Source organism: Anomaloglossus baeobatrachus, chromosome 11 (assembly GCF_048569485.1).
Source record: "Anomaloglossus baeobatrachus isolate aAnoBae1 chromosome 11, aAnoBae1.hap1, whole genome shotgun sequence".
Taxonomy (NCBI): domain Eukaryota; kingdom Metazoa; phylum Chordata; class Amphibia; order Anura; family Aromobatidae; genus Anomaloglossus; species Anomaloglossus baeobatrachus.
The window spans coordinates 32,766,580-32,838,427 of record NC_134363.1 but is presented as its reverse complement, the minus strand read 5'-3'; the positions used below and the strand labels follow the sequence as shown (position 1 = coordinate 32,838,427).

Sequence of the window (71,848 nt, the reverse complement as noted above, 5' to 3'; positions counted from 1 at the left end):
GGAACCTCATGGACTCAGTTGAAGTTTTATGATGTTATGAAACATGTATCTTATGATCAAGGAAACCTGTGGCTGATCACCAAGAAAGGAATCATCTATAAGTGCAAAGTGGACGGCTCTGCGGACCAAAGCTGCTACTAGATCCTACAGAACCGGCTCGTAGTGTTGTGTCTTGTTTGTGGTTCGGAGGAAAAACGATAAGACAATAATAGAAAGAAGCAACAAAAGTGTAAAAATCTAATATATAAAGCTGAGTGTATGTATGTGTGTATGTATGTCCGCTAAAGGAATCTGCACCCTCACATGTACAATCACAAAATTTTGCACAGACATTCCATTTGACCCAGGGAACATCATAGACTATGTTTTGAGGGGAAATTTTAACCCCGTGCTTTACAGTCATTCGCCAAAAAACCTGCCTCTATTAAAGTAAATTGAGCTGGGAGCCACAGTGCAGCCAAAACTTCAGAAGAATGTGCAGTCACGCCCTTATATGAAATGTTGGCGTGTCACAATGCAGCCAGTGAAAGAGACAGACAGACACACAGACAGACATAGACAGACAGAGGAATAGAGAAAGAGACAGGTAAAGAGACAGAGAGACAGGGAAAGAGACAGACACAGACAAAGAGACAGGGAAAGAGGGAGAGAGACAGGGAAGGAGACAGACAGATATAGACAGAGACAGACAGAGAGATAGAGAAAGAGACAGGGAAAGAGACAGACAAAGAGACAGAGAAAGAGACAGACAGACAGGGAAAGAGACAGACAGACAGGGAAAGAGACAGACAGGGAAAGAGACAGGGAAAGAGACAGGGAAAGAGACAGACAGACAGAGAAAGAGACAGACAGACAGACAGGGAAAGAGACAGACATACAGGGAAAGAGACAAACAGGGATAGAGACAGACATACAGGGAAAGAGACAGACAGGGAAAGAGACAGGGAAAGAGACAGACAGACAGGGAAAGTGACATTAAGGAATAACGTTTGGAACTCCATTCTATGTCTGAACTGGGTGCAAAAAACCTAAAAAAAACATCACTATGGGGAGATAAGGTATGCACACCAGTGACTATGGAAGGGGAATACATGGAATAGCAGAAACTGCTGTGTGAATACTGACATGAAAAATTCAATAGCTATTTGTAAAAATGAAATGTGAAAAATGGAACCTGCATTACTGCCATGAATATATGAATAAAGAGAAATTTAGCTAATAGCTATTTGTAAGAATGAAATGTGAAAAATGGAACCTGCATTACTGCCATCAAATACTTTGGCGTAGTGTTGGGGCTCTATTGCATTGATCAATTCAGTAGCTAAATTTCTCTTTATTCATATATTCATGGCAGTAATGCAGGTTCCATTTTTCACATTTCATTCTTACAAATAGCTATTGAATTTTTCATGTCAGTATTCACACAGCAGTTTCTGCTATTCCATGTATTCCCATTCCATAGTCACTGGTGTGCATACCTTATCTCCCCATAGGGAAAGTGACAGAGACAGGAAAGAGAGACAGACAGGGAAAGACAGACAGAGACAGACAGGAAAAGAAACAGATAGAGACAGACAGAGAAAGAGACAGATAGGGAAAGACAGGGAAAGAGACAGACAGGGAAAGACAGACAGAGACAGACAGGGAAAGAGATAGAGATAGACAGACAGGGAAGGGGATAGAGAGACAGACAGGGAAAGAGACAGACAGGGAAAGAGACAGACAGACAAAGAGATAGAGAGAGACAGACACAGACAGTGAGAGACAGACAGAGACTGGGAGAGAAACAGAGAGACAGTTACTATCCCGGGCAACGCCAGGTGCTACAGCTAGTAATAATATAAAATTGCTCAATTAAATAAATTTTTGCTTTCAAACCATACATTTTTTGGAGGGTGTTTTTCTAAACTAATCCTTTTAAGGGTACTTTCACACATCCGGATTTTTGCTCTGCGGCACAATACGGCGTTCTGCAGAAAAACCGCAACCGGCTTTTGTAACGCCGATTGCGTTTTTTTTTGCATTGACTTACATTAGTGCCGCATTGTGCCGTAGGGGCTTGCGTTCGGTCCGGTTTTTGCCGCATGCGGCAGATTTAGCCAATGCGGCGGCCGGATCGAACGTACCCTGCAACGTTTTTTGCTCCGGCAAAAAACACCGCATCGCGCCGCATCCGGCCGCTGCGGCGCATTTTTCAATGCATCCCTATGGAGGCCGGATGCGGCGCGATGCGGAAAAAACCGCATCCGGTCGCCGCATGCGGTATTTTCCACTGCGCATGCTCAGTAGCATGCCGCAACCGGAAAAAACCGGACCGGCCGCATGTAAAAACGTATGCAAAGGATGCGGTGTTTTCACCGCATCCGTTGCATAGTTTTCACAGCCGGATTGAGCCGCAGGGCTCAAACCGGATGTGTGAAAGTAGCCTAAGTAACTCACCTATTCCATGGATGGGCATATGTTTCCGAAATGCAAGCTTTTGTTTGTGTAGCCGAAGGAAAGAGATTTTCCCGAACGCTAATGAGGGGAGTCTACCTCCAATAGCCTGTGGTAGTTAATAATGTCTTCGTCACAACAATGGTGCATCAAGTCCGAGTTGATCTTAAAAGGCTTTAAGTTAATGATGTCACTGGAGTTCTCCAAGTAACTTGTAAGAAAACATAACATAGGACATCTGCCATAGAATAAGAGATCAAGGTCCGACCCTGGAGCCGAAACAAGAGAGTAACACTTGCATGTATGACTTCATTCATTGTGTCATGCCCGTAAGTCGCACGGGCCTGATCTTACGACTTGGTTAGTTCACCTCTGGTGTTCTGTATGCAAGTATCTCACTTTTGTCTCTCCTGTTATTGACCCGGCTAGAGTGCCCATATATCCTGACTCCTCTGCTCTTGTTCCCAGTTTGTATTCTGAACCTGTGCTGCCTGCCCTGACCTTGGATTGTCTGACTACATCTTTTCTTTTGCTGTCCGTACCTTGCACGCCTGCCCAGATCCATTGGTCAGCTGCTGGAGACCGGGGACTGCCCTGAGAGGTGGTACCTGTTGACTAACTGCGGCCCACCCTATCCTCACCATCAGAGCTTCTAGTGAATAGTGGTCACTTATGATCTGTGGCACAGTGGGTTGAAACCTACTAGCGTTTCAAACTGCCTGTGCACCGCCCCAGCGGAGCAGCCGAGCTGCTCGGATCCGGGTTCACTGTGGCTCGAGGGTCTCCGGATCTGGGGTTGTGCAGCCACTCAAATGAAAGGGGGTATTTACAGGGGAGTTGATGTATAGTTCGTGACGCCACCCATGGTGTACGGTAATTTGAGGAGTACCGCCGCAGCCGTTGGGAGTACCTGGGGTGATGAAGTGAGGCAGCAAGATGTCTTAGCCCTCCACGGGTAGTGGGATGCCCCGGGACTCGGTGTGGGGTGCCGTGGGATGCAGGGGTCACTCTCGTACTCACTCAGTTCATAAGCAGACACTGACAACCGGGTAAACCAATTCTCTGGGTACCGCTGCCGCTGAGGGGGGCTCGTCCGGGTCCCGTCCCCTCTAGTGTTGCCTGGTGATCCGTGACCTGCCTCCTGGCACTAAGTTTAACTTCAACGTAGTGGCCCAGTAGTCTGAAACTTGCCGGGCCCCGCTCCCCACTGTGGCTAAGTGTGGGAGCTTGCTCTCAGGGCTCACGCTTAGGACTTTCCAACCCAAAACGGTCCAGAAAATCCCATCCCCCTTGTTGTTCTAGTGCCCCGATTCTGGAGCGGGTGGGAACAGGTTTAAAGGCTCCGTTCTCCTCAGGTGAATTGTCGGGTTGCCTGAAGCTACTCCCCGACCTAGGGTCCGTGTACCCAGTCGTGCCTTCGGTCCCGGACCGGTGACAGTGCTAGGCTGCCGACTGTTCTCCTCGACAGGTCCAGGCACCTTGACACAATCCCCTGTGACCGGGGTTCCAACTTCTCTAGGCCCAAACCACCGTCTGCAACCTAGACAGATTTTCCAGGAGCCACCGCTCCTGACCTCCTCTCACTCTCACACTCTAACTCCACTCTACTCTACTGACTGACACTCCTGACCTCGCCTCCCTGATTCCCCAGGTGGGCGGCTCTATTCCACTCAAGCCGTCCACTGGGGTGCCTGGTGGGTGCGGTGCAGGGTGTATCTAGGATTTGATTTGCTGTTGGAGGCAACACTATTAAGATAGGGACCCAGAACCAAGAGGGAGGCGGAATATCGCACGGAAGTAGTCCAGGGGCGTCACACCTGCATGGTGCACCAGAAACCACCATCCTGCAAAAAATTCTACATTTGTTTTTTTCCTGACAAGAAGGGGTGCAGAGTGTACATTAATGAGAAAAAAAAATAACTTTATTGAATTTACCAAATGACTGCAATGAAGCAAAATGTGAAAAATTTAAAGGGGTCTGAATACTTTCCGTACCCCCTGTATATGTCCCCAATTCTGATTTCATTTCTGGTATAGATGTCCCCCATTCTGCCTCTGTTCTTTAGTGCATTAAAAGAAAACAAAAACATTCTACTCACCTTTCTCCGCTACCCCCGTTGTGCGTCCTGGTCTTTGCGTCCCCCATCCAAGTATATGTGTCCCCCATACTGGCATATATGTCCCCAATCCTGGGTTCCTTCCTGGTATATATGTCCCCCATTCTGGTATATGTCTCCACCGTCCTGGTATGTGTGTGTGCCAATTTGGTATATTCGCCCATCCCTGAATTTTGTGTCCCCCATCCTGGTATATGTGTCCATATCCTGGTATATGTCACGCTCCCAGTGTCCCAGCACCACTCCTTACCCACTGATCCACTCCATGTGTCCACCAGTCATGGCTGCCGCTCCCGCTCCTGCTCCCCTGACTCCTGCTCCTGGTCTCAGGAGTCTGACTTTGAGTATTGGCCTCATGGTTCTGTATAGGACCAGGCCGCGCCCACTCTCCTGGTCTTATGGGCCCAGCACACCTGATGCAGGTAATGACATGGGGCTGTGCTGGGTATATAAGACTTGCCTTTCCATGTGGGCGGGGCCTGATCAACGTGTCCTTTTGCTTGTCTTTAGAGCTAGGTGCTCAGGTCCCCTTGTGCTGTGTCCTGTGTCCTGTTACTGTTTGTCCTTTGCTACCGGGTACCTGTGCCTGTTTCCTGCAGTATCCTATAGAACTCTGTGACCCTAGTGACCCGGTTATAACCGTCCCGGCCACGCCAGTGCTCCGGCTGCCGTGTACTCTGCCCCCCGGTGGGGTACTCGGTCCAGTGGATCCACCTCCTGGGCCCACCAGTCCTCCCGGCCCTGACAGATTGATCAGGCCATGGATCCCGCTGGAGCACAAACATCAGAGCTGGCTGAGCTGCGCCAAGAGCTGGCACAACAGCGTGAAACCCTGAGCCGGATGCTGAAATTCCTGGCGTCCGTGGACCATCGGTTATATACGCTACAGACAGCCGTCTCATCTGAGTCCACGCAGCAACCAGTCTCTACGTCTGAACCTGTTGTCTCTGCAGCCTCGCAACTTCGCCTCGCTGCTCCGCCTCGGTATGCCGGGGACCCCAAGAACTGCCGGGGGTTTTTGAACCAGTGCTCGCTGCACTTCAAATTACTCCCGCACCTCTTCGCTTCCGACCAAGCCAAGATAGCCTTTGTGATGTCGCACCTGGAAGGCGAGGCGTTGGCCTGGATAAATCCGTTGTGGGAGAACGAGGATCCGGTGACTACCGACATCCGGGAATTCCTGCAGGCTTTCCGAAGTACCTTCGATGAACCGGGACGCAGTACCGCGGTTACCTCCTCGCTCCTCCGGCTACGCCAAGGGACCCTGACCGTCGGCCAATACGCCATTCAGTTCCGCACGCTTGCCTCCGAGCTAGGCTGGAACAATGAGGCCTTGACTGCCGCCTTCTGGGAGGGGCTCTCCGGTCGCATCAAGGACGAATTAGCCGGTCGTGATGTTCCCCGTACCTTGGATGCTTTGGTATCACTAGCCACCCGGATTGATCTCCGTTTTCAGGAACGAACCAAGGAGGTATCCCGGGAAAAGCGACCAGTCCGTCACGCCTTTGTCCCGCAGAGGTCTACCGTTCCCCCGCCACTGCCGTTCTGCGACTCCACTCCTGAGCCAATGCAAATAGACCGGCTGAGCCAAGCCGAGCAACGTCGTGCAGAGCGACTCGCCCGGGGCCTGTGCTTCTATTGTGGAAGCGGTTCACATCTGCTCCGCTCTTGCCCTGAGAGGCCAGGAAGACCCCAAGTCCAAGGGATGGTGGGAACCGCCACCCTTGGTACCGGAATCCCGTCAGTCCCGGTTACACAGACTGTCCAGGTCACGACCGAGAAGACCCAGTTCACGGCAGAGGCTCACATTGATTCGGGAGCAGCGGGTAATTTCATCCAACAAGCTACCGTGGACCGTTATCGGATACCGGTCATCCCGCTTGCAAAACCCCTCTGGTTCGCCTCCGTGGACGGAAAACAATTATACGAACCTGTCCGGTACACCACCGAACCCGTGAGACTTTGTATTGGTACCCTGCACACTGAGACTATTGCGTTTTATGTCATCCCGAGAATGGCTCCTGAGCTCCTGCTGGGTCTGCCCTGGCTTAAACTCCATGATCCTGACATCAGTTGGCGCTCCGGCGCAATCTCTCGCTGGAGTCCCTCGTGCCATGATACCTGTCTTCAGCCCGTCCCTCAGCCCCTGGCACCTGATCCTATCATGTCACAAGAACAGGAGAAAATGACGCAGTCCAGCGTTGTACCACAGATCCTGGCACTTGTGCCTGTGGTGCCACCGGAACCGGAAGTGATGACGCACCCCAGCGTCGTTCCACCGTCCCCGACGATTGAGACTCTGATGCCACCAGCTACCGGGGATGAGTCACCGTCCTGTGCCCGGTCCGAGTCGCCCGGGCCGGTTCTCCACGATGTCAGTACTGTTTCTGTCGGTCCTCCTCTTCCCGTTGCCCCCGCTGCCACTGCTGGTAGATCGGCTAAGCGCCGTGCGGCTAAGAAGGCGGTACGGGGTCAGAGGTCCTTCCCCGCCTTTGCGTTGGGCCCCGGCCCGGTGTCTCGATCCGGGGTGCCCCTGGGGTTCTGTGCTCGGAGGGGGGGGCTTAGAGGGGGGGGTACTGTCACGCTCCCAGTGTCCCAGCACCACTCCTTACCCACTGATCCACTCCATGTGTCCACCAGTCATGGCTGCCGCTCCCGCTCCTGCTCCCCTGACTCCTGCTCCTGGTCTCAGGAGTCTGACTTTGAGTATTGGCCTCATGGTTCTGTATAGGACCAGGCCGCGCCCACTCTCCTGGTCTTATGGGCCCAGCACACCTGATGCAGGTAATGACATGGGGCTGTGCTGGGTATATAAGACTTGCCTTTCCATGTGGGCGGGGCCTGATCAACGTGTCCTTTTGCTTGTCTTTAGAGCTAGGTGCTCAGGTCCCCTTGTGCTGTGTCCTGTGTCCTGTTACTGTTTGTCCTTTGCTACCGGGTACCTGTGCCTGTTTCCTGCAGTATCCTATAGAACTCTGTGACCCTAGTGACCCGGTTATAACCGTCCCGGCCACGCCAGTGCTCCGGCTGCCGTGTACTCTGCCCCCCGGTGGGGTACTCGGTCCAGTGGATCCACCTCCTGGGCCCACCAGTCCTCCCGGCCCTGACAGTATATATGTCCCAAATCCTGGGTTCCTGCCTGGCATATATGTCGCCCCAACCTGGTATATGTGTCTCCCATACTGGCATATATGGCCCCAATCCAGGGTTCCTTCCTGGTATATATGTCCCCCATTCTGGTATATGTCTCCACCATCCTGGTATGTGTGTCTGCCAATCTGGTATATTTGCCCATCCCAGGATTTTGTGTCCCCCATCCCATCCTGGTATGTATCCACATCCTGGTATATATGTCCCCAATCCTGGGTTCCTTCCTGGTATATACAGTATGTCCCCTATTCTGCCTCTGTTCTTTAGCGCAAACAAAATGAAAAGAAAACAAAACATTCTGATCACCTTCCCCCGCTGCCCCGTTGTGCGGCATCCTCTTATACAGCCAGCGCAGTACCCAGCAGCTTACATCAGAGTGAGTGCCATGGTGCCGGACGTCACTGCCATGCGCTCCCAGTTACGACCACACCAATGTCAGCTACCGCCCTAATTTCCTGGCAGCGTGTATTGTGGTGCAGGAACCTGATGGATCTCTGCACCGCAATACACTTAAGCTGAAGTAGGTGCTGGGGTGGGCAGACACCCCTGCATCATGGGCCCAGTAACTGTCATGATCATTGTGACCACGATTGTGAATAAATCCCCTTTTATGTATCCATTTATATACTTTTTTCAGTAGTCATAGCTTAAAAGAAAATTCTGATAAATCAGCTTAGAAAACCAAATATTCCATGGTAAAATACAGGAACGTAAATGATTAATGACTAAGTAAAGATGCAAGATTTACAGAAGCCGCTTCTCTCAGGTCATCAGTTCAGAGTATATATAGGGGCATAATGGCTTCAGTGTTCTCTACGTGGTCCTGTTTTTATTATTTGTACATGTCCCCCTCAATTCTAAAGTGCTGTGGAATATGTTGGTGCTAATTATTATTCTTATAAAACTGCTCCGCTCTAGAGACCTCAGCCCCAGGCAAAGATTTCCCGAGGTCCAGCATCACGACTCCCAAACTCTACAATGACTAAGCTACTCCAAGCTTCGTAGTCCCCCAATATTCCCATTGTCGAAGCTTCCAGCATCACGACTCCCAAACTCTACAATGACTACGCTACTCCAAGCTTCGTAGTCCCCCAATATTCCCATTGTCCAAGCTTCCAGCATCACGACTCCCAAACTCTACAATGACTAAGCTACTCCGAGCTTCGTAGTCCCCCAATATTCCCATTGTCCAAGCTTCCAGCATCACGACACCCAAACTCTACAATGACTAAGCTACTCCAAGCTTCGTAGTCCCCCAATATTCCCATTGTCCAAGCTTCCAGCATCACGACACCCAAACTCTACAATGACTAAGCTACTCCAAGCTTCGTAGTCCCCCAAAATTCCCATTGTCCAAGCTTCCAGCATCACGACTCCCAAACTCTACAATGACTAAGCTACTCCAAGCTTCGTAGTCCCCCAATATTTCCATTGTCCAAGCTTCCAGCATCCTTTCTGCTAACTACACGAATTCTAAGAAGGCAGAGTCTCCACAACGTGTAGTCGGAAACCAAGAGAATGGCCACTTTAATAAACCAAGTGTTCCTCAGCTGCAGGGGCAAATGCAGTATTGATATATTTGGGTTTCCAAGCTTACCGCATGGGGTACTGTAGTTTAGGGGTCAACAATCATAATCCCTTTACACCCCTAGTGGTCTAGAGTCATTTTTGGGGTTAACACCTAGATGTCTAGTGAGATTAGTGAAGAAATCTAAAATCGTATTAGAATACTTTATAGGGGTATGAGGGTGCTCGGTGTGGTGGTCGCTGGCACAGGGGGCTTCTGCTTCTCAGCAGTATTCCTTCGATGGTCCACGCCCTTGCCACCTCCCCAGAGTAAGGAGAAAGGGTTTGGTCATGGTGGTCCTGGCTGGGTGTGTGATCTTTGTGTGTGCAAGCCATACTTCTGCTTAGGCCCTCATGCAGACCAGGATCTTCCCGATGGGGAATCAAGGACACAGATTCTCTTTTCTTCTTCAAGAGTCTTTTACTAACAGTTGCTCACAATATTTCTGACACATCATCACTGCGGGCACAACACTTGAACATTGTAGGTACGGTACATTTGACTTCAAGGCATAGTTTTACTGCACACTGCTCCATAATTCCTGGTACTACTGTGGCTATTTGTACGTCCTACTCCTCACTGTCTGACACCCCAAAGTCATAGAGTCCCACATGGCTATGGTGTCATCCCACCCACAGGGACCCGTTCTGTATAACGTTTCGACCACCGTCGGACAAGGTTCATTTATCAGTGATTCCGTGCCATCCTGTCAACCCAAGTCTATGCCAAACCTCCACTTTAGGACTAGTACCGCTGGAGTCATTTTGCAAACCAGGAATTCTCTCTATAGTTTGGGTCTGTTACGACTGCGGGATGGAGGTGACCCTCTAATTATCCCCGACTGGTGTCCTTTCAGCGAACTCTATTCCTGGGATGACCCTGTGGGTCAGGTCAAATTACAAATGCCATAGACATCAACTTTCTTTGGCCTAAGGTATCTAACTGGTTTGCAGACATCTCCTACTCGCTATACTTCCAACAAGTACAGCTTTCAATACTCTAAACTACCACTGACTAAACTGGGATGGAGTCAGGCTGTACCCTGCAGTTGGCTACTCCCACTGGGGACGACCCACTGTTCACGGTCTTTACTCCTGTCACTAACCTCTTTACCAGGAAGCAGTTCCTTGATCTGGCCACTAGATGGTCACACTACACTTTAGGCAGGAACACATTGTCATGCAGGAAGACCCAGCCATGACCCGTATTCAATGCTCTTACTGAGGGAAGGAGGTTGTTGGCCAAAATTTTGAGATACATGACCCCCTATATCCTCCCTCCAATACGGTGCAGAATGATTCCATATCTAACATTGAAAACCCACTTCCTATTGAGTCTCACAACTGAAGTACACCACTTTGAATATTAAAAGTGGCCCTGGTAGGAGAAGCACTTGGGCGGCCATAGGAGTGCGGAGAAGTATGCAGTCCAGCAGCGGGGGTAAGTGAATTGGAATCCCTTCTGAGGAGAGGCAAGGTAGTGCAGCGACGCCGGCCCTACAGTTCCCCCCTTACGCCCCTCTTCACCAGACCTGAAGAAAGTTTCTTCTCCACCAAGATGTTTTTGGAAGCTGTAGCAATGGCCGGTGGAAGGGGTAGGGAGAATGGCTGCTGCTCGAGAGGCCCTGAAAGGCAGACGGCACCAGCTTCCAGGGTAGCCATCACTGAGGCTTCAGGGATCAGAAATCTCTTACAGGAATTCTGCCTACAAAGGAGCACCTCTTCGGATTTCCAGTCCAAGGCAGGCTTGTGGGCATGAAGCCAAGGACGAGTAGACAAGACCAGGAAAGACATCTTCTCCAAATGTGAAGCTCCCACTTGAATTTCCATCTGCTAAGAAACAAAGCGTATTGGCTCTGTCCAGAGTAGAGATGAGCAAACTCATGGACGTTCGGTGGGTTTCGATAAAGTTTGCTGTAGGACCCCGTCTTGACCTGAAACCCAATAGGAGTCAATAATTGGGCAGTTCGGTCTTCGCCAACATGCAGCCAGCCATAAACAGATCATTTCCGGGGAAGGGTGGGCAGGATTTTTCCTTTTTTTTTAGTTGGTGCACACTGCATCTCATCAGTTACCCCCATTACAAACTGATCGAACACTGCAAGTGGCTCGCACTGGGCTGAGCACCAAGCGTACCCGAGCACAGTAATGCTCAGACCCGAATTCTTCTTTTTAAGTAAAGTCTGTGTTTGGTAAGAACACGGAACAGCTAGAGATAGAGACGACTTAGGAGTGTTGATACAACTGACAGATTAATTGTGCCTGCAGCTACCACTAGAGGGAGCTTTTTGCATAGTGATTTATATAGATCTCATTGAATAGATACGCAGTGGGCTCCTCCTAGTGGTGGCAGAAAGAACTTTAGTAATTAGCGCCATCTAATTTTCTGAATTACTCAAGAAGGGGGGGGGGAGAGGTTTTGGGGTATCAAGAATTCTACCTCCTTACTTTGACACTTCTCTGCCATTACTGTACAACTAGGTGGCTCTTCAGTCCAGTAGTCTGGAATGTAATATGAATAGTCAATCAGATTTCTAATCAAAGTATCATGTCTGAACCAAGCATGAAAAATGCATTGCATAAAAGGAAAACACAAAAGACATAAAAAGGAAACAGAAACTCATTTTACTGAAAAATGGTATGTTTATTTTAGGACCACAAAATGTCAGTCACAGATTTTAAACAAGAAGTCAGCTGCAAAAGTGGTAACACTTTATATGGATGGATGCTCAGGACCCGCCTCTCATATACAGAGCCGCGAACAACAAAATACTGATATGTAACACTACATTATTCCCGTATCGGCCAGTTGTAGGTTTCAAATTATCCTTCAGCCACCACTAGGGGGAGCTCACTGTATAGAATGTCTTCATCTCCCAGTGATTCAGTGCTAGGGGTATAAACTGTTATGTAGTGAGCTCCCTATCGGCCAGTGGTAGGTTTTCAATTATCCCTTCAGCCACCACTAGGGGGAGCGCACTGTATAGAATGTCCATCTCCCTGTGAGTTCAGTGCTAGGGGTATAAATTGTTATGTAGTGACCTCCCTATTGGCCAGTGGTAGGTTTTGAATTATCCCTTCAGCCACCACTAGGGGGAGCTCACTGTATGGAATGTCCTTTCCCCGTGAGTTCAGTGCTAGGGGTATAAATTGTTATGTCACTACAAAACAATTTATACTACATAACAATTTATGGGATAATTCGAAACCTACCACTGGCTGATAAAGAGCTCACTAGCTCCCTATCAGCCAGTGGTAGGTTTCAAATGATCCCATCAGCCACCACTAGGAGGAGCTCACTGTATAGAATGTCCATCTCCCTGTGAGTTCAGTGCTAGGGGTATAAATTGTTATATAATGAGCTCCCTCTAGTGGTGGCTGTATAAATCTGTATGTAGTGAGCTCCCTCTAGTGGTGGCTGTATAAATCTGTATGTAGTGAGCTCCCTCTAGTGGTGGCTGTATAAATCTGTATGTAATGAGCTCCCTCTAGTGGTGGCTGTATAAATCTGTATGTTGTGAGCTCCCTCTAGTGGTGTCTGTATAAATCTGTATGTAGTGAGCTCCCTCTAGTGGTGGCTGTATAAATCTGTATGTAGTGAGCTCCCTCTTGTGATGGCTGTATAAATCTGTATGTAGTGAGCTCCCTCTAGTGGTGGCTGTATAATATGTATGTAGTGAGCTCCCTCTAGTGGTGGTTGTATAAATCTGTATGTAGTGAGCTCCCTCTAGTGGTGGATGTATAAATCTGTATGTAGTAAGCTCCCTCTAGTGGTGGCTGTATAAATCTGTATCTAGTGAGCTCCCTCTAGTGGTGACTGTATAAATCTGTATGCAGTGAGCTCCCTCTAGTGGTGTCTGTATAAATCTGTATGTAGTGAGCTCCCTCTAGTGGTGGCTGTATAAATCTGTATGCAGTGAGCTCCCTCTAGTGGTGACTGTATAAATCTGTATGTAGTGAGCTCCCTCTAGTGGTGGCTGTATAAATCTGTATGTAGTGAGCTCCCTCTAGTGGTGACTGTATAAATCTGTATGCAGTGAGCTCCCTCTAGTGGTGACTGTATAAATCTGTATCTAGTGAGCTCCCTCTAGTGGTGGCTGTATAAATCTGTATGTAGTGAGCTCCCTCTAGTGGTGGCTGTATAAATCTGTATGTAGTGAGCTCCCTCTAGTGGTGGCTGTATAAATCTGTATGTAGTGAGCTCCCTCTAGTGGTGGCTGTACGCAATCAGAAAATTATTTTTATATGAAGAAGGCGATTTAGAGCTGTACGTGTCAAATAGGAGCAGTGACTGCAATGATACCAAAATATGCTGGACACAAACCCCTTTAGATGTATAAGGCTATGTGCGCACTAGAGCTTTTTACCTGCGGATTTACCCGCGGATTTGCCCCGGAAATTTCTTGAGAAATGTCTGCAATCTTTGTGCAGACATTTCCCATGAAATTCTATGAGAAAAAAAAATAGCTGTGCGCACTGTGCGGATTTTTCTCAAGAAAATTTCTTGAGAAAATTTTCTCGAGAAAATGAGCATGTTCATTATTTCCGCAGAAATTCCGGGGGTATACCGCAGGTAGCATTGATGTGCGGTATACCACCGGAATGGCCGCGATTTACCTGCGGTAATGCTCATCGCTGCCTGCGGTTTTGCAGGAAGCGATGTCATTATGCCAGGAAGAGGAAGCGGAGCAGGACACAGACGTCACACTGCCTGGACGCCGCACAGAAGCGCTTCCGTGCGACCTCCAGGTGCCCGTGCAATCTGTGTCCTGCTCCAGCCTCGCGGCTGCCTGCCTGCCCTGCAATGTCAGTGTCTGCCCGCAGTGTCAGCAGCCTGTCACGCTGCAGCGCAGGCAGAAACTGACACTCAGCAGTGCGTGCAGCCGCGGGGATGACGATCGCTGCTGTCAGGAGGTGAGATCATTACCTGCTGTGACGATCTCCTGCCTCCTGACGTCAGCGCTGTCACTGCTGTCTATGCCCGTCTCGCGAGCGGCCCGAGACTGTCACTAGCGGTGACGTCACAGGCTCTCGCGATACTGCTGAGAACGCGGCGGGCATAGAAGTCAGTGACAGCGCTGACGTCAGCAGTACAGGAGATGATCACAGAAGGTAATGATCTCATCTATGCTCCTGATGGCAGCGCTCGGCATCCCCTGCAGTGACCTGGGCTGACCTATTGATGTTAGCTCAGGTCACTGCATTGCTCTCCCAGCCAATGGGGAACATTCTGTTCTTCATTGACTGGGACAGCGACTATGGTATGTATCGCCGTGCCCCCCACCCCCTTATTGGATTACGCCGGACATGGAATTGATTGTTATTTTCAATAAATTGGTTAAAGAGGGAATGTTTTGGGGAGTGTTTTTTCAAATAAAACTTTTTTTGTTGTCTATTTTTTATTTCTTACTGACTGGGTTGGTGATGTCGGGTATCTGATAGACGCCTGACCTCACCAACCCCAGGGCTTGATGCCAGGTGACATTACACATCTGGCATCAACCCCATATATTACCTCGTTTGCCAACGCACCAGGGCGCGGGATGAGCTGGGGCGAAGCGCCAGGATTGGCACGTCCAATGGATGCGCCACTTCTGGGGCGGCTGCGGCCTGCTATTTTTAGGCTGGGGAGTGTCCAATAACAGTGGACCTCCCTAGTCTGAGAATACCAGACCACAGCTGTCCGCTTTACCTTGGCTGGTGATCCAATTTGGGGGGACCCCACGTTTTTTGTTTTAAATTATTTATTTAATGTAAAATAACAGCGTGGGGTGCCCTCTATTTTGGATTACCAGCCAAGGTGAAGCTGCCAGCTGTGGTCTGCAGGCTGCAGCCGTCTGCTTTACCCTAGCTGGCTACAAAAGATGGGGGGACCTCACGTCGTTTTTTTTTTAATTATTTATTTATTTTATAGCTAAATACAAGGCTAAGCACCCTTTAGGCTATGTGCGCACGTTGCGTAAATACATGCAGTTACGCTGCGCTTTGTAGTGCAGCGTAACTGCATGCGTCCTGCGTCCCCTGCACAGTCTATGGAGATTGTGCAGGGGCCGTGCGCACGTGGCGTTTTAGAGCGCAGCGCTTCGGCTTCTGCCGAAGCGCTGCGTTCTAAGAAGTGACATGTCACTTCTTCCGTGCGCTTTGCCTGCAGCCCCTGCTCTGTCTATGGCAGGAGCTGCAGGCAGAGCGCATGGAATCGGCTTTTTTTTTTGCTGCCGGTTGCGTTTTTTCTGCATAGACTTTAATTAGTGCCGCATTGTGCCGCAAGGCCTTGCGTTCCATCCGGTTTTTCCCGCATGCGGCAGATTTAGCCAATGCGGCGGCCGGATGGAACGTTGCCTAGCACGTTTTTTCGTGCGGCAAAAAAAACCGCATCGCGCCGCATTCGGCCGATGCGGCACATTTTTCAATGCATGCCTATGGCGGCCGGATGCGGCGCGATGCGACAAAGAACGCATCCGGCCGCCGCATGCGGTTTTTGCCACTGCGCATGCTCAGTAGCATGCCGCAAGCTGCAAAAAACGGACGGGCCGCATGGGAAAAACTTATGCAAAGGATGCGGTGTTTTCACCGCATCCGTTGCATAGCTTGCACAGCCGGATTGAGCCGCAGAGCTCAAGCCGGAGGTGTGAAAGCAGCCTTATCTGTCTATCGATTATCTATATTATTTATTGCAAAACCGCAGGGAGCAACCCGCGGTAAATCCGCGGTAAATCCGCGGCAAGTCCGCGGCAAATCCGCGGCAAATCCGCATGCGTTTTTGCCGCGGATTTTTCCGCAGGTGCGGAAATCTTCCACTCCCAGAAGTTTCTCAAGAAATTTTCTTGAGAAACTTCACATTTCTAGTGCGCACATAGCCTAAATATACAGAAAAAGAATGACGAAAATATAATAAAAAAAAATAATAATTACCCACTTCCTCCCCCGAAAAATAAAAAGAAACACAACAACAACAAAAAATGGAAATATTTTTTTTTTGTGCAAATAATACATGAAGGGAAAAGTATAATTCGAAAATCTAACAATAAAAAGTATTAAATATGTCAAAAATGGCTTACTTTGGCATATTGTAGACACTAAATGCTATGAACGCTCTAGACAATAATATATAAAGTTACATCAGTGTAAAATAACATGGAAATGCGCAAAAATAAAAGAAAAAAATATTGGTTGGTCAATAAATTCTGGTTGTTAAAGGGTTAACTAATAATAATAAAAAAGGGTAGTGGGTTTGCTTGTGGTTCTCAGTGAAGGACGGGGCCCATTTCGGAGTTTTGACCTGTGATTTCCGTGTATGACCTGGTGATGATGAGCCCCAATGACACTTTCCCTCTGAGTCTCGTGAGGTCCTTTGTTTCAAGTAAATGGTCCAGTTGTAACGTTGGCGTTAACTCAGAATACATCCTCCTCCTCCTCCTCCACCGGACTGATTCTGTCTTCTTAGGTCCTCGATCGTCCTCTGAAGTTGATCCAGAGCCTGCTGATGCGTTGAATTCAATGTCGACTGATGCGCCTAAAAATATTAAAAGCAAAAGTTGGATAAAATAATCAATCTCATCACATTGTGCTCAGATAAAAACCTCTCATGACTTAGTCCTACTTATTAATGTTTAGAATTCAAAATTATATCCCACAGCAGCCCCCAAAACTCCCAGTAACGACCACTTTGGGCATTTTTGGCTGAAACTATATTGACAGTAAATCCTGTAGACTGTAACCCACAACCGGATTCCCAATGGATCAGTGCTGATTCTGGGTGTTGGTCAGGTACCTGCAGCTTCTGATTTATTTGTCTCTGGTTTTCTTGAACCATCTGTCTTCTGTTCCGCTCCATCTTGTCATTCAGGGAGTTTATGAACTGCTGGTGGTTCGCCGTCTGCCGTTTCATGGACTGCTCCAAGTTTCTGGATCTCTTCTCCACCAATGCCCTATCCTGTTGTGCTAACATGGCCTTGATCTGGGACTCTGGAGGAGGTGATGAAATGAGAAAGATTAGGAGGAAGTTTCTGCCATCATCCATTTTTTTTTTCAGTTAAAATCTACACAAAAAGTTCAATAATTTTGCTTGCTGAGGTTCTGAGGTTACACCCCTATGCATGTTTCAGTATCAGGTTGCGCTGTTTGGCCCATAGTCCCTAATTCAGACTATAGGTATAGAATTGTGTCCGTAATTGGATCCACATCTCCCCTTGTATCTGGTGGTCATTGGTTTGTCAACCCCAGATAATAGGGGGCTATCTTGTAATGTTTGGATTTGGCCCAATAGTATAAAAATGGGGTGTTAGGTAAATCCTCTCTAATGGTATCTCTTTATAATTATTACATTGCAATACATTTATTTTTGTGCTACTTTATCTACCTTTTTACAGTTGTTGGTCAATTTATCAGTTTTAATTCCTCACCTCTTTACGTTCTAAATTGGGCTTTCTGAGGTTATGAGGTTGTGTACCGCCCCCGTGGAAGCAGCCAAGCTGCTCGGATCCGGGTTTGCTGTAGCTCGAGGGTCTCCGGACCCGGGGGTCGTGCGGCAACTCAAATGAAGGGGGTATTTACAGGGGAGTTGATATATATAGTTCGTGACGCCACCCGTGGTGTACGGTAATTTGGGGAGTACCGCCGCTACCGTTGGGAGTACCCGGGGTGATGAAGTGGGGCAGCAAGGTGTCGAAGCCCTCCACGTGTAGAGAGGATGCCCCGGGACTCGGTGTGGGGGTGCCGTGGGATGCAGGGGTCACTCTCGTACTCACTCAGTCAATAACCAGACACTGACAACTGGGTAAACCAAGTTTTCCGGGTGCCGCTGCTGCTGAGGGGAGCTTGGCCGTGTCCCGTCCCTTATAGTGTTGCCTGGTGGTGGTCCGTGACCTGCCTCCTGGCACTAAGTTTAACTTCAACGTGGTGGCCCAGTAGTATGGAACTTGCCGGGCCCCGCTCCCCACTGTGGCTAGGTGTGGGAGCCTGCTCTCAGGGCTCACGCTTGGGATTTTCTGGACCGTTTTGGATTGGAAAGTCCTATCCCCCTCGTTGTGCTAATGCCCCGATTCTGGAGCGGGTGGGAACAGATCATAAAGGCCCTGTTCTCCTCAGGTGAATTGTCGGGTTGCTTGAAGCTGCTCCCCGACCTAGGGTCCGTGTACCCCGTTGTGCCTTCGGTTCCAGACTGGTGATAGTGCTAGGCTGCCAGCTGTCCTCCTCGACAGGTCCAAACACCTTTCCACAATCCCCTGCGACCAGGGGTCCGACTCCTCTAGGCCCAGACCACCGTCTGCAACCTAGACAGCTTCTCGAGGAGCCACCTCTCCAGACCTCCTCTCACTCCCTACACTCCGACTGACTACACTCCTCACCTCCCCTCCCTGACCGCCCAGGTGGGAGACTCTAAGCCACTCAAGCCGTCCACTGGGGTGTCTGGTGGGTGTGGTGCAGGGTGTATCTAGGATATGATTTGCTGTTGGAGGCAACACTATTAAGATAGGGACTCAGAAACACGAGGGATTTGGAATACTGGACAAAAGGGCAATTTGCGCAGTATCCTGTGATGACCTGATAGGCCAGGGGCGTCACAGTTGCACCCCTATATATGTTCCAGTGTCACATTGTGCTGGTTGGCCAGTAATCCCCAATTTAGACTATGGGTATAGAATTGTGTCCGTAATTGGAATCACATCTCCCCTTCTATTCGGTGGTCATTGGTATGCCAGCCACAGAAAATAGGGGGCTATCTTATAATGTTTGGATTTGACCCAATAGTATAAAAATGGGGTGTTATGTAAATCCTCTCTAATGGTTTCTCTTTATAATTATTATAGTAAATAATATACCTTCTTGAATGGAGACACAATTCCTTTTTCTCTATTGTGCTGTGATATTGCACTATTAATTGTTGGAGAGTGGTGTCTCCTTCCGAAGGGCTAAATATGTGAAAGGGCATACATGTCTTTTGCAGACTGTGCTGGATATAACGTTGTATCGGCGCATGCGTGTACATGCGCGCTACTCAGAATCTGTACCAACATGACACCGTGGACTTCATTGCACATGTACTTGTATATTGATTGAAAAAGGTTCTTGTCATGAACCGAAACGTCACCATTATGGCCAACTAGAAACACAAGTTGTTTCTGCTTTTCTTCCTCCATTAACTTATTTCGAAATTGGTGGAACGGTTCTTGCTTGTGAAGTTTGGCACCCACATTTCTGTTGGTGTTGCTTCTACTTTTATCCATCCAGCCATCTATCCTCCCATCGAGCCATCTATCCTCCCATCCAGTCATCCATCCAGCCATCTATCCATCCAGCCATCCATCCATCCATTCATCCAGCCATCCATCCAAGCATCCATCCATCCATCTATCTATCCATCCAGCCATCTATCCTCCCATCCAGCTATCTATCATCCATCCATCCATCCAGCCATCTATCCATCCATTCATCCATGCATCTAAGCATCCATCCATCCAGCCATCTATCCATCCAGCCATCTATCCATCCAGCCATCTATCCATCCAGCCATCTATCCATCCAGCCATCTATCCTCCCATCCAGCCATCCATCCATCCATCCATCCATCCAACCATCTAAGTGTAGACCACCCCTCTACCTGCTAGCTTTTTCTCTGCCTGGACGACATTCTCCTCGAGCTGCTGGATGGCTTCTTCAATGTTCTTGTTTTCAAGCATGAATTTTGTCAGCACCTCATGAGACTGAGAGAAGAAATTCATAAAATGTTACTCCATAAAGTCAACCTCACCCCTGATTGTACCAATCCGAGCCATAGACTTCAATGGGATTAGTGAAAGCTGTAAGATGTATTATTGGGTTCAAGGGGAACAGAAACATTCCTTATGCACTGATTGCCTTCAAGGCAGAATTGTATAGTCCTACACTATGGCTCTGTGAAGGGAAACAAGCACAACCCCATTAACAAAAATTAAAATTTAGCAACACTTTCTTGCCTAAGGCATTGTACCATCACACAAATATACAATATAATTGTGAAAAGTGAAAAACTAAAGCCCTGGTTGAGGAAAGGCTGGACCCAGATGTAGGAGTAACCCTCCTTCTCAAAGAGGCACTGTGAGTTGTCACAAATTTTGGAGAGCGGGGCTAACGACAAGAGGTCCATGTGAAGTGTTTGGCCCTCTCTTCTCTATAGTGCTGATCAAGGTATATTCCAATATCTTCACCTATTGTGGCTCATCAGAGGTGAAGGACAAACGGGAATATATTGGCGCAACCATAAGTGTGAACACCAACCATTAAGTAGGTTGTGTCATCTGACATATTGGCTACCTCAATCTAGATTGTGACTCCTTCTAGAATCTTAGGGCGGCTTTGCACACTACGACATCGCAGGTGCAATGTCGGTGGGGTCAAATCGAAAGTGACGCACATCCGGCGTCACTTGCAATGTCGTAGTGTGTAAATCCTAGATGATACGATGAACGAGCGCAAAAGCGGCGTTATCGTATCATCGTTGCAGCCTCTGACATTTCCATAATGCCGGGGGAGCGACAGGTACGATGTTGTTCCTCGCTCCTGCGGCACCACACATCGCTGTGTGTGAAGCTGCAGGAGCGAGGAACATCTCCTTACCTGCCGCCGGCTGCAATGCGGAAGGAAGGAGGTGGGCGGGATGTTTACATCCTGCTCATCTCCGCCCCTCCGCCACTATTGGCCGCCTGCCGTGTGACGTCACTATGACGCCGCACGACCCGCCCCCTTAGGAAGGAGGCGGGTCGCCGGCCAGAGCGACGGTCGCAGGGCAGATGAGTGCATGTAAAGCTGGCGTAGCGATAATTTTTGCTACGCCAGCTATCACACGATATCGTACCTGCGACGGGGGCGGGGACTATCGCGTGCGACATCGCAGCATCGGCTTGCGATGTCGCAACGTGCAAAGCCCGCCTTAGTCTGGGTAGATATATGGATCATTTGAGAGGTTGTTGGGTTTAAAGCTGAGAAGGCTAATGGCGAGCACCAATTCATGGTTACCCCTTGCCATTGACAGGGTCTACAGAGGCTCCTTTTGACTACATGGACCATAACTATTCCCAATAATTCTCTCAAAGAGCTTTGATTACAGCTAGATATATTCTTTTCTGAAAAGGTCTGGCATTGCCGAGAGAATATACTTTGAAGATGCGGCCAAGGACCATAGCGGGAAAGAAGACTAGTCCTGCTCCACTCCACCTCTGGCCGGCTCTTCGTAGCACTGCTGCATGAGCTTCCCCAGTCTCTCCCTATGTACACGCAAGAGAGAAACCTATCAATCACCTGCAGCAGAGCTGAGAAGAGTGCCACCAATTTCCCTGGAAAGACGCGAGTTACTACTAATGAATCTCTTTAAGATCATCACAACCTTAGTAATGTGAAAGTGACTTCAAAAAAAGCCGTTTTTTACTTCATTGTTGTCACACGCCATCTGAAATATTTATTCCGTGCTTTTCTCCCCTGATCTTGACCTGTGACATCCTCTCGCTACCCAGATTCACTATAAATAAGCTGCTGCATTCCCTGCCTTGGCTTTTATACAGACTCTAATATTTCCTCCTAATTAGCTGCACTATACCATGTGATCTGAAAGCTGCAGGGCATTATGGATAAGCTGTGCGACCACTTCAGAGGTCATGTGAGCCTTCTCTGGCTATTGCAATCTTCTGCTGGACATATTTTTGAGAGTTTTGCATGAATTGAATCATTGCTCGAATTTGCTGAGAAAATTGAACACAAATTCTATTTGCTCATCCCTGCTCAACCTAAAATCGGATCCCTTTTGTGGAGATCTTGACAATATAAGGATTACCTTTACTCCCTTTCCTGGCATTCTCTGATACCTTTCCAGGAATTTCGCCTTTTCGAACAAGAAAAGCTCGTGGCCTCCCGGCCGGGTGTAACGCCCCTGCATGAGCCCGTTCTGCATGGTCAGGCTAAGGCTCTTGAGAAGATTGGTAGACACTTCTATTGATTTCTCTTCATTTCTTTTCATAAATTCACGTCTCTTATTGCAAATCTGAATCTGTTGGTAAAATCGAAAAGGCAATTACACCTGGAATGGGATATGTCTCTATATGTGGGGGCAAAACTATTCATGTAAGGTAACCCCCTTAACCAACATTCATGCTGCTTTGTCTTTTTACATGTGTGGATCAAGCGGACAGACACATCTAAAATCCCCTTGAAGAAACATAGATCATTTGCAAAGTGGATGTGGATAAATGTAAAGTGATGCATCTGGGCTCTAATATATTGCAAGCACCATATGGGGACTAAAACTAGGAGAGTCACTGACACAGAAGAATCTGAATGTGCACCGAGCGTACCCGAGCACTCCGATGCTCGATCGAGTGGTCAGCATACGTACAGCACCGGAACTCGGACACTGATTTTTGTAAAGCCCGTGTTTGGTACGAACCCCGAAGCTTACAGTTTGGGTTCGCTTATCTCTATTTTTGAGGAAAGATTAAACTTATTAAATTAATTAGTCTTGAGAACAGATATCGAAAGGACAACTTGGCTAAGTTGTTCAAGAACATAAATGGCCTATGCAAAACATATGTTAAAAAGCTGTTTCATGTAAACCCCCTCAAAAGAGAAGAGAGTGCTCCCTCAGTTTGTAGAAGGACAGGTTTAATCTCCAGAGGATACAAGAGGACACTCCTTCTGTTTAGAGAAATACAGGTTGAATCTTAAGAGAAGACAAGAGAGCATGCCTTCCATCTGGAGAAAGACAAGTCAAATCTCCAGAGAAGAGAAGAGGGCACTCCTTCCATCTGGAGAAAGACAGGTTGATTTTCCAGAGAAGCCAAGAGGACACGCCTTCCATCTGGAGAAAGACAAGTCAAATCTCCAGAGAAGACAAGAGGACACGCCTTCCATCTGAAGAAAGACACGTCAAATCTCCAAAAAAGACAAGAGGACACTCCTTCCATCTGGAGAAAGACAGGTTGATTTTCCAGAGAAGCCAAGAGGACACGCCTTCCATCTGGAGAAAGACAAGTCAAATCTCTAGAGAAGACAAGAGGACACGCCTTCCATCTGAAGAAAGACACGTCAAATCTCCAGAAAAGAGAAGAGGGCACTCCTTCCATCTGGAGAAAGACAGGTTGAATCTCCAGAGGAGAAAAGACTGCACTCCTTCTATTTGCAGAAAGACAGGTTGAATCTCCAGAGAATACAAGAGGGCACTCCTTCTGTTTGGAGTAAGACAGGTTGAGTTTCCAGAGAAGGCAAGAGGGCACTCCTTCCATCTGGAGAAAGACAGGTCGAATCTCCAGAGAAGACAAGAGGTCACTCCTTCCATTTGGAGAAAGACAGGTCGAATCTCAAGAGGAGTCAAGAGGAGACTCCTTCCCTCTGGAGAAAGAAAGGTTGAATCTCCAGAGAATACCAGAGGGTACTCCGTCCATCAGGAGGATATGTGGATCTCCAGAGAAGACAAGAGGGCACTCCTTCCATCAAGTGAAAGATATGTCAGATCTCCAGAGAATACAAGAGGGCACTCCTTCCATCAAGTGAAAGATATGTCAGATCTCCAGAGAATACAAGAGGGCACTGCTTCCATCAAGTGAAAGATATGTCAGATCTCCAGAGAATACAAGAGGGTACTCCTTCCATCTGGAGAAAGACATGTCGAATCTCCAGAGAATACAAGAGGGCACTCCTTTCGTCTGGAGAAAGACAGTTTAAATCTCAGAAGACAAGAATCTCAGAATCTCAGAAGACAAGAGGGCACTCCTTCCATCTGGAAAAAGACAGGCCAAATCTCCAGAGAATACAAGAGGGCACTCCTTCCATCTGGAGAGAGACATGACGAATCTCCAGAGAAGACAAGAAGGAACTCCTTCCATCTGGATAAAGACAGGTTCAGTCTCCAGAGGAAACAAGTGGGTACTCCTCCTGTTTCTTTACCATGAGAATTATTAATCTGTGGAATAGATTAGGAATGAAAAACTTGCTTTTTTATGGAAGATCGTCCATGCACTGTGGATGTACCGACACCCCCACCCTTTATCCTTTCCCTATCCCGTGGTTTCGCATTATTGACATGTGTCTTTTTCTCAACCATACTATGTAGCCATGTAAGGCTGGATATCTGACCTTTAGTTCTTGTTGATATTTCTGACTCTTATCATTGAGTGACCGCTTCATGAAGACTTGATCGGCCTTATCCTTGCTTTTCATGTGCATGTTCAGAAACTCATACTCAGTCAATGTTGGAAACTTCGGGACTTGCTTTTCCATCTCAGATTCGTAAGTGGACAGTGCGTCTTGTAAAGCTGCATTGTTTTCAATCTCTGACAAAGCCAGAACTGCATTCTCCATGCAAGGTACCGACCCGCTCTGAATAGTGTCCACGTACATGGATGCAAGCTTACCCAACACTAAGGAGGAAAAGCGAAGCATTAATGGGGATGTCCTGCTGTAGAGCTTCATGTGCAGATGCTACAGATTTTGCTCAGCAACAAGGGCATGAGTGCAGTCTGTGAGCTTAAGAAGGGCATGAGCTCAATTTGTGAGACAGAGGAGGGCATGAGCACATTCTATGAGCCTAAGGAGAGCATGAGGGCAATCTGTGAGCCTGAGGAGAGCATGAGCACATTCTTTGAGCCTAAGGAGAGGATGAGGGCAATCCGTGAGCCTGAGGAGGACATGAGCGCAATCTGTGAGCCTGAGGAGGACATGAGTGCGATATGTGAGCCTAAAGAGAGCATGAGCGTGATCTGTGAGCCTGAGGAGGACATGAGTGTGATATGTGAGCCTAAAGAGAGCATGCGCGTGATCTGTGAGCCTGAGGAGGACATGAGTGCAGTCTGTGTGAGTGAGGAGGGCATGAGCGCAATCTGTGAGCCTGAGGACAGCATGAGCGCAGTCTGTGAGCCAGAGGAGGGCATGAGCGCAGTTTGTGCGCCTGAGGAGGGTATGAGCACAGTCTGTGAGCCTGAGGAGAGCATGAGCGCAATCTGCGAGCCTGAGGAGAGCATGAGCGCGATCTGTGAGCCTGAGGAGGGCATGAGCGCAGTCTGTGAGCCTGAGGAGAGCATGAGTGCAATCTGTGAGCCTGAGGAAGGCATGAGCACAATCTGTGAGCCTGAGGAGAGCATGAGTGCAGCCTGTGAGCCTGAGGAGAGCATGAGTGCAGCCTGTGAGCCTGAGGAGAGCATGAGTGCAGTCTGTGAGCCTGAGGAGAGCATGAGCGCAGTCTGTGAGCCTGAGGAGAGCATAAGCGCAGTTTGTGAGCCTGAGGAGAGCATGAGTGCAATCTGTGAGCCTGAGGAAGGCATGAGCACAATCTGTGAGCCTGAGGAAAGCATGAGCGCAGCCTGTGAGCATGAGGAGAGCATGAGCGCAGTCTATGAGTCTGAGGAGAGCATGAGCGCAATCTGTGAGCCTGAGGAGAGCATGAGCGCAATCTGTGAGCCTGAGGAGGGCATGAGCGCAGTCTGTGAGCCTGAGGAAGGCATGAGCGCAGTCTGTGAGCCTGAGGAGGGCATGAGCGCAGTCTGTGAGCTTGAGGAGGGCTTGAGCGCAGATGTAATGCCTGATTTGAGCCACAAACTCAGACTGGCTGTAAGGGGAGTCTAGAGAAAAGCCGCTCACAAAGCAGGACCCCAAGAACTCTGTAACCCTTTAACCCCTATACAGGGATTTGGAATTACGCAGAGCCTCAGAGATCGCTACCTGCGGTAGACTGTAGTCCGTGGTCGTCAGGCAGGGTCAAAAACAAGGAGATGCAAAACAGGAACCGAATCGGCAGGCAAGGGCGTAGTGAGGAGACAAAGCAGAGGTCAAATCCAGAACTGGCAGCAAGGTACAAAAATGACAGGCAGGAGGGTAGTCAAAAAACAAGCAAAGGTCAGCGCACAGGAATCAACATACAAACAGCACATGAGCCAGCAGTACAGAACTATCTCTGGTAGTGGTCATGTGACAGGAGGGGGAATAAGAACGGTGTGGTGTCTTCCCATTGGCTGCAGGTGAATGTTGGCAGCTTCAGCTGGAAGACACACAGGCCACCTACAGTCAGCCAGTGGTACTGCAGGTTCCAGGGAAACCCAGCCTAGTGGATGAGCGTAGCCTGTGCTCCGCAGAGCCACGGGCACCAACTCCTCTCCCATCACCAGCACTATCCATGGTGGGAATATGGCGTCGTCTGGCGATCGGAGCAAAAGTCGCAGGAGCGGGCTCCGGTGGGGACGTGACAGCAGTCTGTGAGCCTGAGGAGGGTATGAGCGCAGTCTGTGAGCCTGAGGAGAGCATGAGCGCAATCTGTGAGCCTGAAGAGAGCATGAGCGCAATCTGTGGGAGTGAGGAGGGCATGAGCGCAGTCTGTGAGCCTGAGGAGGGCATGAGCGCAGTCTGTGAGCCTGAGGAGGGTATGAGCACAGTCAGTGAGCCTGAGGAGGGTATGAGCGCAGTCTGTGAGCCTGAGGAGAGCATGAGCACAATCTGTGAGCCTGAGGAGAGCATGAGCGCAATCTGTGAGACTGAGGAGGGCATGAACGCAATCTGTGAGACTGAGGAGGGCATGAGCGCAATCTGTGAGCCTGAGGAGGGCATGAGCGCAATCTGTGAGCCTGAGGAGGGCATGAGCGCAATCTGTGGTAGTGAGGAGGACATGAGCGCAATCTGTGGTAGTGAGGAGGGCATGACCGCAATCTGTGGTAGTGAGGAGGACATGAGCGCAATCTGTGGTAGTGAGGAGGACATGAGCGCAATCTGTGAGCCTGAGGAGGGCATGAGCGCAATCTGTGGTAGTGAGGAGGACATGAGCGCAATCTGTGGTAGTGAGGAGGGCATGACCGCAATCTGTGGTAGTGAGGAGGACATGAGCGCAATCTGTGGTAGTGAGGAGGACATGAGCACAATCTGTGGTAGTGAGGAGGACATGAGCGCAATCTGTGGTAGTGAGGAAGACATGAGCGCAATCTGTGGTAGTGAGGAAGACATGAGCGCAATCTGTGGTAGTGAGGAGGACATGAGCGCAATCTGTGGTAGTGAGGAGGACATGAGCGCAGTCTGTGGTAGTGAGGAGGACATGAGCGCAATCTGTGGTAGTGAGGAGGACATGAGCGCAATCTGTGGTAGTGAGGAGGACATGAGCGCAGTCTGTGGTAGTGAGGAGGACATGAGCGCAGTCTGTGGTAGTGAGGAGGACATGAGCGCAATCTGTGGTAGTGAGGAGGACATGAGTGCAATCTGTGGTAGTGAGGAGGACATGAGCGCAATCTGTGGTAGTGAGGAGGACATGAGCGCAGTCTGTGGTAGTGAGGAGGACATGAGCGCAATCTGTGGTAGTGAGGAGGACATGAGCGCAATCTGTGGTAGTGAGGAGGACATGAGCGCAGTCTGTGGTAGTGAGGAGGACATGAGCGCAGTCTGTGGTAGTGAGGAGGACATGAGCGCAATCTGTGGTAGTGAGGAGGACATGAGCGCAATCTGTGGTAGTGAGGAGGACATGAGCGCAATCTGTGGTAGTGAGGAGGACATGAGCGCAATCTGTGGTAGTGAGGAGGACATGAGCGCAATCTATGGTAGTGAGGAGGACATGAGCGCAGTCTGTGGTAGTGAGGAGGACATGAGCGCAGTCTGTGAGCCTGAGGATGTCATGAGGCTTTAAACTGTCTTTTTCCAAAACGCTGCAGCAATTCAGAGTTAAACATATATGGCTGGAATTGTGCAGGCACTTGTATAATAGATGCTACCCGTGGATCGAGTCAGGAATATTTAGCACTGCATTACAATACTTATTTGTTGCCATTTTGGATCACCTAATCACCCCCATACTTTGCACTGACGAGGGGCAAGCACCCCGAAACACCGTGTCTGCAAATTGGGATTCTGATCTGGCTTATATATCCTGAGTCATATTTCAAAGGATTGTTGAAAATCCACTTGTGACTTTTAGGATCGCTACTTCCAATAGGTGGCGCTGTGCTAGAGTTTGTCTCCTTTACTGGAGAGACAATTTGAATATTTCCCAGAGGGGCATTGCAGCTATAAGTCCCCTTACCTGGCAGCCAGACTGGCTTGCAAAGTCTCCTTAAGGAGAATAGTGTTCCCCCGTGGTCCCCACATAGCTTTCTCATGAGCCAGATCAGACACCCCCATACTTTGCACTGACGAGGGGCAAGCACCCCGAAACACCGTGTCTGCAAATTGGGATTCTGATCTGGCTTATATATCCTGAGTCATATTTCAAAGGATTGTTGAAAATCCACTTGTGACTTTTAGGATCGCTACTTCCAATAGGTGGCGCTGTGCTAGAGTTTGTCTCCTTTACTGGAGAGACAATTCTAATTTAGAAACACCTTCCAGGTTTCTCACTTACAAGCTAAAAAACCCTTTTGAATTGTAAAGTGATTCAATTATCAATAAAATTGTTCTGAAGAGCAATGGTTCTGATCCATAAAGATATGTTTTCTATAACTATATAGTAGGTCAGTCCAATGATGGCACTTTTTGGCGGCGCTTACGTTTCCCAGTGACCGTGATTCCACCCGTCAGCACTTTAACGCTGCAGCTCTTCATTATGTGGTGGTAGAATTTGGCCGCCTGTTCCACAAACTCCTTTTCCAGCTCTTTCTCCTTCACTTCATCCAGACGTTGCAGGTTTTTCTTAGAGGTTGGACGGTCAAACACAAAGCACTTGTGAGAGCGGAAAAAGTTTAGGATGCACTCACGAGGGAGATTGTAGTTTTTAAAATTTGGGCCTATAATGCGAAAGTGAAAATTAATACGGCAAGTTCCTTCGTCCCTGTCATTACATATAATTATTGCTAAAATTAATGTTTTAGGTACAAAAGGGGGGGATTGACTCCGATATTAAAATGATCAGTCAGCCATCCCTTTTCACATATTTCAAACACAGAAATTGCTGATCTGTATCCAATAAAGCCTGGAGGACCTTCTAGTCGTAGAACAATATTAGTTGCCCTCTTTACTCATTTTAAGGGGGTTGTCAAGTGCAATTGTGATTACCTGATTTGAGCTCTAGCGCCATCATCAGATATTCATCCTCTGTTATGTCCTTGCCGTCCCTCTCCAGGTCCAGGCAGAAGTCTCGGACGCACCAGGTAAATGATGGTAACAACTCCTTCTCATCCTCGGTGCCGTCTTTGCTATTAGTGGACTTTGTCTTTATTATTTCTGTTAGCTGAGTTACATAGCTGTACGATTATCTCGATAAGGAAATTGTTGTTCATATCAAGTGCACTCTTAAAGGGGTTGTCCAGTTTACGAAACCTATTATAATGACTGTCACTAGGTGGCGCTAGACACAAATTGCATGCAGTAAATGGAGAGGCAGTCAGACAGGACAAGACCATAAACCAGGAAGACATGACAGTACACGGGGGGCAGACAGAGACGAGGTCAGGATACAAGCCGAAGGTCAGGGATCCAGGAGAGTATGTAGAAAATACAGGGAGCAGACAAGGACATGGTCAGGAGGAAGTCCAAGGTCAGAAGCCGGGAAGTCACAACAGAAACAGGGGAGGACAGGCAGAGACGGGTCAAGCACAGTCTGGAGTCGAGAGACCAAGATCTGAACACTGAGCACCACGGGAGCCAACAGCACAACTGTAAACAGGTGGCATCCTGAGCTAACACGCTCCCTAATGAAGCAGAGCAATCACCGGGAAAAAGAAGCATCTGTGTGACCATCTTCCAGGATCAGCGTGAAACCAGCAGAGCATTCATCCTGCAAAACGCTCTGCACCATAAGCAACATATACCAGCTCTACAGGAGAGCAAAGGAGAACAATACAGAATGTTCTGCACATAGGAATCGTGACACCTATACACCGTATTAGGGAAATCCTCTCTGCAGGAGCGTCCTCTCCTAACCACAAGGAGCGTCTCAGTCCTGTCCTCCAGTATACAAACTACCTATTGATTTGAATGGCTACTATGTAGTACTTCATTTTCGCCTCCGGAGGCGCTGCAGAAGAATTGAACACTTTCTGCAAGGTTATGTCTGATTGCGCGGGGTCAATATGTGATCAGCTTGGGTAAAGCAAGGGAGGGAATACTGATCGATCATGAACCCCAAAATCTGGGTGCCTTTGTAATTGGTAAAACTTGCTAATCTTTTGCTAAGGTTTCAGACCCAATTTTACCTATTCTTAGTCCCCAGCACTCCTAGGTTCCTTTCGACACAGAAAGGAACCTTACATCTTAAGGTGGCCATTTACATTAGACTAACTTCTGCTAACCCCTCTTGGATGTCAGTCCATTGTGTATGGTGGCCTTCCAACTCTTCCTGAACAGATAATGAAGGATCGGGCATGCCCAATATTGGACTGCCGATCCTTTTTGTTCTCCGAGAGAGAAGCAACCACCAGATGAGTCTGTAAGAAGCTCTCCCACCATCCGAATCATCATCAGCTCTTATTCTCAGTATAGGATACTGCAGTTGCTCGATTGCTTGTTGGTCGATGGTCCCCATACTGTTATACACCAGAGCGCTGCTTAGGAGAACAGTCAGGGAGAAGATCCAGGCATCATTTTTGCTGTCTCCCTGCAGAAGAGAAAGGACATTGTGTCTTACATATCAGCTTCCGCAGTTGAATGTTGTAATGCATGGTGGCCATTGAGAAGAATGAGCGTCCATATGGTCCAAGTCCACCATAACGAGATCTGTTGCCTGTCAATGGCTCTCCACTATTGGAGTAATGGATCTTCCCAATATGAGGGCCATAAAACACTTACCAACTTTTGCAGGACTTACACTTTGTGATGCACTTTGTGATGCACTTTGTGAGCTGCTGAAAATTTGACCCATCGCCATGTCCTCTCTACTGATACCCCTCCCAATTGTGCCCATTTGCCAACCCCAACCAGACTCAGTCCATCCCCCACCTTACGAAATGGCTAATTTCCAATTGTTTCGGGGAGACTGTTGTCACCTGGGAGATTTTCCAACTCTTCCAGGAGTTGGACTCTTCTCCCGTGAGACTTCTGGTTGTTCAGGGAAAGTTGGCAACTGTGCTCTTATGGAATCAACAGCAAAGTTAAAATTCAACCCCTCATTTTGGTACAGGGCTTTGTCACTCAAAACACAAGGGCTTGGTAACCCCTATTGCCGGTTTCCCAACCTTTGTTTGCCAGCAATACATTTCCTCTGGAAAAGGGAGGGGCACAAAGATTCAACGCCCAGTAACCAAAGGACGGCTGGATTTCTCAGCATTATGCTATGTCCCATGTTGCGCTATTGCTTTTCACCATATAAAACAGCCGTTCTGTAAGGGGGGAACTTCATCAGTAACCCCCCCCCCCATGTTATAGGTGTAAGTAAAGTAAGAGGTCCATAAAAACAACTCCCCATATCTTAGCATAACAGAGATACAGATATTTGCAGTAAGCAAAATGTTACCTTCTCCACATCTCCTAGTCCCTCTGTATCCAACAAGACCAGGACATGTCCAGGTTTGCGTGGGTGAGGAACACACCACATCCAGATCCCTTTAGTTTTGGATTGGATACTGGATCCCAGAGGAAAACCTAAAAGCATTAAATGATAGATACAGAAATGCCAATTATTTCTATGCATTCAGTGATGTTCTCCCATAATCCTGGGCTAGAAGAAGCCAACCTCAGCTGAGCTGTGTATGGGAATATCGTTGTTGTACGGAAACCTCGGCGGAAAATTGGACCCATCTCCGTTTTTTTGCAGACACTTGGTTTGAAATGTTGCAGGTCCCTCAGAGCTCCTGCTCCTGACATCTCTGCTATCGCCTTCCTCCTCTCAGTGTTACAGATAGCAGGAGGGAGGGGATTGTACACAAATCTATGATGGACTGGGAGAGACACACAGAGCTCACATCCATCCTATATTACTGGGAGAGACACACAGAGCTCACATCCAGCCTATATTACTGGGAGAAACACACAGAGCTCACATCCAGCCTATATTACTGGGAGAGACACACAGAGCTCACATCCAGCCTATATTACTGGGAGAGACACACAGAGCTCACATCCAGCCTATATTACTGGGAGAGACACACAGAGCTCACATCCAGCCTATATTACTGGGAGAGACACACAGAGCTCACATCCAGCCTATATTACTGGGAGAGACACACAGAGCTCACATCCAGCCTATATTACTGTGAGAGACACACAGAGCTCACATCCAGCCTATATTACTGGGAGAGACACACAGAGCTCACATCCAGCCTATATTACTGGGAGAGACACACAAAGCTCACATCCAGCCTATATTACTGGGGAGACACACAGAGCTCACATCCAGCCTATATTACTGGGAGAGACACACAGAGCTCACATCCAGCCTATATTACTGGGAGAGACACACAGAGCTCACATCCAGCCTATATTACTGGGAGAGACACACAAAGCTCACATCCAGCCTATATTACTGGGAGAGACACACAGAGCTCACATCCAGCCTATATTACTGGGAGAAACACATAGAGATGAAATCCAGTTTATATTACTGGGAGAGACACATAGAGCTCACATCCAACCTATATTACTGAGAGAGAAAATCCTAAAAGAAGAAAAATGTGTAAGATATCTTTCTCCATGTTATAGATGTCCTTAGCCTTTAAGGCTACTTTTTGACAGAAACAGCGCACCTCTTCTCTGTAGGCTGCGTGTGGTACTGCAGGAAACGCCCAGGGAATTACTCACCACTGTTACATCCAACCAGCCGGTTCATCAAAAACGATTTTCCCGTCCTATATTTTCCTACAATGGCCACCACAATCACAGGTTCAGAGATTTTTAAGAGGATATTCATGGCCTCTCTATTGACCACCAGATTAGTCCCTTCATTTTCGATCAGGCACACTGGTAGCGGCATGGACCACGCCGCCGGCATTTTTAGCGTCTTGTCTGAGGCGCTGAAGAAGAGATAAAGGAGGAAGAGTGATTTGTTAGTAACTCAATGGGGTCAGATTTATCAATATATACTGTATTTGTGGCTCATAGCAACCAATCACAGCACAGCTTTCATTTCTAAAGCTGCTGTGCAAAAATGAAAGCTGTGCTGCGATTGGTTGCTATGGGCATCAATGATGGTTTCCCTAAGAGACAATTTTGGTAAATCTGCCCCAATTTTTGCGAATCTGTTCAAAAATGAGCAAAATTTGAATTCGACAGGTTAGGTCAAAATGAGCCAGGACATTAATACTTTTCCACACGATTGGATTCTGACAGAAATCATGAAAAATGTTGAAAAAAATCTTATATTCCCCTTTCTTCGGCCCTCTTAAGCCCTCTCCTGCCACAGCTGGTCCTCTGATCGGCTCCTACGTCTTCTTTCCAAGTCTCAGGCTCTGCCTTTCTTCACAAGTCTCAGGCTCTGCCTTTCTTCACAAGTCTCAGGCTCTGCCTTTCTTCACAAGTCTCAGGCTCTGTCTTTCTTCACAAGTCTCAGGCTCTGCCTTTCTTCACAAGTCTCAGGCTTTGCCTTTCTTCACAAGTCTCAGGCTCTGCCTTTCTTCACAGGTCTCAGGCTCTACCTTTCTTCACAAGTCTCAGGCTCTGCCTTTCTTCACAAGTCTCAGGCTCTGTCTTTCTTCCCAAGTCTCAGGCTCTGCCTTTCTTTACAAGTCTCAGGCTTTGTCTTTCTTCACAAGTCTCAGGCTCTGCCTTTCTTCACAAGTCTCAGGCTCTGCCTTTCTTCACAAGTCTCAGGCTCTGCCTTTCTTCACAAGTCTCAGGCTCTGCCTTTCTTCACAAGTCTCAGGCTCTGCCTTTCTTCACAAGTCTCAGGCTCTGCCTTTCTTCACAAGTCTCAGGCTCTGCCTTTCTTCACAAGTCTCAGGCTCTGCCTTTCTTCACAAGTCTCAGGCTCTGCCTTTCTTCACAAGTCTCAGGCTCTGCCTTTCTTCACAAGTCTCAGGCTCTGTCTTTCTTCACAAGTCTCAGGCTTTGCCTTTCTTCACAAGTCTCAGGCTCTGCCTTCCTTCCCAAGTCTCAGGCTCTGCCTTTCTTTACAAGTCTCAGGCTCTGCCTTTCTTCACAAGTCTCAGGCTTTGCCTTTCTTCCCAAGTCTCAGGCTCTGCCTTTCTTCCCAAGTCTCAGGCTCTGCCTTTCTTCACAAGTCTCAGGCTCTGCCTTTCTTCACAAGTCTCAGGCTCTGCCTTTCTTCCCAAGTCTCAGGCTCTGCCTTTCTTCACAAGTCTCAGGCTCTGCCTTTCTTCACAAGTCTCAGGCTTTGCCTTTCTTCACAAGTCTCAGGCTCTGCCCTTCTTCACAAGTCTCAGGCTCTGCCTTTCTTCACAAGTCTCAGGCTCTGCCTTTCTTCCCAAGTCTCAGGCTCTGCTTTTCTTCACAAGTCTCAGGCTCTGCCTTTCTTCACAAGTCTCAGGCTCTGCCTTTCTTCACAAGTCTCAGGCTCTGCCTTTCTTCACAAGTCTCAGGCTCTGCTTTTCTTCACAAGTCTCAGGCTCTGCCTTTCTTCACAAGTCTCAGGCTCTGCCTTTCTTCACAAGTCTCAGGCTCTGCCTTTCTTCACAAGTCTCAGGCTCTGCCTTTCTTCACAAGTCTCAGGCTCTGCCTTTCTCCACAAGTCTCAGGCTCTGCCTTTCTTCACAAGTCTCAGGCTCTGTCTTTCTTCACAAGTCTCAGGCTTTGCCTTTCTTCACAAGTCTCAGGCTCTGCCTTCCTTCCCAAGTCTCAGGCTCTGCCTTTCTTTACAAGTCTCAGGCTCTGCCTTTCTTCACAAGTCTCAGGCTTTGCCTTTCTTCCCAAGTCTCAGGCTCTGCCTTTCTTCCCAAGTCTCAGGCTCTGCCTTTCTTCACAAGTCTCAGGCTCTGCCTTTCTTCACAAGTCTCAGGCTCTGCCTTTCTTCCCAAGTCTCAGGCTCTGCCTTTCTTCACAAGTCTCAGGCTCTGCCTTTCTTCACAAGTCTCAGGCTTTGCCTTTCTTCACAAGTCTCAGGCTCTGCCCTTCTTCACAAGTCTCAGGCTCTGCCTTTCTTCACAAGTCTCAGGCTCTGCCTTTCTTCCCAAGTCTCAGGCTCTGCTTTTCTTCACAAGTCTCAGGCTCTGCCTTTCTTCACAAGTCTCAGGCTCTACCTTTCTTCACAAGTCTCAGGCTCTGTCTTTCTTCACAAGTCTCAGGCTCTGCCTTTCTTCCCAAGTCTCAGGCTCTACCTTTCTTCACAAGTCTCAGGCTTTGTCTTTCTTCACAAGTCTCGGGCTCTACCTTTCTTCACAAGTCTCGGGCTCTGCCTTTCTTCACAAGTCTCAGGCTCTGCCTTTCTTCACAAGTCTCAGGCTCTGCCTTTCTTCCCAAGTCTCAGGCTCTGCTTTTCTTCACAAGTCTCAGGCTCTGCCTTTCTTCCCAAGTCTCAGGCTCTGCCTTTCTTCCCAAGTCTCAGGCTTTGCCTTTCTTCACAAGTCTCAGGCTTTGCCTTTCTTCACAAGTCTCAGGCTCTGCCTTTCTTCACAAGTCTCAGGCTTTGCCTTTCTTCACAAGTCTCAGGCTCTGCCCTTCTTCACAAGTCTCAGGCTCTGCCTTTCTTCACAAGTCTCAGGCTCTGCCTTTCTTCCCAAGTCTCAGGCTCTGCTTTTCTTCACAAGTCTCAGGCTCTGCCTTTCTTCACAAGTCTCAGGCTCTACCTTTCTTCACAAGTCTCAGGCTCTGTCTTTCTTCACAAGTCTCAGGCTCTGCCTTTCTTCCCAAGTCTCAGGCTCTACCTTTCTTCACAAGTCTCAGGCTTTGTCTTTCTTCACAAGTCTCGGGCTCTACCTTTCTTCACAAGTCTCGGGCTCTGCCTTTCTTCACAAGTCTCAGGCTCTGCCTTTCTTCACAAGTCTCAGGCTCTGCCTTTCTTCCCAAGTCTCAGGCTCTGCTTTTCTTCACAAGTCTCAGGCTCTGCCTTTCTTCCCAAGTCTCAGGCTCTGCCTTTCTTCCCAAGTCTCAGGCTTTGCCTTTCTTCACAAGTCTCAGGCTTTGCCTTTCTTCACAAGTCTCAGGCTCTGCCTTTCTTCACAAGTCTCAGGCTTTGCCTTTCTTCACAAGTCTCAGGCTCTGCCCTTCTTCACAAGTCTCAGGCTCTGCCTTTCTTCACAAGTCTCAGGCTCTGCCTTTCTTCCCAAGTCTCAGGCTCTGCTTTTCTTCACAAGTCTCAGGCTCTGCATTTCTTCACAAGTCTCAGGCTCTGCCTTTCTTCACAAGTCTCAGGCTCTGCCTTTCTTCCCAAGTCTCAGGCTCTGCTTTTTCACAAGTCTCAGGCTCTGCCTTTCTTCACAAGTCTCAGGCTCTGCCTTTCTTCACAAGTCTCAGGCTCTGCCTTTCTTCACAAGTCTCAGGCTTTGCCTTTCTTCACAAGTCTCAGGCTCTGTCTTTCTTCACAAGTCTCAGGCTCTGTCTTTCTTCACAAGTCTCGGGCTCTACCTTTCTTCACAAGTCTCAGGCTCTACCTTTCTTCACAAGTCTCAGGCTCTGCCTTTCTTCACAAATCTCAGGCTCTGCCTTTCTTCACAAGTCTCAGGCTCTGCCTTTCTTCACAAGTCTCAGGCTCTGTCTTTCTTCACAAGTCTCGGGCTCTACCTTTCTTCACAAGTCTCAGGCTCTGCCTTTCTTCACAAGTCTCAGGCTCTGCCTTTCTTCACGAGTCTCAGGCTTTGCCTTTCTTCACGAGTCTCAGGCTCTGACTTTCTTCACAAGTCTAAGGCTCTACCTTTCTTCACAAGTCTCAGGCTTTGCCTTTCTTCACAAGTCTCAGGCTCTGCCTTTCTTCACAAGTCTCAGGCTCTACCTTTCTTCACAAGTCTCAGGCTCTGCCTTTCTTCACAAGTCTCAGGCTCTGTCTTTCTTCACAAGTCTCGGGCTCTACCTTTCTTCACAAGTCTCAGGCTTTGCCTTTCTTCACAAGTCTCGGGCTCTGCCTTTCTTCACAAGTCTCAGGCTCTGCCTTTCTTCACAAGTCTCAGGCTCTGCCTTTCTTCCCAAGTCTCAGGCTCTGCTTTTCTTCACAAGTCTCAGGCTCTGCCTTTCTTCACAAGTCTCAGGCTCTGCCTTTCTTCACAAGTCTCAGGCTCTGCCTTTCTTCACAAGTCTCAGGCTTTGCCTTTCTTCACAAGTCTCAGGCTCTGTCTTTCTTCACAAGTCTCAGGCTCTGCCTTTCTTCACAAGTCTCAGGCTTTGCCTTTCTTCACAAGTCTCAGGCTCTGTCTTTCTTCACAAGTCTCAGGCTCTGTCTTTCTTCACAAGTCTCGGGCTCTACCTTTCTTCACAAGTCTCAGGCTCTACCTTTCTTCACAAGTCTCAGGCTCTGCCTTTCTTCACAAATCTCAGGCTCTACCTTTCTTCACAAGTCTCAGGCTCTGCCTTTCTTCACAAGTCTCAGGCTCTGCCTTTCTTCACAAGTCTCAGGCTCTGTCTTTCTTCACAAGTCTCGGGCTCTACCTTTCTTCACAAGTCTCAGGCTCTGCCTTTCTTCACAAGTCTCAGGCTCTGCCTTTCTTCACGAGTCTCAGGCTTTGCCTTTCTTCACGAGTCTCAGGCTCTGCCTTTCTTCACAAGTCTAAGGCTCTACCTTTCTTCACAAGTCTCAGGCTCTGTCTTTCTTCACAAGTCTCAGGCTCTACCTATCTTCACAAGTCTCAGGCTTTGCCTTTCTTCACAAGTCTCAGGCTCTGCCTTTCTTCACAAGTCTCAGGCTCTGCCTTTCCTCACAAGTCTCAGGCTCTGCCTTTCTTCACAAGTCTCAGGCTTTGCCTTTCTTCACAAGTCTCGGGCTCTGTCTTTCTTCACAAGTCTCATGCTCTGCCTTTCTCCACAAGTCTCAGGCTCTGCCTTTCTTCACAAGTCTCAGGCTTTGTCTTTCTTCACAAGTCTCAGGCTTTGCCTTTCTTCACAAGTCTCAGGCTTTGCCTTTCTTCACAAGTCTCAGGCTTTGCCTTTCTTCACAAGTCTCAGGCTCTGCCTTTCTTCACAAGTCTCAGGCTTTGCCTTTCTTCACAAGTCTCAGGCTCTGTCTTTCTTCACAAGTCTCAGGCTCCGTCTTTCTTCACAAGTCTCGGGCTCTACCTTTCTTCACAAGTCTCAGGCTCTGCCTTTCTTCACAAGTCTCAGGCTCTGCCTTTCTTCACAAGTCTCAGGCTCTACGTTTCTTCACAAGTCTCAGGCTCTGCCTTTCTTCACAAGTCTCAGGCTCTGCCTTTCTTCACAAGTCTCAGGCTCTGCCTTTCTTCACAAGTCTCAGGCTCTGCCTTTCTTCACAAGTCTCAGGCTCTACGTTTCTTCACAAGTCTTGGGCTCTGCCTTTCTCCACAAGTCTCAGGCTCTGTCTTTCTTCACAAGTCTCAGGCTCTGCCTTTCTTCACAAGTCTCAGGCTCTGCCTTTCTTCACAAGTCTCAGGCTCTGCCTTTCTTCACAAGTCTCAGGCTCTGCCTCTCTTCACAAGTCTCAGGCTTTACCTTTCTTCACAAGTCTCAGGCTCTGCCTTTCTTCACAAGTCTCAGGCTCTGCCTTTCTCCACAAGTCTCAGGCTCTGCCTTTCTCCACAAGTCTCAGGCTCTGCCTTTCTTCACAAGTCTCAGGCTCTGCCTTTCTTCACAAGTCTCAGGCTCTGCCTTTCTTCACAAGTCTCGGGCTCTGCCTTTCTTCACAAGTCTCACACTCTGCCTTTCTTCACGAGTCTCAGGCTCTGCCTTTCTTCACAAGTCTCGGGCTCTGCCTTTCTTCACAAGTCTCGGGCTCTGCCTTTCTTCACAAGTCTCAGGCTCTACGTTTCTTCACAAGTCTTGGGCTCTGCCTTTCTCCACAAGTCTCAGGCTCTGTCTTTCTTCACAAGTCTCAGGCTCTGCCTTTCTTCACAAGTCTCAGGCTCTGCCTTTCTTCACAAGTCTCAGGCTCTGCCTTTCTTCACAAGTCTCAGGCTCTGCCTCTCTTCACAAGTCTCAGGCTCTACCTTTCTTCACAAGTCTCAGGCTCTGCCTTTCTTCACAAGTCTCAGGCTTTGCCTTTCTTCACAAGTCTCAGGCTCTGCCTTTCTTCACAAGTCTCAGGCTCTGCCTTTCTTCACAAGTCTCAGGCTCTGCCCTTCTTCACAAGTCTCAGGCTTTGCCTTTCTTCACAAGTCTCAGGCTCTGCCCTTCTTCACAAGCCTCAGGCTCTGTATTTCTTCACAAGTCTCAGGCTTTTTCTTTCTTCACTAGTCTCAGGCTCTGCCTTTCTCCACAAGTCTCAGGCTTTGCCTTTCTTCACAAGTCTCAGGCTCTGCCTTTCTTCACAAGTCTCAGGCTCTGCCTTTCTTCACAAGTCTCAGGCTCTGTCTTTCTTCACAAGTCTCAGGCTCTGTCTTTCTTCACAAGTCTCAGGCTTTGCCTTTCTTCACAAGTCTCAGGCTCTCTTTCTTCACAAGTCTCGGGCTCTGCCTTTCTTCACAAGTCTCAGGCTTTGTCTTTCTTCACAAGTCTCAGGCTCTGCCTTTCTTCACAAGTCTCAGGCTCTGCCTTTCTTCACAAGTCTCAGGCTCTGCCTTTCTTCACAAGTCTCAAGCTTTGCCTTTCTTCACAAGTCTCAGGCTTTGCCTTTCTTCACAAGTCTCGGGCTCTACCTTTCTTCACAAGTCTCAGGCTCTGCCTTTCTTCACAAGTCTCAGGCTCTGCCCTTCTTCACAAGCCTCAGGCTCTGTCTTTCTTCACAAGTCTCAGGCTTTGTCTTTCTTCACTAGTCTCAGGCTCTGCCTTTCTCCACAAGTCTCAGGCTTTGCCTTTCTTCACAAGTCTCAGGCTCTGCCTTTCTTCACAAGCCTCAGGCTCTGCCTTTCTTCACAAGTCTCAGGCTTTGCCTTTCTTCACAAGTCTCAGGCTTTGCCTTTCTTCACAAGTCTCAGGCTTTGCCTTTCTTCACAAGTCTCAGGCTTTGCCTTTCTTCACAAGTCTCAGGCTTTGCCTTTCTTCACAAGTCTCAGGCTTTGCTTTCTTCACAAGTCTCAGGCTTTGCCTTTCTTCACAAGTCTCAGGCTCTGCCTTTCTTCACAGGTCTCAGGCTCTGCCTTTCTTTACAAGTCTCAGGCTCTACCTTTCTTCACAAGTCTCAGGCTCTGCCTTTCTTCACAAGTCTCAGGCTCTGCCTTTCTTCACAAGTCTCAGGCTCTGCCTTTCTTCACAAGTCTCAGGCTCTGCCTTTCTCCACAAGTCTCAGGCTCTGCCTTTCTTCACAAGTCTCGGGCTCTGCCTTTCCTCACAAGTCTCAGGCTCAGCCTTTCTTCACAAGTCTCAGGCTCTGCCTTTCTTCACAAGTCTCAGGCTCTGCCTTTCTCCACAAGTCTCAGGCTCTGCCTTTCTCCACAAGTCTCAGGCTCTGCCTTTCTTCACAAGTCTCAGGCTCTGCCTTTCTTCACAAGTCTGAGGCTTTGCCTTTCTTCACAAGTCTCAGGCTTTGCCTTTCTTCACAAGTCTGAGGCTTTGCCTTTCTTCACAAGTCTCAGGCTCTACCTTTCTTCACAAGTCTCAGGCTCTGCCTTTCTTCACAAGTCTCAGGCTCTACCTTTCTTCACAAGTCTCAGGCTCTGCCTTTCTTCACAAGTCTCAGGCTCTACCTTTCTTCATAAGTCTCAGGCTCTGTCTTTCTTCACAAGTCTCAGGCTTTGCCTTTCTTCACAAGTCTGAGGCTTTGCCTTTCTTCACAAGTCTCAGGCTTTGCCTTTCTTCACAAGTCTCAGGCTCTACCTTTCTTCATAAGTCTCGGGTTCTGCCTTTCTTCACAAGTCTCAGGCTCTGCCTTTCTTCACAGGTCTCAGGCTCTACCTTTCTTCATAAGTCTCAGGCTCTGCCTTTCTTCACAAGTCTCAGGCTCTACCTTTCTTCACAAGTCTCAGGCTTTGCCTTTCTCCACAAGTCTCAGGCTCTGCCTTCCTTCACAAGTCTCAGGCTTTGCCTTTCTTCACAAGTCTCAGGCTCTACCTATCTTCACATGTCTCAGGCCCTGCCTTTCTTCACTAGGCCCGATGGGACCAAGTGAGGAACAGCAGTGCCATAAGCCCAAGAAAAAGAAGAAGAAAGGACTAAAGACAGACGAACCAACTGGATGACCGGCAGCGGCAAGAGAGGCTGAGCACCAAGGAGGGGGAAGATTTTTTTACTTTTAAACCCTTCTGTAATGCAGGTCACTATTTACAGATAGTACAGATGGAAGAGTAGTCAGGCAAGCCAGGGTCTTGTAACAAGACAACAGGGAAGCGTAGTCAGGTCACGATCCAAGGGTCAGAATTCTAGGAGGGCACATAATAGATTCAGGGAGAAAACTGAGACATGGTCAGGTAACGGTCCGAGATCAAAAGCCAGGAGGTCACGACAGGAACAGAAAACTGAGACGTGGTGTCAGGTTTCCAGGTTTTCCAGTTCTCTTTTGATTGCCCTTGCCCTCGGTTAACATGGAGGTTACCGTTCTGTTGCCCTACTTCCTGTCCAGCTGCTTAAAAGGCCGCCTCTAAGTCCAGTCCAGTGCCTGAGTATACTGCCTGCTGTGTGCTCCTGCTGTGTTGCTGCTTATTCCTGATTGCCTCTGGATTCCCCTAAAAGACTACCTACCGATTGACTCTGGACTGTACCCGGCTCTTCAAGGCTGTGCCCGGATTCTGTTTACCATCTTCGGTCAGCACTCCGCCTGGTTCTCTATTGGTTCGTAACCATTCTGGACAAACATTTTCCGTACGGACACTCATTGACTTTACCGCTTGCTCCTTATCCCGGCTGCTGCGCACTTAGGCCTTCCGGGGTAGATTGCCAGACAGTCCCTGTATAGGGGTTCGCTCTGGTGGTCTCCCTGGGGGAGTCCGGTGCGTGGTCCCGGGAATTCCCTCCGCGTCGATTCCGGAAAGTATTGCATGTGTTATTGTGTTGCTGTGTTGTTCTGTATCTACCGTGGTTGCATACTATAAAACATCTTGTACCCGGAACTCGTCTCTGATTGTCATTGCCCTACGCTATCGAAATCCTCAGAACATAGAATAAGTATTACACGTGGTCAGGTAACGGTCCGAGGTCAAAAGCCAGGAGGTCACGACAGGAAAAGAAACCTGAGATGTGGTCAGGTAACGGTCCAAGGTGAAAAACCAGGAAGTCAAGACAGGAAAAGAAAACTGAGATGTGGTCAGGTAACGGTCTGAGGTCAAAAGCCAGGAGGTCATGACAGGAAAATAAAACTGAAACATGGGCAGGTAACGGTTCAAGGTCAAAAGCCAGGAAGTCACAACAGGAAAAGAAAACTGAGATGTGGTCAGGTAACGGTCCGAGGTCAAAAGCCAAGAGGTCATGACAGGAAAAGAAAACTGAGACATGGGCAGGTAACGGTTCAAGGTCAAAAGCCAGGAGGTCACAACAGGAACAGGGAGCAGGCAGAGAGGAGTCAAACAACAGTCCGGGGTCAAGAAACAAAGATCAGAACACTAGCAAAAACACAGGCTAAGAGCACAACAACATAACCAGAATGTAAGACTGGCAAGGTTCTGGGGGAGCATGCTCAGTAAAGAAGTAGGGCAATTACCTGGAAGATGGAACACCTGAGTAATCAGCACCTCCTAGAACCAGCATGGAAGCCTGCGCTGTCAATCAACCTGCCAGCTCAGTAGCTCAGGAAAACACAGTAGAGCATCTCCTAGTGTGCAAGATGATCTGCACAGAGGAATCGTGACACCTTCCACCAAAATGTCAGCTGATTGGATTTGCACTAAATGAACTGTGAAAAATTTGGACTTTAGCAAATCCGAATATTTTAAGAAATTCGTATCGCATATAATTGGTTATAAATCAATTCACTCATTTTTACCGTAGGTCCGATCACCTGGCTGCCACATTAACACTCTCACCCTTAAAGGGCAGTGCAATATGCACACAGAACTGCTCAGTTCTGGGGGCTTATTGCTAATCCCTGCCTAACCATCTCTGCATACACTAGCATAGATAAAGAGATCTTTAGAAAAAGTATTTCTAAAGATCCTTTATGATATGCTAATGAGCGCAGGGATGAGTTGCAAGGGTGTTAGATTCTACGCTCATTCCGCCCAGTGTCATCACCTCCGACGCCGGAAAGTGCCCATGATAAGAAGTCCTGGCACTCCCGGTCATGTGCACTAGACCTCTCTGAAGCTGGGATGTGTACACCTGGCTTCATAGTGCCAGGACTTTTTTTACCGTTATCATCATAGGCAGAATTGCAATGACAAGTAACACCTCTGTATAGAGATGATAAAACAGGATCACTAATCACAGTAAACAGTGTCACTGCTGACCCCTCCACAATGAGCTTTGCACACGCTTATTAGACACCTCAATAGAAAAGTATGGTCTAAGTAGTGATGAGCTCAGGTGCTCGGCACTCATAACTGGTGATGATGGTAGTACTTGCTCATCACTAGTTACGAGTACCAAGCAACCAAGCATGGTAGTGCCCGCTCATCACTAGTTACCAGTACTGAGCACCCGAGCATGGTAGTGCCCGCTCATTACTAGTTACCAGTACAGAGCACCCGAGCATGGTAGTGCCCGTTCATCACTAGTTACCAGTACTGAGCACCCGAGCATGGTAGTGCCCACTCATCACTAGTTACCAGTACCGAGCACCCGAGCATGGTAGTGCCCGCTCATCACTAGTTACCAGTACTGAGCACCCGAGCATGGTAGTGCCCGCTCATTACTAGTTACCAGTACAGAGCACCCGAGCATGGTAGTGCCCGTTCATCACTAGTTACCAGTACTGAGCACCCGAGCATGGTAGTGCCCACTCATCACTAGTTACCAGTACCGAGCACCCGAGCATGGTAGTGCCCGCTCATCACTAGTTACGAGTACTGAGCACCCGAGCATGGTAGTGCCCGCTCATCACTAGTTACCAGTACAGAGCACCCGAGCATGGTAGTGCCCGCTCATCACTAGTTACCAGTACTGAGCACCCGAGCATGGTAGTGCCCACTCATCACTAGTTACCAGTACCGAGCACCCGAGCATGGTAGTGCCCGCTCATCACTAGTTACCAGTACTGAGCACCCGAGCATGGTAGTGCCCGCTCATTACTAGTTACCAGTACAGAGCACCCGAGCATGGTAGTGCCCGTTCATCACTAGTTACCAGTACTGAGCACCCGAGCATGGTAGTGCCCACTCATCACTAGTTACCAGTACCGAGCACCCGAGCATGGTAGTGCCCGCTCATCACTAGTTACGAGTACTGAGCACCCGAGCATGGTAGTGCCCGCTCATCACTAGTTACCAGTACAGAGCACCCGAGCATGGTAGTGCCCGCTCATCACTAGTTACCAGTACTGAGCACCCGAGCATGGTAGTGCCCACTCATCACTAGTTACCAGTACTGAGCACCTGAGCATGGTAGTGCCCGCTCATCACTAGTTACCAGTACTGAGCACCCGAGCATGGTAGTGCCCGCTCATCACTAGTTACGAGTACTGAGCACTCGAGCATGGTAGTGCCCGCTCATCACTAGTTACCAGTACAGAGCACCCGAGCATGGTAGTGCCCGCTCATCACTAGTTACCAGTACAGAGCACCCGAGCATGGTAGTGCCCGCTCATCACTAGTTACCAGTACTGAGCACCCGAGCATGGTAGTGCCCGCTCATCACTAGTTACGAATACTGAGCACCCGAGCATGGTAGTGCCCGCTCATCACTAGTTACGAGTACAGAGCACCCGAGCATGGTAGTGCCCGCTCACCACTAGTTACGAGTACCAAGCAACCAAGCATGGCAGTGCCCGCTCATCACTAGTTACGAATACTGAGCACCCGAGCATGGTAGTGCCCGCTCATCACTAGTTATGAGTACTGAGCACCTGAGCATGGTAGTGCCCGCTCATCACTAGTTACGAGTACTGAGCACCCGAGCATGGTAGTGCCCGCTCATCACCAGTTACCAGTACTGAGGACCTGAGCATGGGAGTGCCCGCTCATCACTAGTTACGAGTACTGAGCACCCGAGCATGGCAGTGCCCGCTCATCACTAGTTACGAGTACTGAGCACCCGAGCATGGTAGTGCCCGCTCATCACTAGTTACCAGTACTGAGCACCCGAGCATGGTAGTGCCCGCTCATCACTAGTTACGAGTACTGAGCACCTGAGCATGGTAGTGCCCGCTCATCACTAGTTACCAGTACTGAGCACCCGAGCATGGTAGTGCCCGCTCATCACTAGTTACCAGTACAGAGCACCCGAGCATGGTAGTGCCCGCTCATCACTAGTTACCAGTACAGAGCACCCGAGCATGGTAGTGCCCGCTCATCACTAGTTACGAATACTGAGCACCCGAGCATGGTAGTGCCCGCTCATCACTAGTTACGAGTACAGAGCACCCGAGCATGGTAGTGCCCGCTCATCACTAGTTACGAGTACTGAGCACCCGAGCATGGTAGTGCCCGCTCATCACTAGTTACGAGTACCAAGCAACCAAGCATGGCAGTGCCCGCTCATCACTAGTTACGAATACTGAGCACCCGAGCATGGTAGTGCCCGCTCATCACTAGTTACGAGTACTGAGCACCCGAGCATGGTAGTGCCCGCTCATCACTAGTTACGAGTACTGAGCACCCGAGCATGGTAGTGCCCGCTCATCACTAGTTACCAGTACTGAGCACCCGAGCATGGTAGTGCCTGCTCATCACTAGTTACCAGTACTGAGGACCTGAGCATGGTAGTGCCTGCTCATCACTAGTTACGAGTACTGAGCACCCGAGCATGGCAGTGCCCGCTCATCACTAGTTACGAGTACTGAGCACCCGAGCATGGTAGTGCCCGCTCATCACTAGTTACCAGTACTGAGCACCCGAGCATGGTAGTGCTCACTCATCACTAGTTACCAGTACTGAGCACCCGAGCATGGTAGTGCCCGCTCATCACTAGTTACGAGTACTGAATACCTGAGCATGGTAGTGCCCACTCATCACTAGTTACGAATACTGAATACCTGAGCATGGTAGTGCTCACTCATCACTAGTTACGAGTACTGAGCACCCAAGCATGGTAGTGCCCGCTCATCACTAGTTACGAGTACCGAGCACCCGAGCATGGTAGTGCCCGCTGATCACTAGTTACGAGTACTGAGCACCCGAGCATGGTAGTGCCCGCTCATCACTAGTTACGAGTACAGAGCACCTGAGCATGGTAGTGTCCGCTCATCACTAGTTACGAGTACTGAGCACCCGAGCATGGTAGTGCCCGCTCATCACTAGTTACGAGTACCGAGCACCCGAGCATGGTAGTGCCCGCTCATCACTAGTTACGAGTATGGAGCACTCGCGCATGGTAGTGCCCGCTCATCACTAGTTACCAGTACTGAGCACCCGAGCATGGTAGTGCTCGCTCATCACTAGTTACGAGTACTGAGCACCCGAGCATGGTAGTGCTCGCTCATCACTAGTTACAAGTACCGAGCACCCGAGCATGGTAGTGCCCGCTCATCACTAGTTACCAGTACTGAGCACCCGAGCATGGTAGTGCCCGCTCATCACTAGTTACGAGTACTGAGCACCCGAGCATGGTAGTGCCCGCTCATCACTAGTTACGAGTACTGAGCACCCGAGCATGGTAGTGCTCGCTCATCACTAGTTACGAGTACTGAGCACCCGAGCATGGTAGTGCTCGCTCATCACTAGTTACGAGTACTGAGCACCCGAGCATGGTAGTGCTCGCTCATCACTAGTTACAAGTACCGAGCACCCGAGCATGGTAGTGCCCGCTCATCACTAGTTACGAGTACTGAGCACCCGAGCATGGTAGTGCTCGCTCATCACTAGTTACGAGTACTGACCACCTGAGCATGGTAGTGCCCGCTGATCACTAGTTACGAGTACTGAGCACCCGAGCATGGTAGTGCTCGCTCATCACTAGTTACAAGTACCGAGCACCCGAGCATGGTAGTGCCCGCTCATCACTAGTTACCAGTACTGAGCACCCGAGCATGGTAGTGCCTGCTCATCACTAGTTACGAGTACTGAGCACCCGCGCATGGTAGTGCCCGCTCATCACTAGTTACCAGTACTGAGCACCCGAGCATGGTAGTGCCCGCTCATCACTAGTTACGAGTACTGAGCACCCGAGCATGGTAGTGCCCGCTCATCACTAGTTACGAGAACTGAGCACCCGAGCATGGTAGTGCCCGCTCATCACTAGTTACCAGTACTGAGCACCCGAGCATGGTAGTGTTCGCTCATCACTAGTTACGAGTACTGAGCACCTGAGCATGGTAGTGCTCACTCATCACTAGTTACGAGTACTGAGCACCCGAGCATGGTAGTGCTCGCTCATCACTAGTTACGAGTACTGAGCACCCGAGCATGGTAGTGCTCGCTCATCACTAGTTACAAGTACCGAGCACCCGAGCATGGTAGTGCCCGCTCATCACTAGTTACCAGTACTGAGCACCCGAGCATGGTAGTGCCCGCTCATCACTAGTTACGAGTACTGAGCACCCGAGCATGGTAGTGCCCGCTCATCACTAGTTACGAGAACTGAGCACCCGAGCATGGTAGTGCCCGCTCATCACTATTTACCAGTACTGAGCACCCGAGCATGGTAGTGCCTGCTCTTCACTAGTTACGAGTACTGAGCAGCCGAGCATGGTAGTGCCCACTCATCACTAGTTACGAGTACTGAGCACCAGAGCATGGTAGTGCCCGCTCATCACTAGTTACGAGTACTGAGCACCAGAGCATGGTAGTGCCCGCTCATCACTAGTTACCAGTACTGAGCACCTGAGCATGGTAGTGCCCGCTCATCACTAGTTACGAGTACTGAGCACCTGAGCATGGTAGTGCCCGCTCATCACTAGTTACGAGTACTGAGCACCAGAGCATGGTAGTGCCCGCTCATCACTAGTTACCAGTACTGAGCACCAGAGCATGGTAGTGCCCGCTCATCACTAAGCACTAAGTATGAGCCTATTCCTTGCTGCTAATATACGTGTGCATTTCCTGAAACAAAAGCATCAGTGGTGGGTTTAAGAATACAAAAATATTTAAAATATAGTTAACTAAAAAAAAACCTTATTTAAACAACAGGTAATTTTCTGATGACACATTTCCTTTAAAGGGAATCTGTCAGCAGGTTTTTGCTACGTAATCTGTAGACAGCATGCTGTAAGGGTTAAACCATAGAATTCAGAGATGCCTGTTTTGTCATGTGTGATCTGTTGTTATTTGCTATGTTTGTTTAAGCAGCAGGACTTGTCAATGCTGGAGGACAATGTCACAAGCACAGCAGTCTGGCATGTCCACTCCTGTGATTGACAACTCACTAGCACTGTACAAGCTGGGAGTAGCCTTATCAGCTCTGCTGCATTGCTGAATGTAAAAATTCTGATTTTGTCAGAACGGCTGCATCTAGTAATCTAAGTGATACATGGTTGGATTCAGGATCTCTTTTCCTACATTATGCTGCTCTCGGATGAGGAAGCAAAAACCTGCTGACAGATTCCCTTTAATGGTCGCTTTTGATGCATTTTATGTTGGTTTTTTTTTTTTTGCTGCTTTTTTGTCCTCTTATTAACCACAAGCAGAAATGTATAATCTGAACTCCCTTCTTGCTATTACAGCTCCGCCATTGCTGTGTATACCCCCCATAACCTCGGCCCCCGGATCATTGCCTATTTTTAGTGCATAATTAAGTAAATACAGAGGATACAGCAAGTTACCTGTTATGGCGTCTTCTTCTTCTTCTCCCTCCTCGGCCTCTGGTCGCTTTTCTTCTATAACAGGCGAGAAACGAAAGTGAAAGAAGATTTTACAAGGGTGGAAAATCCACCAATCGTCCTGACTAGTAACTGTTTAATGGCCGACCGTGCTATAAAGAGGCAATGTAGCTGAGTCACTGCCAAACACTGAGGTAATTCAGATGTAGCAGAGCTGAGGCTGTCATGGCACACAACACTCGCTGTGTAACCTGCTCTATATACAAGCGCTGGGCTGCATACAATCCCTGACCCCCTGTATACAGCCCTCACACCAGACCCCCTGTATACAGCCCTCACACCAGACCCCCTGTATACAGCCCTCACACCAGATCCCCTGTATACAGACCTCACACCAGACCTCCTGTATACAGACCTCACACCAGACCTCCTGTATACAGACCTCACACCAGACCTCCTGTATACAGACCTCACACCAGACCCCCTGTATACAGACCCCACACCAGACCCCCTGTATACAGCCCTCACACCAGACCCCCTGTATACAGACCTCACACCAGACCTCCTGTATACAGACCTCACACCAGACCCCCTGTATACAGACCTCACACCAGACCTCCTGTATACAGACCTCACACCAGACCTCCTGTATACAGACCCCACACCAGACCCCCTGTATACAGCCCTCACACCAGACCCCCTGTATACAGCCCTCACACCAGACCCCCTGTATACAGCCCTCACACCAGACCCCCTGTATACAGACCTCACACCAGACCTCCTGTATACAGACCTCACACCAGACCCCCTGTATACAGACCTCACACCAGACCCCCTGTATATGGACCTCACACCAGACCTCCTGTATACAGACCTCACACCAGACCCCTGTATACAGACCTCACACCAGACCTCCTGTATACAGACCTCACACCAGACCCCTGTATACAGACCTCACACCAGACCTCCTGTATACAGACCTCACACCAGACCCCTGTATACAGACCTCACACCAGACCTCCTGTATACAGACCTCACACCAGACCTCCTGTATACAGACCTCATACCAGACCTCCTGTATACAGCCCTCACACCAGACCTCCTGTATACAGACCTCACACCAGACCCCCTGTATACAGACCTCACACCAGACCCCCTGTATACAGACCTCACACCAGACCCCCTGTATACAGACCTCACACCAGACCTCCTGTATACAGACCTCACACCAGACCTCCTGTATACAGCCCTCACACCAGACCCCCTGTATACAGACCTCACACCAGACCTCCTGTATACAGCCCTCACACCAGACCTCCTGTATACAGCCCTCACACCAGACCCCCTGTATACAGACCTCACACCAGACCTCCTGTATACAGACCTCACACCAGACCCCCTGTATACAGACCTCACACCAGACCTCCTGTATACAGACCTCACACCAGACCTCCTGTATACAGACCTCACACCAGACCTCCTGTATACAGACCTCACACCAGACCTCCTGTATACAGACCTCACACCAGACCTCCTGTATACAGACCTCACACCAGACCCCCTGTATACAGACCTCACACCAGACCTCCTGTATACAGACCTCACACCAGACCCCCTGTATACAGACCTCACACCAGACCTCCTGTATACAGACCTCACACCAGACCTCCTGTATACAGACCTCACACCAGACCTCCTGTATACAGACCTCACACCAGACCCCCTGTATACAGACCTCACACCAGACCTCCTGTATACAGACCTCACACCAGACCCCCTGTATACAGACCTCACACCAGACCTCCTGTATACAGACCTCACACCAGACCCCCTGTATACAGACCTCACACCAGACCTCCTGTATACAGCCCTCACACCAGACCCCCTGTATACAGCCCTCACACCAGACCCCCTGTATACAGCCCTCACACCAGACCCCCTGTATACAGACCTCACACCAGACCTCCTGTATACAGACCTCACACCAGACCCCCTGTATACAGACCTCACACCAGACCCCCTGTATACAGACCTCACACCAGACCCCCTGTATACAGCCCTCACACCAGACCCCCTGTATACAGCCCTCACACCAGACCCCCTGTATACAGCCCTCACACCAGACCCCCTGTATACAGACCTCACACCAGACCTCCTGTATACAGACCTCACACCAGACCCCCTGTATACAGACCTCACACCAGACCCCCTGTATACAGACCTCACACCAGACCTCCTGTATACAGACCTCACACCAGACCCCTGTATACAGACCTCACACCAGACCTCCTGTATACAGCCCTCACACCAGACCTCCTGTATACAGACCTCACACCAGACCTCCTGTATACAGACCTCACACCAGACCTCCTGTATACAGCCCTCACACCAGACCCCCTGTATACAGACCTCACACCAGACCTCCTGTATACAGCCCTCACACCAGACCTCCTGTATACAGACCTCACACCAGACCCCCTGTATACAGCCCTCACACCAGACCTCCTGTATACAGACCTCACACCAGACCTCCTGTATACAGACCTCACACCAGACCTCCTGTATACAGACCTCACACCAGACCCCCTGTATACAGAACTCACACCAGACCCCCTGTATACAGACCTCACACCAGACCCCCTGTATACAGACCCCACACCAGACCCCCTGTATACAGAACTCACACCAGACCTCCTGTAAATGTGGCGCCCCTGACCTGGTCAGGCACCACTGAGTACTGCACCCATGCTGGGGACAGTACAATACAGGTAATCCAGAAGGCTGACCAAGGTGTGACTACACAGGCGCATAGTGATCAGGTCTCACACATGTACCTTTGAGAGGACCCCTGGGGATCCCAGGAGGGGGAAAAGCCTTCACCTCCACTGGAATAGTGGAGGGGGCCAAAAGCCTCCATCTCCACTCAAGGGGTGTGGTAAGAGAGCCTGGTTGCTAGGTGGCGTAGGCAAGAACAGGAGAGGAGGAGCAGTGAGCCGGCTCAGTGCAGAGTCCAGGGAGCTCAGAGAGGAGCAGACCCCGGGGCTGTTGCAGTCTGACAGCGTCCGCGCAGTGGCTACCGACGGGGGAGAACGGTCACCTAGGAGTGCTACCCGAAACCCATCTTCAGCTAGAGAGAGAGCACGGAGTGGGAAGTAAGGAGACTGCTAGGGAGAACCAGGCCCAAACGGGCGGCAGATCCCGGAGCGGGGATAGATCCACCTTTCCCTGCTAAACCTGCCGGTGTGGGGCCCTCAAAGCCCACACCACAACACCTAAAAGCCGCAGCCACGTAGCCACAGTTAGGGCCCATAGTTCACAGGAGGCAAGCAGCTGGAGTGATCTGGCCCAGGCAACAAGCAAACGGCAACCGAAGGGGAGAGAGGCTTCAGCAACTTCCCTGGGTGACCCCCATAGGGACTAAAAGTCGGGGTTACCCCAAACCACCAAGGGCTAAGGAAGGCGAGTTGGTAGTCACCATCGACAGTCAGCCTGAAGGATACCTGGTTCCAGCCTGGTTCATCCCAGCTACGCCCGGGTTACTCACCCTGCCATCTGAAGTGAGTAAAACCCCTGAAAGACATTCTGCGTGTGTGGAGTTATTCTGCGCCTTGTGGTTCTACGCACCTACACAGGGTCCTGGGGCTTGCCTCACTCTCAGGAGGCAATTCCAACTAACTGCACTCACCATCAGCCCCAGGCGTCCCTTAACCTGCAGTGGCGGTCCCCACTGACCGCAATACTGAGAGTGGCGTCACGACAAATAGAAGATTTCCTACCGGTGACAAGATCCAGACTGACAGCGGAGTCCCTGAAGGTAATGCACCGACACGGCGTGCTCAGGGCCCGACATCTGGCGTCACGAACAGGATAAGGACTAGACCTGTTCAGACAGGTGACCATGTGCCTGGGCGGTCCGCTTGGAAAATTGGAAGCGCCGCCATATTGCCACCATGAAAAGCGCGCCGAAAAACAACAGCAGCCCGCGCTGGGAGAAGTTACCGCCCACGAAGAGGTGTGGCTACCCAGAGAACCCCTGCAGGGTCCTGACCTCGCAGGTGAAGAGAGCGGAAGCGTCCAGAGACGTCGGAACGGAAAAGGGGCCAGCAGCTTGTTGTTAGAGAAAATGGCGTCTGAACGCAGAAACCCAGAGCCAGGCTCCGCTGCCTGGTGGTGTCGGGAGCTTGCCGAGTTCTGCGATCAACTGGAAGCCAGGGTCGGAAGGCAGATCCGAGAGGGACGTGCGGAGTTCCTGGGAATGACCGCGGCGGTTCAGGCCTATGAAGAGAGAGCCGCGCGCCGAGTGCCAGACCGGGCGGTGACGACTCAGACCCCGATGCTGCCAACGATGGGTGAGTCCAGTGTTGCCCCTGCCAGCCCGGATGCCCCGACCCCTGCTGCCACGCCCGCGGTCCCTGAAGAGGCGCCCGGCGCGGCGACGCTGAGCCAGGCCGCAGCCACTCCAGGCGCGGCCCGCCAAGCCCAGGCCGCCGCAGCGATGCCCTGCTCGGCCCGCAAAGAACCGGCTGCCACCGCGACCCTCATCCATGCCGCGGGTGTGACGCTGACCCAGGCCGCCGCCATGCTAGGCCCGGCCCGCCGAGACCCCACCGCAGCAGCAACGCTCGTCCGCGCCGCAAGTGAGGTGCTGAACCAGGCCGCAGCCACGCCAGGTGCGGCCCGCCAAGCTCCGATCACTGCAGCGACGCCCAGCCCAGCCTGCACCGATCCCATCGCGACAGCGACGCCGATCCAGGCCGCCGCCATGCAGGGCGCGGCCCGCCAAGACCAGGCCGCCGCCATGCAGGGCGCGGCCCGCCAAGACCAGGCCGCCGCCATGCCAGGCGCGGCCCGCCAAGACCAGGCCGCCGCCATGCCAGGCGCGGCCCGCCAAGACCAGGCCGCCGCCATGTCAGGCGCGGCCCGCCAAGATAAGATTGCATCACCATTTACCCCGGCCTGCAAGGCCAGAGCAGACACCGCTCCCCAGTCCAAGGAGGTCCCTGCTAGGAAGCCCACGCTGGGAGAGGACCCCGAATACTGGAAGCTGAAGGCTGACCTAGAGGCTCAATTCCCACAAGAGATGGTGGACCGGTATCTGCTCCCTCCACATACCCCCAGGAGGATTCCGGCAACTCTTGCAGCCACCACGCCAAAGAGTCCCCCGCCTGGGCCTGCTGAAGAACATCCATCCCCAGCACCGCCACGACAGGAGTGCTCAGAAGAACTAAGGGGGAGGGGAGGCCAGGAAGCTGAGGAGCTGACTCAGGAGCCACCAGCAGTGGACCCATGCCCAGAGCCAGAGATGTTGCCATATTCCCGCTGGGATGAAGAAGACCTGACACCGTCTGCTGAAGAAGATTTGCCTAAAAGCCTCACCTGGGAGCTTGTAAGCTGTACTCCGCCGAATCCAGCCCGCAAGACACGGCGCCGTAGCAGAACCAAGTTTTCCCCTGCACCGCAGTCTCCAGAGAATAAAGATGAAATAACGGCCAGAGACCTACAGGAGAAACGGTTCCTGAGAAGAGCCAAAGCCCAGGTCAGAGGACCCCTTTGTCGAGGAGTAGTGGAAGATTTCAGCCTAAAATCAGGATACGGCTTCATAGTAGCACCTGGTATGAAAGAAGGCATCTTTGTCAATAGAAGAGACGTTAGAGCTCATTTGCCCAGAGGACATCCTGGAAGGAACCTAAGGATGGGAGACAGTGCAATTTACAATGCATCAAGGAGAAAGAGGCTGGTATGCACTAGATGTTACACCTTGTCCTAAAGAGAAAGAAACAGACACGGAAGAAGAAAGGAAAGACAGAGATAGAGAAAGAACAGACAAAGAACCCACTGATGAGACTACCACAGACGAAGAAAGAGGTCAAGGAAGCAACAGGTGCCGCAGCCCTACAGGCCCAAGCCCTGGTGAGGAGGAATCCACATAAAGTAAAGAAAGAAGCATAGAAGTTCCCAGTTTGACAAGTTTGAAGTTTTGCAACGTTGATGTTTAAGAGATGTGCCCACATAAACTAATGTGAGAAATGAACCTTAAGGCTATGAACTGGCTATAGCCACAAACTCTCGCAGTGTAAATAGTTACACCAGAGGCACCACCACCAGAGTCAGCCTGTTTAGGGGCTTGGCTCGTCTGCAACCAGGGAGCACGTCCATTATGGGGCCTTGGCTCACCTGCAACCAGAGAGCATGCCTGTTTATGGGGCCTGGCTCTCCACCACAAAGAGGGTACCTGGTCAGCACCAACTGTGGAGGCCGCCTCTGCATCCTGCCAGAAGAGGCTGAAGGCGCGGATCCACCAGGCCAGGTATACCCTGAAACCACCAGCCCATGAAAGCCGCCTCTACATCCTGCCAGAAGTGGCTGAAGGCGCGGCCAACGTGAGAGGGTTTAGGGTGGGTTAACGGACTTGTGGGTGGAGGGTGGTGATGTATGGTACCTGGTGGTTTTAAAAATGTTTTACATGTTTTAATGTTTTATGCATTTTAAAATGTTGTCTTGCAGCCCGAGGACGTGCTGGTGATAACTAAGGGGGAATGTGGCGCCCCTGACCTGGTCAGGCACCACTGAGTACTGCACCCATGCTGGGGACAGTACAATACAGGTAATCCAGAAGGCTGACCAAGGTGTGACTACACAGGCGCATAGTGATCAGGTCTCACACATGTACCTTTGAGAGGACCCCTGGGGATCCCAGGAGGGGGAAAAGCCTTCACCTCCACTGGAATAGTGGAGGGGGCCAAAAGCCTCCATCTCCACTCAAGGGGTGTGGTAAGAGAGCCTGGTTGCTAGGTGGCGTAGGCAAGAACAGGAGAGGAGGAGCAGTGAGCCGGCTCAGTGCAGAGTCCAGGGAGCTCAGAGAGGAGCAGACCCCGGGGCTGTTGCAGTCTGACAGCGTCCGCGCAGTGGCTACCGACGGGGGAGAACGGTCACCTAGGAGTGCTACCCGAAACCCATCTTCAGCTAGAGAGAGAGCACGGAGTGGGAAGTAAGGAGACTGCTAGGGAGAACCAGGCCCAAACGGGCGGCAGATCCCGGAGCGGGGATAGATCCACCTTTCCCTGCTAAACCTGCCGGTGTGGGGCCCTCAAAGCCCACACCACAACACCTAAAAGCCGCAGCCACGTAGCCACAGTTAGGGCCCATAGTTCACAGGAGGCAAGCAGCTGGAGTGATCTGGCCCAGGCAACAAGCAAACGGCAACCGAAGGGGAGAGAGGCTTCAGCAACTTCCCTGGGTGACCCCCATAGGGACTAAAAGTCGGGGTTACCCCAAACCACCAAGGGCTAAGGAAGGCGAGTTGGTAGTCACCATCGACAGTCAGCCTGAAGGATACCTGGTTCCAGCCTGGTTCATCCCAGCTACGCCCGGGTTACTCACCCTGCCATCTGAAGTGAGTAAAACCCCTGAAAGACATTCTGCGTGTGTGGAGTTATTCTGCGCCTTGTGGTTCTACGCACCTACACAGGGTCCTGGGGCTTGCCTCACTCTCAGGAGGCAATTCCAACTAACTGCACTCACCATCAGCCCCAGGCGTCCCTTAACCTGCAGTGGCGGTCCCCACTGACCGCAATACTGAGAGTGGCGTCACGACAAATAGAAGATTTCCTACCGGTGACAAGATCCAGACTGACAGCGGAGTCCCTGAAGGTAATGCACCGACACGGCGTGCTCAGGGCCCGACATCTACAGACCTCACACCAGACCTCCTGTATACAGACCTCACACCAGACCTCCTGTATACAGAACTCACACCAGACCTCCTGTATACAGACCTCACACCAGACCTCCTGTATACAGACCTCACACCAGACCTCCTGTATACAGACCTCACACCAGACCTCTTGCATACAGACCTCACACCAGACCTCCTGTATACAGCCCTCACACCAGACCCCCTGTATACAGACCTCACACCAGACCTCATGTATACAGACCTCACACCAGACCTCCTGTATACAGACCTCACACCAGACCCCTGTATACAGACCTCACACCAGACCTCCTGTATACAGACCTCACACCAGACCTCCTGTATATAGACCTCACACCAGACCTCCTGTATACAGACCTCACACCAGACCTCCTGTATATAGACCTCACACCAGACCTCCTGTATACAGACCTCACACCAGACCTCCTGTATACAGACCTCACACCAGACCTCCTGTATACAGAACTCACACCAGACCTCCTGTATACAGACCTCACACCAGACCCCACAGACCTCACACCAGACTTCCTGTATACAGACCTCACACCAGACCTCCTGTATACAGACCTCACACCAGACCCCATGTATACAGACCTCACACCAGACCCCCTGTATACAGCCCTCACACCAGACCCCCTGTATACAGCCCTCACACCAGACCTCCTGTATACAGACCTCACACCAGACCCCCTGTATACAGACCTCACACCAGACCCCCTGTATACAGCCCTCACACCAGACCTCCTGTATACAGACCTCACACCAGACCTCCTGTATACAGACCTCACACCAGACCTTCTGTATACAGCCCTCACACCAGAACCCCTGTATACAGACCTCACACCAGACCTCCTGTATACAGACCTCACACCAGACCTCCTGTATACAGACCTCACACCAGACCTCCTGTATACAGCCCTCACACCAGACCTCCTGTATACAGCCCTCACACCAGACCTCCTGTATACAGCCCTCACACCAGACCTCCTGTATACAGACCTCACACCAGACCTCCTGTATACAGACATCACACCAGACCCCCTGTATACAGACCTCACACCAGACCTCCTGTATACAGACCTCACACCAGACCTCCTGTATACAGACCTCACACCAGACCTCCTGTATACAAACCTCACACCCGACCTCCTGTATACAGACCTCACACCAGACCCCCTGTATACAGACCTCACACCAGACCCCCTGTATACAGCCCTCACACCAAACCTCCTGTATACACACCTCACACCAGACCTCCTGTATACAGACCTCACACCAGACCTCCTGTATACAGACCTCACACCAGACCTCCTGTATACAGACCTCACACCAGACCCCCTGTATACAGACCTCACACCAGACCTCCTGTATACAGACCTCACACCAGACCTCCTGTATACAGACCTCACACCAGACCCCCTGTATACAAAACTCACACCAGACCCCCTGCATACAGACCTCACACCAGACCTCTTGTATACAGCCCTCACACCAGACCCCCTGTATACAGCCCTCACACCAGACCCCCTGTATACAGACCTCACACCAGACCCCCTGTATACAGACCTCACACCAGACCCCTGTATACAGACCTCACACCAGACCTCCTGTATACAGACCTCACACCAGACCTCCTGCATACAGACCTCACACCAGACCTCCTGTATACATCCCTCACACCAGACCTCCTATATACAGACCTCACACCAGACCTCCTGTATACAGCCCTCACACCAGACCTCCTGTATACAGACCCCACACCAGACCTCCTGTGTACAGCCCTCACACCAGACCTCCTGTATACAGACCTCACACCAGACCTCCTGTATACAGACCTCACACCAGACCCCCTGTATACAGACCTCACACCAGACCCCCTGTATACAGACCTCACACCAGACCCCTGTATACAGACCTCACACCAGACCTCCTGTATACAGACCTCACACCAGACCTCCTGTATACAGACCTCACACCAGACCCCCTGTATACAGACCTCACACCAGACCTCCTGTATACAGACCTCACACCAGACCTCCTGTATACAGACCTCACACCAGACCTCCTGTATACAGACCTCACACCAGACCTCCTGTATACAGACCTCACACCAGACCCCCTGCATACAGACCTCACACCAGACCCCCTGTATACAGACCTCACACCAGACCCCCTGTATACAGAATTCACACCAGACCCCCTGTATACAGAACTCACACCAGACCCTCCTGTATACAGCCCTCACACCAGACTTCCTGTATACAGACCTCACACCAGACCCTCCTGTATACAGACCTCACACCAGACCCCCTGTATACAGAACTCACACCAGACCTCCTGTATACAGCCCTCACACCAGACCCCCTGTATACAGACCTCACACCAGACCTCCTGTATACAGAACTCACACCAGACCCCCTGTATACAGACCTCACACCAGACCTCCTGTATACAGACCTCACACCAGACCTCCTGTATACAGACCTCACACCAGACCTCCTGTATACAGCCCTCACACCAGACCCCCTGTATACAGACCTCACACCAGACCTCCTGTATACAGCCCTCACACCAGACCCCCTGTATACAGACCTCACACCAGACCTCCTGTATACAGAACTCACACCAGACCCCCTGTATACAGACCTCACACCAGACCTCCTGTATACAGACCTCACACCAGACCTCCTGTATACAGACCTCACACCAGACCCCCTGTATACAGACCTCACACCAGACCTCCTGTATACAGACCTCACACCAGACCTCCTGTATACAGACCTCACACCAGACCCCCTGTATACAGACCTCACACCAGACCTCCTGTATACAGACCTCACACCAGACCTCCTGTATACAGACCTCACACCAGACCTCCTGTATACAGACCTCACACCAGACCCCCTGTATACAGACCTCACACCAGACCTCCTGTATACAGCCCTCACACCAGACCTCCTGTATACAGACCTCACACCAGACCCCCTGTATACAGACCTCACACCAGACCTCCTGTATACAGACCTCACACCAGACCTCCTGTATACAGACCTCACACCAGACCCCCTGTATACAGACCTCACACCAGACCTCCTGTATACAGACCTCACACCAGACCCCCTGTATACAGACCTCACACCAGACCCCCTGTATACAGACCTCACACCAGACCTCCTGTATACAGACCTCACACCAGACCCCCTGTATACAGACCTCACACCAAACCTCCTGTATACACACCTCACACCAGACCTCCTGTATACAGACCTCACACCAGACCCCCTGTATACAGACCTCACACCAGACCTCCTGTATACAGCCGTCACACCAGACCCCCTGTACACACACCTCACACCAGACCCCCTGTATACAGCCCTCACACCAGACCTTATGTATACAGACCTCACACCAGACCCCCTGCATACAGACCTCACACCAGACCTCCTGTATACAGCCTTCACACCAGACCTCCTGTATACAGCCCTCACACCAGACCTCCTGTATACAGCCCTCACACCAGACCTCCTGTATACAGACCTCACACCAGACCTCCTGTATACAGCCCTCACACCAGACCTCCTGTATACAGCCCTCACACCAGACCTCCTGTATACAGACCTCACACCAGATCCCCTGTATACAGACCTCACACCAGACCTCCTGTATACAGACCTCACACCAGACCTCCTGTATACAGCCCTCACACCAGACCTCCTGTATACAGACCTCACACCAGATCCCATGTATACAGACCTCACACCAGACCTCCTGTATACAGACCTCACACCAGATCCCCTGTATACAGACCTCACACCAGACCTCCTGTATACAGCCCTCACACCAGACCCCCTGTACACAGACCTCACACCAGACCCCCTGAATACAGACCTCACACCAGACCCCCTGTATACAGCCCTCACACCAGACCCCCTGTATACAGACCTCACACCAGACCCCCTGTTTACAGACCTCACACCAGACCTCCTGTATACAGACCTCACACCAGACCCCCTGTATACAGACCTCACACCAGACCTCCTGTCTACAGACCTCACACCAGACCTCCTGTATACAGACCTCACACCAGATCCCCTGTATACAGACCTCACACCAGATCCCCTGTATACAGACCTCACACCAGACCTCCTGTATACAGCCCTCACACCAGACCTCCTGTATACAGCCCTCACACCAGACCTCCTGTATACAGACCTCACACCAGATCCCCTGTATACAGACCTCACACTAGACCTCCTGTATACAGACCTCACACCAGACCTCCTGTATACAGCCCTCACACCAGACCTCCTGTATACAGACCTCACACCAGATCCCCTGTATACAGACCTCACACCAGACCTCCTGTATACAGCCCTCACACCAGACCCCCTGTACACAGACCTCACACCAGACCCCCTGAATACAGACCTCACACCAGACCCCCTGTATACAGCCCTCACACCAGACCCCCTGTATACAGACCTCACACCAGACCCCCTGTTTACAGACCTCACACCAGACCTCCTGTATACAGACCTCACACCAGACCCCCTGTATACAGACCTCACACCAGACCTCCTGTCTACAGACCTCACACCAGACCTCCTGTATACAGACCTCACACCAGATCCCCTGTATACAGACCTCACACCAGACCCCCTGTATACAGACCTCACACCAGACCCCCTGTATACAGACCTCACACCAGACCCCCTGTATACAGACCTCACACCAGACCCCCTGTATACAGACCTCACACCAGATCCCCTGTATACAGCCCTCACACCAGACCTCCTGTATACAGACCTCACACCAGACCCCCTGTATACAGACCTCACACCAGACCTCCTGTATACAGACCTCACACCAGACCCCCTGTATACAGACCTCACACCAGACCCCCTGTATACAGACCTCACACCAGACCTCCTGTATACAGACCTCACACCAGACCCCCTGTATACAGCCCTCACACCAGACCTCCTGTATACAGACCTCACACCAGACCTCCTGTATACAGACTTCACACCAGACCCCCTGTATACAGCCCTCACACCAGACCTCCTGTATACAGACCTCACACCAGACTTCCTGTATACAGACCTCACACCAGACCTCCTGTATACAGCCCTCACACGAGACCTCCTGTATACAGACCTCACACCAGACCCCCTGTACACAGACCTCACACCAGACCTCCTGTATACAGACCTCACACCAGACCCCCTGTATACAGACCTCACACCAGACCTCCTGTATACAGCCCTCACACCAGACCTCCTTTATACAGGCCTCACACCAGACCTCCTGCATACAGACCTCACACCAGACCCCCTGTATACAGACCTCACACCAGACCTCCTGTATACAGACCTCACACCAGACCCCCTGTATACAGCCCTCACACCAGACCCCCTGTACACAGCCCTCACACCAGACCCCCTGTATACAGACCTCACACCAGACCTCCTGTATACAGACCTCACACCAGACCTCCTGTATACAGACCTCACACTAGACCCCCTGTATACTGACCTCACACCAGACCTCCTGTATACAGACCTCACACCAGACCTCCTGTACACAGACCTCACACCAGACCTCCTGTATACAGCCCTCACACCAGACCTCCTGTATACAGCCCTCACACCAGACCTCCTGTATACAGACCTCACACCAGACCCCCTGTATACAGACCTCACACCAGACCTCCTGTATACAGACCTCACACCAGACCTCCTGTATATAGACCTCACACCAGACCTCCTGTATATAGACCTCACACCAGACCTCCTGTATACAGACCTCACACCAGATCCCCTGTATACAGCCCTCACACCAGACCCCTGTATATAGATCTCACACCAGGACCCCTGTATACAGACCTCACACCAGACCCGCTGTATACAGGCCTCACACCAGACCTCCTGTATACAGACCTCACACCAGACCCCCTGTATACAGACCTCACACCAGACCTCCTGTATACAGACCTCACACCAGACCCCCTGTATACAGACCTCACACCAGACCCCTGTATACAGATCTCACACCAGACCTCCTGTATACAGACCTCACACCAGACCCCTGTATATAGATCTCACACCAGGACCCCTGTATACAGACCTCACACCAGGCCCCCTGTATATGGACCTCACACCAGACCTCCTGTATACAGACCTCACACCAGACCTCCTGTATATGGACCTCACACCAGGCCCTCTCTATATAGAGACCCTATACACAGACCTGATCCCCACATCCTATTTTTTTTTACAATTGATTTTCATCTTTTTCAATGGAATCGGGATTTTCTTCTACTGGAATTTTTACTTTTTTAGACATAATAACAAACTTTCCATATAAAATCAGAACATGAAATATCATTAGGAAGTCCCAGTGAGGCAATAGACGAAACATCTTAAAGGGGAAACACACACCTATAAATGTGACCTGTCCAGCCTTCAATGCAAAGTCCTGAAATGCGGCATGAATGGAAAGAGATAGATGCTGGATTGTTGTATGGTGGTGGAAACAATTGGCAGATTATCTGGATAAAGTGAATTTCATGGTTTACTCTGCCTGTAATGACCCTATTCTCTATGTTTTAGCACCAGTTACATGGTTTTGTGTAGTGCAGCAGGTCCGGACCTGTTGAAGCGCGACTTGACACACGTGAAATGGCCATCGTCCTGACGCTCCCCGTTCCCCCTTCCTTGCACCCCACAACTTGGTCATCTTATGGATTTAAAATAAAGAATCTTGGCCACAAATGGTGAGTGCTGCTACTTCAATTTTATTTTACGATTGAATCCTCCTGGGCTCTTGATCAGATTCAAGCATCTGATCCCAGGTCTCTTCTCCGCGTTCCCAGTGTTGGTGTATACTGGTCAGGTCTCTTCTCCACGTTCCCAGTGTTGGTGTATACTGGTCAGGTCTCTTCTCCACGTTCCCAGTGTTGGTGTATACTGGTCAGGTCTCTTCTACATGTTCCCAGTGTTGGTGTATACTGGTCAGGTCTCTTCTCCACGTTCCCAGTGTTGGTGTATACTGGTCAGGTCTCTGCTACATGTTCCCAGTGTTGGTGTATACTGGCCAGGTCTCTTCTCCACGTTGCCAGTGTTGGTGTATACTGGTCAGGTCTCTTCTCCACGTTCCCAGTGTTGGTGTATACTGGTCAGGTCTCTGCTACATGTTCCCAGTGTTGGTGTATACTGGTCAGGTCTCTTCTCCTCGTTCCCAGTGTTGGTGTATACTGGTAAGGTCTCTTCTCCACGTTCCCAGTGTTGGTATACTGGTCAGGTTTCTTCTCCACGTTCCCAATGTTGGTATACTGGTCAGGTTTCTTCTCCACGTTCCCAGTGTTGGTATACTTGTCAGGTTTCTTCTCCACGTTCCCAGTGTTGGTGTATACTGGTCAGGTTTCTTCTCCACGTTCCCAGTGTTGGTATACTGGTCAGGTTTCTTCTCCACGTTCCCAGTGTTGGTATACTGGTCAGGTTTCTTCTCCACGTTCCCAGTGTTGGTATACTGGTCAGGTTTCTTCTCCACGTTCCCAGTGTTGGTGTATACTGGTCAGGTTTCTTCTCCACGTTCCCAATGTTGGTATACTGGTCAGGTTTCTTCTCCACGTTCCCAGTGTTGGTATACTGGTCAGGTCTCTTCTCCACGTTCCCAGTGTTGGTGTATACTGGTCAGGTCTCTTCTCCACGTTCCCAATGTTGGTATACTGGTCAGGTTTCTTCTCCACGTTCCCAGTGTTGGTGTATACTGGTCAGGTTTCTTCTCCACGTTCCCAGTGTTGGTATACTGGTCAGGTTTCTTCTCCACGTTCCCAGTGTTGGTATACTGGTCAGGTTTCTTCTCCACGTTCCCAGTGTTGGTATACTGGTCAGGTTTCTTCTCCACGTTCCCAGTGTTGGTGTATACTGGTCAGGTTTCTTCTCCACGTTCCCACTGTTGGTATACTGGTCAGGTTTCTTCTCCACGTTCCCAGTGTTGGTATACTGGTCAGGTCTCTTCTCCACGTTCCCAGTGTTGGTGTATACTGGTCAGGTCTCTTCTCCACGTTCCCAATGTTGGTATACTGGTCAGGTCTCTTCTCCACGTTCCCAGTGTTGGTGTATACTGGTCAGGTCTCTTCTCCACGTTCCCAATGTTGGTATACTGGTCAGGTTTCTTCTCCACGTTCCCAGTGTTGGTGTATACTGGTCAGGTTTCTTCTCCACGTTCCCAGTGTTGGTATACTGGTCAGGTCTCTTCTCCATGTTCCCAGTGTTGGTGTATACTGGTCAGGTCTCTTCTCCACGTTCCCAATGTTGGTATACTGGTCAGGTTTCTTCTCCACGTTCCCAGTGTTGGTATACTGGTCAGGTTTCTTCTCCACGTTCCCAGTGTTGGTATACTGGTCAGGTTTCTTCTCCACGTTCCCAGTGTTGGTGTATACTGGTCAGGTTTCTTCTCCACGTTCCCAATGTTGGTATACTGGTCAGGTTTCTTCTCCACGTTCCCAGTGTTGGTGTATACTGGTCAGGTCTCTTCTCCACGTTCCCAGTGTTGGTGTATACTGGTCAGGTTTCTTCTCCACTTTCCCACTGTTGGTGTATACTGGTCAGGTCTCTTCTCCACTTTCCCATTGTTGGTGTATACTGGTCAGGTCTCTTCTCCATGTTCCCAGTGTTGGTGTATACTGGTCAGGTCTCTTCTCCACATTCCCAGTGTTGGTGTATACTGGTCAGGTCTCTTCTCCACGTTCCCAGTGTTGGTGTATACTGGTCAGGTCTCTTCTCCATGTTCTCAGTGTTGGTGTATACTGGTCAGGTCTCTTCTACACATTCCCAGTGTTGGTGTATACTCGTCATGTGTCTTCTACACATTCCCAGTGTTGGTGTATACTGGTCAGGTGTCTTCTACACATTCCCAGTGTTGGTGTATACTGGTCAGGTCTCTTCTACATGTTCCCAGTGTTGGTGTATACTGGTCAGGTCTCTTCTCCACGTTCCCAGTGTTGGTGTATACTGGTCAGGTCTCTTCTCCACGTTCCCAGTGTTGGTGTATACTGGTCAGGTCTCTTCTCCATGTTCTCAGTGTTGGTGTATACTGGTCAGGTCTCTTCTACACATTCCCAGTGTTGGTGTATACTGGTCAGGTGTCTTCTACACATTCCCAGTGTTGGTGTATACTGGTCAGGTCTCTTCTCCATGTTCCCAGTGTTGGTGTATACTGGTCAGGTGTCTTCTACACATTCCTAGTGTTGGTGTCTACTGGTCAGGTCTCTTCTACATGTTCCCAGTGTTGGTGTATACTGGTCAGTTCTCTTCTACATGTTCCCAGTGTTGGTGTATACTGGTCAGGTCTCTTCTCCACGTTCCCAGTGTTGGTGTATACTGGTCAGGTTTCTTCTCCACGTTCCCAATGTTGGTATACTGGTCAGGTTTCTTCTCCACGTTCCCAGTGTTGGTATACTGGTCAGGTCTCTTCTCCACGTTCCCAGTGTTGGTGTATACTGGTCAGGTCTCTTCTCCACTTTCCCATTGTTGGTGTATACTGGTCAGGTCTCTTCTCCATGTTCCCAGTGTTGGTGTATACTGGTCAGGTCTCTTCTCCACATTCCCAGTGTTGGTGTATACTGGTCAGGTCTCTTCTCCACGTTCCCAGTGTTGGTGTATACTGGTCAGGTCTCTTCTCCATGTTCTCAGTGTTGGTGTATACTGGTCAGGTCTCTTCTACACATTCCCAGTGTTGGTGTATACTGGTCATGTGTCTTCTACACATTCCCAGTGTTGGTGTATACTGGTCAGGTGTCTTCTACACATTCCCAGTGTTGGTGTATACTGGTCAGGTCTCTTCTACATGTTCCCAGTGTTGGTGTATACTGGTCAGGTCTCTTCTCCACGTTCCCAGTGTTGGTGTATACTGGTCAGGTCTCTTCTCCATGTTCTCAGTGTTGGTGTATACTGGTCAGCTCTCTTCTACACATTCCCAGTGTTGGTGTATACTGGTCATGTGTCTTCTACACATTCCCAGTGTTGGTGTATACTGGTCAGGTGTCTTCTACACATTCCCAGTGTTGGTGTATACTGGTCAGGTCTCTTCTACATGTTCCCAGTGTTGGTGTATACTGGTCAGGTCTCTTCTCCACGTTCCCAGTGTTGGTGCATACTGGTCAGGTCTATTCTACATGTTCCCAGTGTTGGTGTATACTGGTCAGGTCTCTTCTACACGTTCCCATTGTTGGTGTATACTGGTCTGTTCTCTTCTACATGTTCTCAGTGTTGGGGTATACTGGTCAGGTCTCTTCTCCACGTTCCCAGTGTTGGTGTATACTGGTCAGGTGTCTTCTACAAGTTCCCAGTGTTGGTGTATACTGGTCAGTTCTCTTCTACATGTTCCCAGTGTTGGTGTATACTGGTCAGGTCTCTTCTACATGTTCCCAGTGTTGGTGTATTCTGGCCAGGTCTCTTCTCCACATTCCCAGTGTTGGTGTATACTGGTCAGTTCTCTTCTACATGTTCCCAGTGTTGGTGTATACTGGTCAGGTCTTTTCTACATGTTCCCAGTGTTGGTGTATACTGGTCAGGTCTCTTCTACATGTTCCCAGTGTTGGTGTATTCTGGCCAGGTCTCTTCTCCACATTCCCAGTGTTGGTGTATACTGGTCAGTTCTCTTCTACATGTTCCCAGTGTTGGTGTATACTGGTCAGGTCTTTTCTACATGTTCCCAGTGTTGGTGTATACTGGTCAGGTCTCTTCTACATGTTCCCAGTGTTGGTGTATACTGGTCAGGTCTCTTCTCCACGTTCCCAGTGTTGGTGTATACTGGTCAGGTCTCTTCTCCACGTTCCCAGTGTTGGTGTATACTGGTCAGGTCTTTTCTACATGTTCCCAGTGTTGGTGTATACTGGTCAGGTCTCTTCTCCACGTTCCCAGTGTTGGTGTATACTGGTCAGGTCTCTTCTCCACATTCCCAGTGTTGGTGTATACTGGTCGGCTCACTTGAGGATGTATTCAGCTTTTTCCTTCAACTCTATCCACAAGTGTTGGATTGGGTTGAGGTCTGGGGACTGTGGGGACAATCCAGTCATTGAACCATTTCTTCTCCAATCTCACCGTATGCTCCGGGTCGTTGTCCTGCTGGAACACTATGTCATCCTTTTCATACCCATAGTATTCGACTGTATGAAATATCTTGTCTTGTAGGATACTTACATATAGCTCAGCATTGAGGCCATCATCCGTCTTGGTCAAGTATCCAACCCACCTTCATGCCCAGGCTGCAGCATTAGCAAACCCACTCCCTATATATCTTCAGCTCTGCAAGTTCTTACCTTCTTTGGTCTCCTCTTGCTTCGGTGTCTGCCACCCCCCTCCTGGCTCCAGTCAGTTTCCTGTCTTTTTCTGGCTCCGGTGTCCATCGCGTCGTCCTCCGTGGCGTCCTGCTGTGAAGTCTGCAGCATTGTCTGCCGCAGCAGGGAGCTAATTGGCGCGCCTCTGACCCTGGAAGTGCAGGCACGGGCACCTCCAGGGTCAATCAGCTCCCTGTGCCCGCAGTTTAATTGTATTCGCATCCTAAAGACAGGTATACAAATAAATGGAGGATAGAACCCTTCCCCCTCCGAAAAGACAGCATGTTTGTTAGACTGTCTAACGGAGGGGGAAAAGATGTAAAGAAAAAAATAATTATTTTGCTGCCATAATGTGCCGCCTCCACAGCCCACCGCCCTAGGTATCGCAGCCCTGATCCAACGCTTTTGGCTGTGAAACAACCTCACATTATCAGGCTTCCTTCACTGAACTTGACAGTTCCTTCAATTTCTCAATCCATTCGCCCCTTTTGCTTGTTTCTTCCAGACGCACTTGCCCCCATCAAAGCCGTCTATTGAGTTTCATCTCATCACTCCAAATCACCTGTTTCCAATCTTACACTTTTCGTACCTTCTTACAAACTCAAACAGATTATCACGCTGTACAAAGGGCTAGTAAGATGTAGTACAGTATATTCCCCACTAGGTGGCAGCAGAGTACTGAAGGAGAGGCAAAGTCACGCTGTAACAGAAAGGCAGCTGAAGTACAGCAGAGTAACTTCAGCAGGCAGTTAAAAGGCAAACCACCAGGGGGCAATAGAGTAGTCAAACAGTCAGGGACTAGCCAGAAAAGTGAAGTCGCTGCAAAGGGAGTATCAAAATCAAGTCAGAAAACAGAACCGAGTTGGAAGTCGGGAGATCAGGTATGCAGAGGGGAACACAAACAACAGACAGGAGAGGGAAGTCAGGGGCTGGGACAGGCAGACAAATGGGGGAGGGTACAAGTCAGGAGACAATAGGAGGGAACACTCACCAGAGCCAGTATACAAGCTGCAAGGCAGAAATATCACTGGCAATGACCCATAAGTAGAGAGGCAAGATATAGCGTCCTGGGATCCAGAAAGAGGCAAGGGAAGTTAACCCCTGACATGACCAGGCCAGAGCTGGGTGTAACCACATTAGGGAAAAGCCGGCCTGGATGCTTTTTATGATGATATTGAAGTTGACACTTCTTCACCTTTTTTCGGGCCACCATTCCAGACTTGTGTAACGTGTGTTGCTCGGTGCTTCCATGGACATCTGTGATCTCACTATTATGAAGCAGACGAGCCGCCTCCACTGCCGGGTGTCTCCAGAACTGATAGACCTTGTGATGAGCCGACTTGCTGACTCTGATGTTTTGCCTGGACGTCACCTCTTGGCTTCTGAATGGATAGATGGACTTCATTTTTTGTTCTTTCAACGGTCATAGCCTCACATGAAGCAGTTTGGCAAGTTTCTGGGCCGAGAGACCAGTATCAATGATCTGGATGATGCTGTTTCTTTTCTCTTGGGAAATCTTCTTCATGGCGACTCATCAATTTGAACAGTGACGCTTCACTTGGAAATCAACATAATAAAACATTGAACGCTAAGGGAATATGAGAACAAGTTGTAATTTGTAGTATACAGGAAGATAAAGATTTTTCAAACACCAGAAGCAAAACAGTAACAATGCAGAGACATGACAAGAATCTACATAACTAATCATATGCTAAATAGCTGCAAGTCACATTTATGAATGAGATAGCCAAGATGATTGTCTATAAAATGAAGGTCGTGTCATGCTCAAAGCTGTAGTGGATGGTGAGATATGGAGCCAGAAAGTCAAAAGGTTAAAACATTATAATTGCTTGCTCGCCATTGTAGCATATATCTGGATTTGATGTTGCAATTGTTTCTAGGAATACAGGAAGGCAACCTTGTGGTCTTTATGCCTACATTCATTTTCCATTTTAAAAGTTCTAGCTTTTTTTATCTCTTGCATCTTATATGCAAATAGCCTCTTTTAGAGGAGCTGAACTCTAGTGCCTCCTTCTTGGGGTGTTTGGGCCTCATCAGTGAAAAGCAAAAGGTCTGATTTGACTGGGTGAGATGCCTTTGACTGGGTGGTCTAAGGAGTAACATATCTCCTTGCAGGTGTGAGGAGACTTGTAGGCCATACAATGCTGCTCTGACAAATTAAATATGCAAATTGCATCTTTGTAGAGGAAGAGGAAAAACTTTCTGACAATGAGGGCAGTCAGGGAGTGGAACAGGCGACGACGGGAGGTAGTGAGCTCTCCATCAATGGAAATCTTCAAGCGGAAACTGGATAAACATATAGCTGGGATGATTTAGGAAAGCCTGCACTCGCAGAGGTTTGGATCCGATGGCGCTTGAGGTCCCTTCCAACTCTACCATTCTATGATTCCATGATTCTATGATAAGAGGACACAAACTCTTGTAATCCTAATAGTCAATTTTGACCCTCTATCAAGCTGTGCCACGTGACTGTGTATAAGAAACTAAACCAAACACTTGAGATTCACCGATCTCAAGTTGGGAGAGAATGTTGGTCCTCCTCACCGGTATATGGATGACATCTTAAGTCATGGTATATCCTATTAATACTTTCTCTCTCTTTCGTCTTTTGCGTTTCTCTGGTTGTATTTTCCATTAGGCCGAATATCACAGTCAAGACTGAAAATGAAAGGTTTCTTAAGAATGTGAAATCCACAAGATATTCACCACATCTGGTAACTTTTGAAAAATGAACAAAGCTGTGTTAAATTTAGAAGAACTGAGTTTTTCATGTTAAACAATCCATGTTGTGTAACCTGCTCTTTATCCAAGCGTGGAGACTAGAGATGGTGCAAATCAATTCGTAGGACTCAGTCCCCATTAATCTCGAAACGCCTGTTATTTGATGGCATCTCCTTGGCCTACTTGGCACTACATCTACTTTATATCACACCGCACTGAAGACGTCATGCCAGGCCAAATAATCAAAAGAGGAAGCAGGGATACCATCTGGCAAGAGGCGGTTCTCAGGGCTCCCACCCGAAAGCCATTAACATGACCAATAGACTTGGTCCGGTGAATCGATTTCCATCATTTCTGATGGAGCCCTAATACAATATCCATATAACCTGGGTTCTCTGAGTGAATTTGTTGGCTCAGCATTGAGCAGTGAAGCAGTTCTGTTATATTTCAGCTGGAACCTTGGATCCTAGGCTGAAGAATGAATCTTGAAGACGTTCTGTCCTCCGCCAGCTGGAATCGTAGCTCTTAAACTGAGGTTATGTAGAATATCCCAAATGCAGTGGTTCCCAGCTGGAACCATAGCTTCTCAGCTGAGATCATAAGACACAAAATGATTGAACAGAAGCACATCTCGTATCAATATCTATGCCACTCCATGAGGCTCAGAAGAAACAAGAAAACGGAGTATTCAAAGGCTGAATATATAAAACATCAATTCTTTATTGAGTATAAATATTAGAAAATTCAATTTATTGCAATTTATATAATGGCGCTAGTAAGAAACAAAGGTGAAGACCCACATATTGATGGGGAGCAAAGGCAAAAACCACCATATAGGAAAGGGAGTAGTCTAAAAGGGAACTGGACAAGGGAGTAATCACAAGTGGCTGGCAGATAAGGCGCCCCTATCGTCAGCATAGTATATGTATAATACCATAGGCTAAGTCAGCATCCCACAGTCAAAGTGAAGAGGAGGCATCATAAAAGCCAGTCACATAATATAAAGTAATTAAGAGTCCCAAGACTTACACATAATAATGGAGGTGGTCACCAGAGCATCCCACACCAGCAAAAAAATACCCTCCTATGCGCGTTTCGCAACACGAGTTGTTTGTAGCTTCTTCAGGGAAGGTGTAACAAATAATGCCGTTTAA

General features: G+C 49.6%; 2 protein-coding genes across 3 annotated transcripts in view; one reads left to right on the top strand and one right to left on the bottom strand.

The window, feature by feature from the left end:
* Positions 1-1,079, top strand: part of LOC142257046 (fish-egg lectin-like) — a 6,014-nt gene extending 4,935 nt beyond the window's left edge. The window contains exon 4 of the mRNA XM_075329101.1: positions 1-1,079. This exon is cut by the window's left edge and continues 28 nt beyond it. Within this exon, the coding sequence (XP_075185216.1) occupies positions 1-141 (141 nt within the window). The 3' untranslated portion in view covers positions 142-1,079.
* A 14,401-nt stretch (positions 1,080-15,480) lies between these two features.
* Positions 15,481-49,126, bottom strand: LOC142256638 (guanylate-binding protein 6-like). 2 transcript variants are annotated; one of them, XM_075328434.1, is made up of 12 exons: positions 48,898-49,126; positions 42,748-42,939; positions 32,928-33,139; positions 31,645-31,772; positions 30,680-30,789; positions 29,250-29,437; positions 28,745-28,981; positions 24,369-24,652; positions 22,075-22,287; positions 19,870-19,972; positions 17,041-17,234; positions 15,481-16,782 (listed from the first exon to the last, which is right to left on the bottom strand). In XM_075328434.1, exons 2-12 carry the CDS (start codon positions 42,792-42,794, stop codon positions 16,657-16,659), a joined length of 1,842 nt encoding a protein of 613 aa, XP_075184549.1. In that variant the 5' UTR covers positions 42,795-42,939; positions 48,898-49,126; the 3' UTR covers positions 15,481-16,656. The 2 variants fall into 2 exon arrangements, with proteins under 2 accessions (XP_075184549.1, XP_075184550.1); XM_075328435.1 differs by lacking the exon at positions 42,748-42,939.
* Positions 49,127-71,848: the final 22,722 nt, after the last annotated feature.

What these genes read in the sequence shown, in the direction of transcription:
- LOC142256638 (XM_075328434.1), bottom strand. Translation starts at nt 42,794, where the DNA reads ATGCTGGTTCTAGGAGGTGCTGATTACTCAGGTGTTCCATCTTCCAG. An exon ending in AATCACGGTCACTGGGAAAC is followed by an intron (nt 24,653 to 28,744) that starts GTAAGCGCCGCC and finishes TTTCCTCCTTAG; the next exon opens with TGTTGGGTAAGCTTGCATCC. An exon ending in TGCCAGGAAAGGGAGTAAAG is followed by an intron (nt 19,973 to 22,074) that starts GTAATCCTTATA and finishes TTCTTCTCTCAG; the next exon opens with TCTCATGAGGTGCTGACAAA.